This window comes from Elephas maximus, chromosome 25 (assembly GCF_024166365.1).
Source record: "Elephas maximus indicus isolate mEleMax1 chromosome 25, mEleMax1 primary haplotype, whole genome shotgun sequence".
Lineage (NCBI taxonomy): Eukaryota > Metazoa > Chordata > Mammalia > Proboscidea > Elephantidae > Elephas > Elephas maximus.
The window spans coordinates 12,973,021-13,044,837 of NC_064843.1; the positions used below are offsets into that span (position 1 = coordinate 12,973,021).

The 71,817-nt window shown below is 46.5% G+C and overlaps 1 protein-coding gene across 1 annotated transcript; it reads right to left on the reverse strand.

Moving 5' to 3' along the window:
* Positions 1–10,202: 10,202 nt before the first annotated feature.
* TFAP2C (transcription factor AP-2 gamma) lies at positions 10,203–19,826 on the reverse strand. The gene is made up of 7 exons (XM_049869082.1): positions 19,532–19,826; positions 17,505–17,990; positions 17,329–17,380; positions 15,939–16,155; positions 15,265–15,383; positions 13,137–13,281; positions 10,203–11,951 (listed from the first exon to the last, which is right to left on the reverse strand). Exons 1-7 carry the CDS (start codon positions 19,577–19,579, stop codon positions 11,666–11,668), a joined length of 1,353 nt encoding a protein of 450 aa, XP_049725039.1. The 5' UTR covers positions 19,580–19,826; the 3' UTR covers positions 10,203–11,665.
* Positions 19,827–71,817: the final 51,991 nt, after the last annotated feature.

Here is a 71,817-nt window from a genome sequence, read left to right on the forward strand (position 1 = left end):
TTACCTCCGGAGTGATCTCATTATTGAGCTGAAAGGGTGTCCGGGAGCCATACTCTCAGGGTTTCTCCAGTCTCTGTCAGGCCAGCAAGTCTGGTCTTTCTCTTTGAATTACTATTTCATTCTACATTTCTCTCCAGCTCTGTCCAGGAACCTCTACTGTGATCCCTGTCAGAGCAGTCAGTGGTGGTAGCTGGACACAATCTAGCTGTACTGGACTCAGTCTGGTGGCGGCCATGGTAGATGTGGTCCGTTAGTCCTTTGGGCTAATCTTTCCCTTGTGTCTTTAGTTTTCTTCGTTCTCCCTTGCTCCCGAAGGGCTGAGATGAGTGGAGTATCTTAGATGGCCGCTCACAGGCTTTTAAGACCCTAGACACTACTTACCAAAGTAGAATGTGGAACATTTTCTTTATAAACTATGTTAAGCCAGTTTAGCTAGATGTTCCCTGAGACCATGGTCCCCACAGCCCTCAGCCCATCAATTCGGTCCCTCAGGGAGTTTGGATGTGTCTATGGAGCTTCCATGACCTTGCCTTGTACAGGATATGCTGGCTTTCCCAGTATTGTGTACCGTCTTACCCTTCACCAAAGTTACTGCTTATCTATTGCCTATTAAAGTGTTTTTCCATCCCCACCCCTCCCCTCCCTCGTAACCATCAGATATTGTTTCTTTTTTGTACGTAAACCTTTCCATGAGTTTTTATAGTAGCGGTCTCATACAATATTTGTCCTTTTGTGATTGACTTATTTCACTCAGCATAATGCCCTCCAGATGCATCCGTGTTATGAAATGCTTCACAGATTCACTGTTGTTCTTTATTGTTGTGTGAGTCCATTGTGTGTATGTGCCACAATTTGTTTATCCATTCATTTGTTGATGGGCATCTTGTTTGTTTCCATCTTTTTCTTATTGTGAACAATGCTGCAATGAACATGGGGGTACGTATGTCTATTCGTGAGATGACTCTTATTTCTCTAGGATATATTCCTAGGAGTGGGATTTTTTTTTTTTTTTATATATTCCTAAGAGTGGGATTGCTGTATCATACAGCAGCAAATAAAATTTTGCTGAAGATCATTCCAAAACGGCTGCAGTAAGTAGTACACCAACAGGGAACTGCCAGAAATTCAAGCTGGATTCAGAAGAGGACATGGAAGAAGGGATATCATTGCTGATGTCAGATGGATTTTGGCTGAAAACAGAGAATATCAGAAAGATGTTTACCTATGTTTTATTGACTATGCAAAGGCATTTGACTCTGTGGACCATAACAAATTATGGATAACATCGGGAAGAATAAGAATTTGAGAACACTCAATTGTGCTCATAAGGAACCTGTACATAGATCAAGGGGCAGTGGATTGAAAAGAATAAAGGAATACTGGGTAGTTTAAAGTCAGGAAAGATGTGTGTCAGGGTTGTGTCTTTTCACTATACTAATTAATCTGTATGCTGAGCAAATAATCTGAGAAACTCGGCTGTACAAAGAAGAACATGGCAGCAGGATTGGTGTAAGACTAATTAACAACTGTAATACGCAGATGACACAACCTTGCTTGCTGAAAGTGAAAAGGGCTTGAAGCGCTTACTGATGAAGATCAAAGACCACAGCCTTCAGTATGGATTACACCTCAACATAAAGAAAACAAAAATCCTCACAACTGGGCCAATAAGCAGTATCATGACAAATGGAGAAAAGATTGAAGTTGTCAAGGATTTCATTTTACTTGGATCTATAATCAACACCCATGGAAGCAGCAGTCAAGAAATCAAATGATGTTATCGCATTGGGCAAATCTGCTACAAAAATCCTTGTTAAAGTGTTAAAAAGCAAAGATGTCGCCTTGAGGACTAAAGTGCTCCTGACCTAAACCACGGTATTTTAAATTGCCTCACATGCATGGGAAAGCTGGACAATGAAGACCAAAGATGAATTGGTGTCTTAGAATTACGACGTTGGTGCAAAAATATTGAATATACCATGGACTGCCCGAAGAATGGACAAATCTATCTCCGAAGAAGTACAGCTGCAGTGCTTCTTAGAAGTGAAGATGGCAAGACTTCATCTCACATACTTTGGACATGTTATCAGGAGGGACCAGTCCCTGAAGGAGGACATCATGCTTAGTAGAGGGTCAGTGAAAAAGAGAAAGATCCTCAATGAGATGGATTGACACAGTGGCAGCAACAACGGGCTCAAGGATAGCAGTGATCGTGAGGATGGCACAGGACCAAACAGTGTTTCGTTCTATTGTACATGGGGTCACTATGAGTTGGGACTGACTCAATGGCACCTAACAACAACAAGAACATCGCTATATATTATATATATCGCTACTTTGTGTCCAGCACAATGCCTGACCCACAGTAAATACTCAATAAATAAAGCCAATTGTTGTTGGGGGTGATTTTGTTATTTTTAAAGCTTCTAGAATGATTTCAAGAATATACCCTTAAATTAAAAAGCAAGGTGCAAAATACATATAATATGCTCCCATGGGGTAAAAAACAGGAAAAGTACATAAGTATTCACTTGTATTTACATAAAGTCTCTGACAGGAGACACAAGAAACATTGTTTGCCACTGAAGAGTGGGCTGGGAGGCTGAGGCTGGGCAGGAGGAAGTCTTCTCACTGATTCCTTTTGAATTGGAACCCTGAAAATGCACTTCCAGCTCAAAAAAATAAATTAAAAAAACAAACAAACAAAAAAACTCAGGACAGAGTAAGCCCTCTGCTAATGGAGGTTGTCGTATATTATTAGGATGAGGAACTGTGTTATCATCATTGTTGTTGCTGCTATTGGTTGCTGTCGTGTTGGTTCCGACTAATAGCAACCCTATGTACAACAGAACAAAACACTGCCCGGTCCTGCACCGTCCTTACAATCATTTTTATGCTTAAGCCCATTGTTACAACCACTGTGTCAATCTATCCCATTGAGGGTCTTCCTCTTTTCCGCTGACCCTGTACTCTGCCAAGCATGATGTCTTTCTCCAGGGACTGATCCCTCCTGACAACATGTCCAAAGTATGTAAGATGCAGTCTCGCCATCCTTGCTTCTAAGGAGCATTCTGGTTACACTCCTTCTAAGACAGATTTGTTCATTCTTTTGGCAGTCCATGGTATATTCAATGTTCTTCGCCAACACCACAATTCAAAGGCGTCAATTCTTCTTCGGTCTTCCTTATTCATTGTCCAGCTTTCACATGCATATGATGTGATTGAAAATACCATGGCTCGGGTGAGGCCCACCTTAGTCTTCGAGATGACATCTTTGCTTTTCAACACTTGAAAGAGGTCCTTTGCTGCAGATTTTCCCAATGCAATGTGTCTTTTGGTTTCTTGACTGCTGCTTCCATGGCTGTTGATTGTGGATCCAAGTAAAACAAAATCCTTGACAACTACAATCTTTTCTCCATTTATCATGATGTTGCTTATTGGTCTAGTTGTAAGGATGTTTGTTTTCTTTATGCTGAGGTGTAATCCATACTGAAGGCTGTGGTCTTTGATCTTCATCAGTAAGTGCTTCAAGTCCTCTTCACTTTCAGAAAGCAAGCTTGTGTCATCTACATAATGCAGGTTGTTAATGAGCCTTCCTCCAATCCTGATGCCCTGTTCTTCTTCATATAGCCCAGCTTCTCGGATTATTTGCTCGGCCTACAGATTGAATAGCTATGGTGAAAGGATACAACCCTGACACACATCTTTCCTGAGCCGCATCAGTGGCCTTAGGCAGCTCGTCACATCATACACTGAGTGCAGACAGGTCTCTTGGACAGAACCACCCAGGACTCAATGCTGGAGGAGAATGGTAACTGTCGTCTCTTTGCCCCGGCAGCGAGAGACACCAGGAGGAGGGACCCTCACCTTTTTCTTTTTTTTCTACAAAAAGCATTCAGCACCTACGTGGTTCTTTTATTTCTTGCCACTGGCCTGGGCAGGATTTAACATATGCATTCTTGCAACCGGTTTAATAAATGCCTTGAGGTGTCAGAGCCCAGGTACCGCATGGCCTCAATTCCCTGTGCCCTTCCCGGCACCAGCACCTCTTGGGAAGAGGAAGCAAACCCGTGGACTGGACCATTCCACCAGGAATGCTGAGAAAACCCTTGGGGTTTTGATATACGACCTTTATATGTCAACGGGAACTCGGCTGCATAACCAGCTCTTTCCCATCAGTCAAAGTTCCACTCAAATATCACCTCCTCCAGGAAGCTCCCCTGACTGTGCCTGTCTGAAGTGACCTTCCCTGGTCATGCCCAGCTTTATTTTCTTCCTCACTCACTTCTATCTGAAATATCCTTCCTTGTTTATCGTCTAGCTCCCCTACCAGCCTGGAAGTTCCGAGACACAAGGCCATCATCTCTTTTGTTCATGACTATGCCCCGGTGCCTAGGATGTAGCCTGGCTCCAAGGAGATATTCAGTAAACATTGGTGAACAAATGGAAACAGAACCAGTTTGCCTGCACCCCCTACCTGGCCCTCCACAATGAAGAAATACAGAAAAAGGATGGGTGCAGCATAGGGGAGAAATGGACAGAATTAGAACCACGCACGCACACACACATACACAGAAGCACTTTACTGCTCATCAATGAAGGGGTTTTTCAAAATGTCAGGAAACTTCTGCAGCCCAAACATCAGCTCTGCCTGTGTCACTGGGAGTGATATACAGAATCCTACTCGCCTCCTGCTCCTTACTTCCTACCCCATTCCATTCCAGCCACACAGACCTCTCTGCTTCTCCTGGAACATGCCAGGCCTGCCCCACCACAGGGCCTTTGCAAGTGCTGTTCTCATCCCCTCCAGATATCTGCATAGTTTGCATTTTTTCCATTTCCATTTGGAACATTAATTATTTTTCTTTTCTCCAACCACTTGTTAGGAGGGCCAGACTGTGAAACCAAGGTGCATAGAGACTAGATGAAAGAACCAGAGACAACAAGCTTGGGAAACAGGAAATTTTGAAGGAAGCATGATGATTGTCTGAAAACACTTGAAGAGGGTCTTTTGGAAGAGGGACTGATTTTTTCTGTGACAGACACTACAGGGGCAGAATGGATTCCAGGAGTTCTGGGAAGCCCAGTTTTGACCTTGAGAGTTCTACTCACCTTTAGAACCATTCAGAAGTGACTGGTTTGACAACCCTAAACCAAAAAAAAAAAAAAAAACCCATTGCCGTTGAGTTGATTCTGACTCAGTGACCCTGTAGGATAGAGTAGAACTGCTCCATAGGGTTTCCAAGGTAATAATCTTTACAGGGAAACCCTGGTGGTGTAGTGGTTAAATGGTTGGCAGTTCAAATCCACCAGGTGCTCCCTGGAAACTCTATGGGGCTGTTCTACTCTGTCCTATACGGTCACTATGAGTCGGAATCAACTCCACAGCAAGTAATCTTTACAGAAGCTGACTGCCACATCTTTCTCCCACAGAGTGGCTGGTGGATTCGAACTGCCTTTTTGTTAGCAGCCAAGCACTTTAACCACTGTGCCACCAAGGCTCCTTCTGATGACCATACTCAGCTTGAAAGCACCATCCCCTTCCTACAGCACTCCCAGCTCATCTCCCCCTTTCTTTTTTTCCACCACGCTTTCCACCACTCAACAAACCGCTACTTTCTTGTTCTCTGGCACCTAAACCTATACCTGGCCCATCATAGGTGCTCAACAATGATGCCTTCCAAGAAAGAATGACTCCAGCTCTCCTGATAGGGCACAGAACCTCAAGACTGTTCCCTCCTGGTACAGTGAAGCTAATAACAGCCTAGCCCCCTCTAAGGGCCCATGTAGAATAAAATGTCATGGGCCGTGGGACCTCAGGGAAGTTCCTTCCTCCTCTAGGCCTCAGTTTCTCCATCTGTAAAGGGATGTGGTTAGACCAGTTTGCCTCTGTGGTCCGATATTTTAGTTTGATTACATAGGTAGGAGGAGGTGCTGCCCACTTGATCCTCAATAACACCATCCCTGAGGAACTCCTCCTCATGCACGACGAGGACCTCACAGAGCAGCCAGCAGATGACATCCCTCCTGGTGGTGGCTCTGGATGCCCATGTGGACCTGGACAGTGGAGAGGCTCCAGGGAAGGGCTGTTTGCAGGGACCACCATCGAGACCCCACTCAGCCCAGCTTGATCCCAGAACTCACACCAACTCATTGAGCATCACCTTGCATCAGGCATTGAGGTAGTTTGTTCATGACAAGACCCTGGTCAGCAAGAGATGTGTCCCCATTCTCATGAGCTTAGCATCTACTGGAGAAGGCAGACATTGAACCACAGTCCCAAAAGCTTTGTGATCTTCGGGTGCGGTAGGAGCCCATCAGCAGGAGCTCATTACCTGGAAAGGATGCTGGGAACTCAGAGCAAATCATATCCCCTCATGGGAAGAAGTGTGACTAAATCAAATTCTAGAACTAGAAGATCCTTGAAGGCAGTGGTTTCTAAACTCAGCTCACCATCAAGACCACCAGAAATTTGTTTTTAATAAAATACAGATTCCTGGATCCTACACCCGGAGTCTCTGATTCAGTAGGCCAAAGGCAATGGAAGGGCAGTATTTATTTTCATCCTTCCAAGTGCCTCTGATGGTCTATCTCTCAGGCTTAGCAGCCACTGCTCAGAGGGGTCAGTGTTGAACACCCAAGGTAGCCACTTAAAACAAGCAGAATTGCAGTGTGGAATAGACCTCAGAGAGTGTAGGATTTGCTTTGGATGGAGACACTGGGGTGACTTCTAAGGAGCTGACTTCCTCTGGAAAGGCCTGGTCACTGGGTGATGTGGTTGCCAGCAAGTAATGGTGCCTGTACACCAACATATTTAAGAAGGGAGACAGGAAAATCATACTTTCGTGTCACTGTGTGAAGAGCCTCCATGCTGTTAGATGCCCTGACCTGGGTGGTTGGATCAAAGAGGAAGCTTTCTCATTCTTTGTGCAGCAATGACAGCCCACATTTACAAAGAAACTCACCGAAAGATCATCAGAAGATCAAAAGAAAAAGTCCCAAGGGCCTTCAAGTCTCAGCAAAAGTGAGACAGCAAGATGCCCTCTTCAATCCACCCAACGCTCACATTCTCCCTTGTGAGAGTCCTTCCTTAAGACCAGGTTCTCTCCTTGAAAAATGTTGGGCAAGTGCTGTGACACATGTCATGAAAACACACCAAGATCTGACCTTGGAAACATTCTAAACAAAGCTAGCTCTTGGACAGGCCCCTGGAATTATGCCTTTCAACTATACTCCATTTTCACTCTTTTCTTCTACCCACCTACCCCATCAAGATGTTATCTAAAGGAAGCAGGGAAATTAGTGTTTATCATGATGTCAAAAAATAAGTGAACCTTCCATGAAACTCTGGGCTCTAATGTAATAGGAATTTTTAAAAATACAAGGTCAAGTTTGTTCTTGCAGAAGATTATATTCCATGGTCTAGCAAAGACTTCCAAGGTGTGGCCCACCTTGCAGCAGTATGGGGCTTGGGCATGGTACCAGTGTAGGTGACAAGACCAGGAAGAGGTCAGGCTTTGGTGGTTCCAAGTGTCACCAACCCTCCCAGGGGGTGGCCTGTTGGTCTCAGAGAAGCAAATGAAGCCTGATTACTGGAAGAGAAATTCAAGGTACAGCAACTATATCATCAAGGAGCAACAGCTACAGTGCTCCTGGCAAGAGCACAACCATGTACTACAGCCTGGAAATGTCGAAAGCAAACCTTCCTTATCTCCAACTGAGGAGAAAATCCTCACCGCCCACTGTGCTCAGCTGACACAAGAAGACATTTGCTAAGGGTCACTGCCATGCCAGGAGCAACTGAAAGCTCCATGGCCTGTAAAACACACTTCAAGGGACCCCAGGCTGTTCTCCCCAGGCCTGTGTTGGCTACTGCAAACCATCTGCACCTACTTGGAAAGGAAGGCAAATTAAGCAGCCACCCCTGCACATACCAGCAAAAGGAAAGACGGGAGGAAGCCTCCCAGCCCTTGGAACTTACAGCAGTGTCTACAGGGATTCACAACAGCTGGGAACCAAAAAGTAGAGCCAGTGGGGCTCCAGAATCTCAGCCGCTGCCCGAGCCTGAAGAGTTTTTGTCTTCTCACCCGTCCATGACCCGCTACCTCTTTTTTTTTTTTAACTTTCAGACACAGGAACTTTAGGTCTCAGAGCTTACCCTGACACTAGACAGCGCCTCCTCATAAGACAAGAATGACGACCGTTGTTTTGGAATCATTTCAAATAAGAAACAGACTCATCTCACCCCTTTCCTTCCCCACAACTTAAATTGGGTGCACATGGAAGGTAAGACAGCCATGAAGTACTACGGTCACCTGGACAACGGCTTAAGGGTGCTGTCTGTGGGGCAGGAGGAGCCAGGCACCCACAGGCAACTCTCCAATGCACACACTGCCATCCTGCTGCCGAGTCTCTTACATAAGTGGACTCAAGACGGCACTGCCTTCAGACAATTGATGGGTTTTCTTTCAGTGCAACCAGAAAAAAAAGAAAAAAATGCAGCTGTTTCTCCCAGAGGGCAAAGACTTTGGAGCAAGTCCCGTGTGTTAATAAGAACCAAGCCCAGTTTGTCTAACAGCTCACGTGCAACCTGGGGCAAGCAGGAGGGTCCGGTTCAGGCGGCAGGATGAGATGCCCACTGATGTGGGGGCTTGCAACATAACCATCCATGTCCATGAGAAGCACCGGTCTACCAGCCTCAGAGTCCCTCCTCCATCCAGCAGCCAGGGGCTGGAAGTGCTCAAAGGACAGGGTACCCTTCTCACAAATAAACAAGAGCTGAACTGAAAACGAGAGGCTCGGTGTTTTCGTAGGGCCCTCTCAAGGATGCTTGGGGAGAGCTGTTTTGGGTGGCATCAAGTCAGAGGCATTAGGAAATACCAGTTACTGTGTACCGGGCCCAGCAAATCCGTGGACTTCCGGGGGAAGGAGGATCATGGCGAGCTGAGCAAGGATCCAGGCAACAGGCCCCGCTTATGACTCACTTCAATCCTTGGTTGACTTTGGGGTGCTTCCAGCACATTGTCTGCGCTGCAATTCGGCACAGCTCCTAAAAGCGACTGTAGTGCAAAAGCAAGTTAAGATGCTGATAATATAGTTCTTTCTCCTTCAGGCCTTTGCTCCCATAACTTCCTTTTAACACCTCATGTCTCAAGTCTTGATTGAGAAATAACTGCCAACCTAAGACCTCTTTTCACTGCTCTAAAACAAGGCAATTGTGATCTTGACATATCCACCAGATAAATCCAACTTAATGGGAATGTTCAGTGGCCAAGGACAAGCTGCCAAGAGCAAAGTATTAGGTCGGCAGTGTTTAAATTACTTAATAACACTCAATGCCAACACGAAGTCAGGAATTGCTGAGCACTGGGGAGAATTATGAATTAAGGATTATGAGACTGTAGTTGAAGCCACAGCCTTATCCAAAGTGGAAAATCCGTTTGCTCCCACTTCCCTTTGAAGCCCGGCCACTCAAGCCAATCTATAAACATATCATTTCCTGGAGGGTGTGCCAGGCCACTTCAGCCTGAAATCAAGTATCTGCAGCGTGCATCCAAGATCTTTACAAACATCCAGAGAGAACAGAACCCCTGCCAGACTCCTCTCCTCTGGAAGTCGACTACAAAGACCCATATCTGATTGACCCAAAGATGATTAGCGTGCCCTGGACAGATGCACGCTCTCATGCTTCCAAAGATGGAGTTTCGATTAATTGGAAACACCCATACCCTCCACCTTCACTGTTCACATCTCATTGAATGCCATGTCTTCCTAAGGAGTCTTCCCAAACAGTATCTAAAATCGCTCTTCCATTTCCATTCTCAAAATTTTCAGGTGTCAACTTGACCATAATCACAGAGTGATATTTCTCCATAGGGTCACCTTACATGTGAGAGTTTATCCCAAAAAGTTTGGTCCTTCTCAGTGTCCGTAAACTGCCCCCCACACATTCCCCAACACTCCCAGGGGTGGGGAAAATTGTACTAAATGTAACTGAGAGCCACTGATGATCATCTAGGGATCTGGGACAAGAGAGCGGTCTCGACAGGCAAAGAAAATGAAACTTCAAATTTCCTGCAGTGCCCAGCTTCGCTGCTCAATCCTATTAACTACGTCACAACCATAATCCATAAATCAGGTCTGTCACGATTCCACTCATTTTAGAGACTTAAAAAAAATTAAGTTATAGCCAGATTTTCACAGATTCTATCGAGAATACTTTTATTATACAGATTACCATATACACAGCAGAATTATTTGGGAACATTTACAGCCAAAGAGTGCAGTTCCAAAACCTGTTTCATCCACACTTGCGCCGTACCACACACTCATTTCAGGGTTCAGCCCCAACAGGAAGCAGACACAAAGTTACTGCTTTGTGAACAGCTTCAATTAAATAGAATCTTCCGTGTCTAGAGCAGAGCTCGATACCCTCTTAATTCTTAATACCCTGTGTACACACGAAGAAAACCTGAAGATGTGCTACAGAATACCCCGACACCTTTAAAAGGGAATATTAAAATCGAATCCCATTTCTCAAAAAAGTCATAAGAAGTTCACCAGTATTTACAAGACCCCATTAAATTATGCATAAATAAAATCTGTACAGCCATCGCAGTTTCTCAACATACCGAGTCACCACGGGGACTTGGGGACAAAACAGGCAACAACAAAATGCCAAGTTTACTCTAAAAACCAAGATCTGAAATAAATAGGCAAATAAAGCTTCAGTACCTGAAAGGAACATGTCATTTCAAAGAAGTCTCCCATTTAAAGAGTTAACTTTACAGAGCTCAAAAAAATAAAAACAAAAAAAAAGAGAAACAGAAAAAACACCACCTTCAGCAGGCTGTTTCTATAAGTTTTCTAAAACACGAAGGCCCCCTTTGAACAAGAAGTGGAAAGTGTCAAATACCACCGACTAACTAGTTGCTAAGAAGAGAAGGACATCTTGCCTGATAAAGTAGAGGGTCAGGGAAAAAGAGGAAGGCCCTCAACGAGATGGACTGACACAGTGGCCGCAACAACGGGCTCACGCAGAGCAACACCTGGGAGGTTGGCACAGGACCGGGCAGCGTCTCATGCTGTTGTCCACGGGGCGTTACGAGGCTCGAATTGACTCAACAACACCTAATAACAAGAAGACAGGGCTTTTGCCTCCTAGTGCAGGATTTGACATCTGAAGAAGTAAACTTCTAAGATAAATATTGAGTGAGCTCCAAAAGCAGCCATTGCCTTAAAAGGCATAAAAAAAAAAAAAGTTATTGTTGATCTAACCCACATCGATTTGGCATTTCAACAGTTAAGTCTGTGGTTCTTGTTAACCGAGGGAATTAATTTAAAGGATTTATCTAAAACTGTAGCACCACTTTCAGAGACTGGAAGAATAGGGTTCAAAACACATAAAAAATAAAAGCTTAACAGAAGCAAGGAACGGTACTTGGTCACCTTCTGTAACTTGTCCCAAACTGGAAGACTTCTGCGCTAGAGAAACAACGAAAAAAATCCGGTGGGCATGTAAAAAAAAAAAAAAAAAATCACTGCCAATCCAGAAATCAACAGTAAGGTCGGTAACAAACTGTCCCCCAAGGCAAGAGGGATTCCCGGTCCGACGACCGATGTCACTGTCCTTTTCTTTTCTTGGTCTCTTTGTTCAAGGCCCATTTCATTTCCTGTGCTTCTCCATTTTCTCCAGGGTTTTGTTGGAGTCGGCTGGGCTCTGGTCTCCGGGGTTCATGTAAGATTTGTCTATTACAATCAGAGCTTCTTTGATGTAATTCTGTGCAGCAGACATGGCGGCGCATATGGCCTGGCTGCCAAAACCGTGGGTAATCAAGCTGAAATGAGACAGGCAGTTCTGTATGTTCGTCTCTAAGACCGGGGTGGGCCGGCTGTTCCCGTTGGGCGTTCGGTCTTGAGTGAGAAGGTCTGTGAATTCTTTACACACTTGTCTGTGAAGGGTCAAAAGACAGGTGAGCTGCAACTAGCGAGGGTACAGAGCAAGGTACCCCAAAATAACCCCTAAGAGACAGTCAGGGTTTTTGGACTGAGCCAATAAAGTGGAACTTAAACCTAACAGTAATAAGCTACAAGGAGCCCTGGTAGTGCAATGGTTAAGCACTCGACTGCTGACAGAAAGGTTGGCAACTGAACCCACCCAGCAGCTCTGCAGCTAAAAGACCTGGCAATGTGCTCTTGTAAAGACCACAGTCTAGAAAACCCTATGGGGCAGTTCCACTCTGTTACATGGGGTTACTAGGAGTTGAAAACGACTCCAGGGCATCCAACAAAAAATAAGCTAACTGTTGGACTTAACTGCTATTACATGCTAGGTACTGAACTAAGCTCTTTTCCAGCACTGTCTTATTTAATCCTCACTACAATTAGAACAGATAAAAAGATTAACCCCAGTCAACTGGTCAATGTCACCAGGAATGGAAGCGATGGGGGTTAGGATTTGAACTCAGGAAAATGCACTCCAGAAGTTAAGGGAAACCAAGGGATAGTCGCTTACTTTGGTACAAGTTGGCTCCAATAAATAAACTCAGCCAAGAACTGGCTGGAAGAGTCTGGAGAATCCCACATTCCCCTGAGACCCACTCTCTTTAGAAAGATGGGTTCACTGGGCTTCCTTTTGCCCATTTCATGACTTGACCAGTTCTGCCTTGTTTCCCATCCTTTTAAAATCCATCTGGTGTCGGTCTCCAAGAGAAACTCCGCAGCTCTCAGTAGCTGTGGAGACGTTGAAGTTGTCTACATGCCACCTATAAACCCATTCGAGGTCATTACATTTAAAAACCAAAGTTTCATTACCCAGAAACAAAAGGCATGCAATCTTTCTTTACTGAGCGTTACAAAACAAATCATTTCCAACACATTTTTGTGTTGAAAGGGTAAAAACTCTTTTGAGCTGAAGAGCTAAGCAGCTCAGACAACGTTCATCACAGAGCAACGCACACACAACTCTGCATATTAGACGTATTTGAATTTTTAAAAGAAGTCCTTTGCAATGTTTTGCTTGCCATCCTAATTTCACAACTATTTCTTTTTTTGAGTACCAGGGACTGGGCTGATCCTTGAACTCCAAGGTCTGGGGCATTAAGAAGAAGCCATCAAATTGAAGTTGGGAGACTTACTGGGCCGCCAGCAGCATGTTCTTCCGAGTTGCCATCTCGTTTCGCCCTCCTAGATGCGGTCGGGTTAAGTATTCGGCCACTGGTTTACTAGGAAACTCGGCTTCGCAGACATACGCAAAGTCTCGGGCCAAATGAACGGCTTCACCTAAAATAATCAGCAGTGGCAAAGGGGTTTAGAATAGCTGTGGTCACCACCCACCAAATTCTTTTTCCTCTTTTCCTCCTAATTGTCTACCACTCACACTTTGCATTCAAAAATGAAATCACATACTGGGCTAACCATTCAGCTAGTCGGTAGAACTTCCTGGGTGTTGAATGGGACAGTTATACAGGAGAAAGACCCCGAAAACTTTTAACTCTAGTTGAACAATTCTAACCATTCGCCTGTCCATACAGATGACCCCGAGGCAAACCCAGGTTTTCTTGCAATAAAATATTATCGGTGTGGGAAATTCCCGGGAGATGAGCATGTTGGACAAAAAGCAAACTGGTCACTATTAGAAAAAAAAAATCTTTGATAATAGGAAAGTGTTTTACACAGTGCTTTCTTTTTCGAACTGGCAGAAAGGCTTCTAGGTGCTCTATACCGAAGGGAACCAGGTCTCCAGTGTTTATGAAAGCCAGGAAAAAGGTAGTTTCATACTGGAAATGTTAAGAGCCCCAACCACCAACTTGGGCTGCCCATCCAAAAGTCCATGAGTTCGAGCAAACTCATCCTCTACCAGAAGTATCCTTCCCTGGCTCCAGCACTGCAAGACTGGTAGAGCTTTCCAAAAAGCCCGACAGTGAGGGCCCCAGACTTTCTGAATGAGAATCTGAGGGCCATTGTTGCCGCACACTTTCTTATTCAAGCACTCCTGAGCCACATTTATGCAGCCGGGCACAGAACCCACCATTCTCCATGCAGGACAGCTGTTCTCTAACAGGCAGCTCCTTTCTCCTCGCCCTGACCTCCAGAGACACTCGTAAAAAGGTAGGCAGGGACCTTGCCAAGTTTTTTAGCACAGCAGTCACGCCATCAGCCCAGGAAAGAAAGTGTTCAAAAGAAAAGATTGCGTGGCTACCCGAGACCACTTCTCATTGGCTCTCCCGCCCACAGCAAGAGCCCAGCGATGAGCTGATTGGGCCAGGTGCTTAGAGATTGCTCAAGGTTTTAGAAGTTTCTGTTGGACTCCATCTTCCTGTGTACACTAACGAGGCACTTTGCTTACCTTTTTTAAAAAAATTTGTTTTCCTTTTCCCTCACCCCCTCTTTTCAAAGTTGTATTGCCAGCATCAAGATTACATTGGAGGTTGTGGGGGGCAGTGTGCCTCCATTCCAGAAATATCCTGCAATCCTTAAACTCATGGCTGTTGAGTCGATTCCAACTCATAGCAGGGCCAGAGTTCCATTAGCTTTTCTTTCTTTAATGGAGGGAAAGGAAACCCTGGTGGAGCAGTGGTTAAGAGCTACAGCTGCGAACCAAAAGCGGTCAGCAGTTTAAATCTACCAGGCACTAGTTGGGAACTGTACAGGGCAGTTTTACTCTGTCCTGTAGGGTCGCTATGAGTCGGAATTGACTTGATGGCAATGGGTTTGGTTTTTTTCTCTTAACTGACCACTCTCCCAATATTCAAAGGACCCCTGGTGGTACAATGGTTAAGCACTCGGCTGCTGACTGAAAGGCTGGTGGTTTGAACCCACTCAGCAGTTCTGCGGAAGAAAGACCTAGAGATCTGCTTCCATAAAGGTTACAGCCTGAAAACTGTAGGGGGGCAGTTCTACTCTGTCACATGGGGTTGCTAGGAGTCGGAATCGACTTGTGGACACACCCAACAACATCCCAATATCCTACCAAGCACTGCCATTCAACAGGAAACGTCTTAACACCTCTATCGGCACTGAAGTTAGGGAAACCAGCGTCCTTTTCACACTGACTTTCTGGGGAACCCAGGATACTCAAGTAGTCAGATGTTAAACTGCTAGCTTATTCGATAAAGTTCTTGTGATTTCTTGTAATGAATTTATTAAGAATTCAATTGCGTTCGGCTGTTTCAAGGGTTCTTTTAGCTTTTTTTAATAAAGGTATTAAAAACACAGCACAAATTAAAAACAAGACCAAACAAACAAAAATAAAACCCCACTGACCTTCTACTAGGGAAGTCAGGAGGGTCACGTGAGCAGCTTTCCGTCGGCCGGCTGGAAGATTTAACCCAATCTTGTCCAACTTCTCCCGCAATGATCGGCCCCCATTCTTGGATTTGGCTCTGGGGAACAGAAAGTAGACTCTGGTTGCTTTCTCTAGAAACCACACTTGGAAACTAAATTCCCAAAGTGCCACTGTCGAAACGGAAGTTAATGAGACAACTACATTACGTGGATCGAATGATACAAGGGTTCTTTTTCAAGGTATCCCTGTAAAATTAAAAACCCCTTCCTAGCCTCCACATTTTTTTTAATTCACAGAACTTTGCAAGCTGTGCGGCAGTAGGTACATTTTCACTCACAGAAACTGTGGCAACCCTTCCCCTCCCCCAAAAAAAACTCCCTCGGGGGACAAAATACACCCAGATCCCCCTTCCCTTAACACAGAAGCCGCCACTGCACACTTGGATCCAAACTAACCAAATGATAATTTCTCAGTGCTGTGTTAGCACTTCCTTCTACATTTGGCACTTTCTAAAGGAGAAGAAAAGTACTAAAACTCTGAGCCTATTAGCATTCAGCGTTAGGTGCAAAAGTTACATAAATGTTAAAAATACCTCCCCAGGCCACTTATACATTGGCCTTCAGGCACCCAACCATTCTATCCCACAACGTACCTCCTGAGAACACCTCCCAGTAATGAGGCGTTCAAGCATTCAGGCGGGGACAGGCGCCGCTGGACTTCAGCAACGGTCACTTTGTATTTCGACGTGGAGCTGAGAAGAGACAGTCTCCCTGGGACGGAGCAGAAGACTTCGCTGGGGTTCATCACCGCCCCCACCAGCTCCTTCTGGCAGGGGAGACCCAGGGGGTTCTTGGTCATTGAAATAGGACCTAGCAATGAAGACCGGAACAAGTAGTCAGGAGAACCGCAGCCAAGGCAGGAAGAGACCTTTTCAAAACCACTAACCAAAGCCGAAAGATCTTGAACAATAAATAATGTTGGACACTGGACTGTAAATTGCAAGCAGATTTTAAACTGTAGGCTTCAAAGATAATCTAATCTGAAATTCACAGTTTAACACCTTGAGAAGTTAATTAATCAAGATCCCTAGCACTGTAGGTTTTCAGCTCCTAGCTGCTGTGAAGAGCTGTTTAATTAGAACCTGTGTCTCAGAAGACTGCTTCAGTACTAAATAAAATGGTGGGTTTTTCTCCCTCCTCACACAATGAACAACCAAAATCCTGAGGTACTTTCAGATCCCTTGCCAAAACCTTTCAGTGCAACTGATCACAGTGAATTTACAAAAACAAGCAAACCCGTATTGTTGAAAATTTACTGGGAAGTTAGTTTATTTTGCTGAGGTTTTCCTCCCCCCCTAAAAGCCGTCTTTCCCCCATCAATTCGAGCAGTTCAAATTCGAAATAACAGACCGTAACTACCTTTACTCCATCTCCTCTAACGGCCAGACTGGTAATTCCATCAGTACCTAACTTAATTTCACCAGCCACTCACTCACCAAGTAATCCAATTTTCCAAATCCCTTGCCTGATCCGGCATAAGCCCAACCTTTCCCTGATCACTCCACCCCACCGATTTCGCTCTCAGGGATGTCTATTTGCTAGGCCAAACGGCTTCAAAACTTTTCTTGCAGATCAGAATTGAGGACTCTTCCCCCAAGTCCCATCAGCCCATTCAGAACCACTCAACTGAAGATTTTAAAATAAAACCTCCGAGACTTATCTCTAAGATTGCAAAAGCACTTAGAGGAGGTGAGAGAAAACTATGAAGTGACAAATACAGAGAGAAAAATATTCTCCTTTAATTCCAAAACCCCTTGTAAGAGAACCAACCAGCATCCTTTTCCCTCTAGATTGGGAAATCTCTCTTTTCTCAACTTCTAAAACCTACTTTTCTTGACGTCCCTCTCACCATTCCCTTCCCTCACAAATGTTCCAAGCCCACCACCAAGTTCCCTTATCTTTCCAACAAGCTAATGACTTCAGAGCAGTCAAGTACAAGTTGTGGCCCAAGGTGGGGGAGGGGGTGGAAGCGGAACTACTCACCTTTGCGAATGACCGTTTGATCGTGCAAAAGCAGATGCTGGTCGTCGACACTCTGGGGGAGAAACGACAAAGTTTCTGCTAGGTGTGGGGAGTCTGGCCAGGTGTTGGGTGGAGGTGGGGAGGGGCAGGGGGCAAACACTCCCAGCAGGAGGGGCCAGGAGCCAAGGCGCGCTCACCTGCACCTCCTCCATCTGGTGCGCCATGTCGTGGAGCCCCAGGTTCTCTGCCAGGCCCGCGGCGTCCAGGGCGTGCGCGTGCGGCAGCAGCAGGTCGGAGCGGCGGTAGGCCTCTCTGCGGGTGCCCACGGCGCCGCCCTCCAGCCCTGAGAGGTGGGGCAGCAGGCCCGCTGGGCGCCCGTGGTGCGAGGGCAGGCCGGCGCCCTCCTGGCCCTGGCGACCCGGCCAGGCCTGCTGCTGGCTGCCGGTGGGCGCCGGCTGGTGCAGCGGGTTGATCGCGGCGGCGTACGCTTCTCCGAGGTGCGAGTAGGGGTCGGCCGACTGCGAGTAAGCCAGCTGCTGGTAGGGAGGTGGGAAGTACGGGGGAGGCTGGTATTCGGCGACTCCGGTATGGGAGAGGGGTGGTGCGGGGCTGTAGAGGTGCTGCCCGGCCGAGGAGAGGGGCGGGAGGCGCGGGTTCCCATTGCTGCTCGCATCGTGGCGATCCTGGGGGAGAAACAGACGACCCGGTTAGTACGAACCCCGGCTACTGCGAACGAGCAGCCGCCGCGCGAAGCCGTGCGATCCCGACCCCGGGGCACATGGCCCCGGGGAGTTCGTTGAAACCACGCGTTCGCGGCGGAAGGGAAGGCTGCTGAGGCCTGCAGGAAGGAGTCCTCAAAGCTCGGCGCCGACGGTCTGGGCGCTCGGACCCCCGGGGCGCTCGGAGGAGCCAGGTCCGCGCCCCAGGCCTTCGGCTCGACGAGCCGGAGAGCCGAGGAAGAAGGCGGTCCGCGGCGCACCTGAGGCAGCGCGTGCTCGCTCACCAGCCCACACATGTCGGTGCAGCGCGAAAGGAAGCTGCGGCCGGGAATAATGCGTGCCGCGCGGGACATGCGCGCTTCCCCGCCCCAGGGACCCTCCCTTCCACACCCCCAGGACAAAGACCTCCGGGAGGGCGACGCGCCCAGATACAGCCTACCACCCAGCACCGCCCGTGGGACTTGGGTGGGACCGCGCCGCAGCCAGGGCTGCACTCCCTGCGACCCTTGCTCGGGCCAAGTGAGGGTCTGGAGCGAGACCGCCCTGCCCGGCTCCGGCCAGTGTCCTCGCACATCGGGGTGCAGCGGGAGAATCGAGGACCCTCAAAATTGGGAAACCTTGCCTGTGCACGTCCCCTAGCCCAACGGCTGTCCGGCTTAGTTCCTAAAGGATGTCTGTCCATCTGTCCCCGGGGTCACAAGGGTGGTGGGGACCCAGGAGAAACATGGCACCGTCGCCCCCTAGCGGAAGCGTCCGGGCCTACAAGCGGGGCAGCCCTTCTAGGCCCTGGGGGTGCCTTGCGCTCCTGCGGCCGGAGCTGGGCTCCCTCTCACTGCGCCCTGGCGCTCGCCGCACGCTGTCTGCGTCTTCTTCCTCTTCCCGCTCGCCGCCTCCCTCCCTCCCTCCCTTCTTCCCTCCCACTCTCCGAAACTCTAGCTCAACCTGTCGGACAGGCTGGAGCACTCGTGAGCGCACGGCCCCATCTGGCCTCAGTCCCCCCCAGCACTTCCCAGCCCCCACTTCTCTTGAAAGTCAAACTTCTGTTGTTTTCTTCTTTCCCCGAGGAGGTAGAGGGGCAGGTGACAAGCCCGCCTTGGAAGAAGACTCCGCAGGTGTCGCCAGGTCACCTCGTTTGACCCCTTTGGACGGAGATTTCATGCGTAAAAGCCACGTCTAAGGGTTGCACACGGGGCGCTCTTCCGAGAAAACGGGAAGGGCTGTTTTACTTCTCAGGAAAGCTACCGGTAAACTTTGGGAGTGGGACCTGCCATTCTCTTTCTAGCCCCTTTCCGATGGCTGGATATTTAGGAAAAGACCCGAAGCAAGAAGGGGTGCCGGAGACGTGGGCGGAGGGGTGACCGGAAGGGTAGACCCCCCCCCCGTCCCACCGAGAAGTGGCGGCCGGCGCCTCCTCGCTGCTCCTACGCCCTTGGCCCAGACCTCGGTGCAGTGGCTCTGCCACCCGACTGTGTCGGGCCGAGCTGCGCCCCTGCACCCCTGCTCACCTCGCAGTCCTCTTCATACTTGACATTATCTGTTATTTTCCACAACATGGCGTCCGGCGTCCCCCAAAACAGTCGCCAGTTAAATCCAGGTTCCCCCCACCCCCCGACCGGTAAATCCAATATCGGGGTCACGTTGGCCAGGCGTCTGCCACCGCCCCCGCAGCGCTCGGGCCTCGCTGTCCCGGTCACTGAACGCTCATCGGCGGCTCCGCGAGCGTAGATGCTGCCGCCGCGAGTGTAGACCCTGCTGCCGTGGACCGTGAAGGCCGGGCCTGTGCGGTCTGTCCCGGCGATAGCCGGGGGACCCGGGCGCCTTAATGAGAAGGAAATTATCATAACTCCTCCCTGGGGGCCGGCGCAAGGTCCGGGCGCAGGGCGGGGCAGCCCCCAACCAGTCGCAGGCTAGCTCCGCCTCGCATCCCCGGCTGGCGCCGCGCCGAGCCCCACACTGCGTGGGGTCCGGGGGGGTTGGAGAGGCTGCACCTAGGTGAAAGCCTACTAGGCCGGGGCCCCCCCGACGCGCCTTCCATCTCTCACCCCCCATCCTATACGCACCTGAGATTGGCAAACTGGGGACCCGACTCCTAATACCTTCGAGCCCCTCTTCGCCTAAAGCGCCTTCTCCCACTCTCCAAAAGAAGGATTTGACCTGGGGTTATAGACCCGGCGTTCGGGGGAGGGTGTCTCAACAACTGGGGTCCCCTTAGCTCCCCCAACGCATCCCACCCCATCTGTCCCATGGAGACATAGGTTTGGGATAGGGATAGGGCAGCCAGAGCCCCAACCCGCCCAGTGGCGCCCCCTTCCGACCGCGCCCCCCGCGAACGCAGCCCTCCGCCAGGGTGGGGGCGGGAGACCTAGGGTGTCTGCCACAAGCGCCTCAAGCCAGCTGGCCGCGGGACCCGCCCCAAAGTCAAAGTCGGCTGCGTTTGCTGTTTCCCGCAGCTGCGTCTCCGGCGGCTGCTTGCGCCGGGCGTGAGGGGCAGGGGTGCCCGCGCGCCCTCGCCAGCTCTGCCCTGCCCAGCCCGGCCCAGCTCGGGTCCGTAGCTGCTCCGGTGGGCAGGCACTGGAAGCTCCGCTCGCCGAGGAAAAGAGGTGCGGGGCAGCGCAAACCCCGAGCGCCACTAGCGGAGGGGGGCCTGGGGAGAGGTCCCCAAGCTGGCAAGGTAGGCACGCCCGTTCCAGAGGTGGAGGCAGAAAACGAAACTTCCTCTCCCATAAATGCTGTCTCCCACAATATGTACTTTCCACTCACACTTGAAAACAACGCTCAGTGTTGATTTTTAAAAGTTTCAGAAACGAAATCCATTGACCCGAATATTATAATTGATTTTTTTCATTGCAAGAGCAAAGTCGCTAATTCTCGAGGGCGAATTTTGTTGGGGCGTCCCAACTGGTCCCCGGAGCTGGATTTAAACAAATGAGGGGAGCAGAAGAGGAACTGTTTCGATTTGATTCCGAATCCGATGTTGCAATAATCAATACCTCTGCACGGAGCTTCCGGCCTGGAGTGGACGCACCTCTCGCTCCCCACTCACAGATGATGGCAGCCACCTCCCCCCCACCTCCTCCGCGGGTTTCTGCTTGAACTTTATAGCATTTCTTTAGTCTCAGAGGGGCCTCAAATAAAAGAAGAACTAAAATTAAAACAGGCGTCCTCCAAGAGCAGCGTCCTCCCTGCTCGTAGCAGCCAAGATCCAAGATGACAATTCCGGCCACATACACGGGAGAGCAAGCCCTGGAAGGGAAACCATCTGGGGGCTTTTCGGGCCAAGAACGTCTGCAGAGATTTGCACTAAGTACGAAGGGCAGTCTATTTAAAAGACGCGCACAGGACCCCTGACGCCTAGCTCCAAGTCACCCGGGCCTGGAGGCAAAATAAACAACCGCAGAAGCGGCGCTACTGGTTTGGGGGGCTGGCTCCGAAGGGGAGGGGAAGGCGCTGTGCAATGAGAGAATTAGACCCCGCTGCCGCAGGCACGCTCGCACCCCAGACTTGTAAGACTGGGGCCCCTGCTCTCCTCAAGAGGCTGTGAGGCCGCCTTTGGGTGCCCCAGATCCCCGGACCCCGGCGCGGAGCTTCTCTCCACGTTGGGCCCTCTCGCCCCAGGTTGGAAGCCAGTCTGGGGTGCGGCTGGACAAGTAGACTCCTCCGTGCCAACACTCTACCCCAGGCAGGAGCGTGCCACCCCCACCCCAGGCCCTGGCTGTTCTTCCTTCCTTCCCGCAGCTGCGTTCGCCGGAGCCACCCGCAGGGATGGAGATTCTCCTCGCCCGGGGGCGTCCAAGGCGGAAGGGTGCTGATGGGCCCGGAGGGTCTGCATGCCTCGGATCGGGGAGGCCCAGGAGCCTAGAGGCTTCAGAATCGCTGGTCAAAGTCCATTCATTCCTAAGGCGGCGTCTTGGGCCACAGAGCTGCCTCCTCTCCACTGGCCACGCGCCGGGTGGAGGGCGACCTCTGCTCTCTCGATGGGGTGCTTGCCCCGCGCGAGAACGCTGCACCAGAGAGGTAGCGCTGCATGCGTACGAGGAACCCAGGCAAGCGCGTCCTGTTGGGGGTTCTGGAAGCCTCTGCCAAGCTTTCAGCTCAGTTTCTCGCTCAGCCGGGTGCAGGGGGCCTACGGACTAGGGTACCTTAGACAGACCCCAAATCCCCCGCCCCTCGCCCGCCGGAAAACCGCGTGGGACTGCTTGGCGGCGCCCTTAGGCAACCAGCGCCAGGGGAAGGGTGCCCCCTCTGGACCCTGGAGGCCTCGCAGCTGCCTGACTAACTGCAAGCAGGACTTAGGGGTCCCGGGGGAGCCTCCCTCCACTCCTCGGAAGCTCGCCTCTGCCGCCCCCTAGGGAGCCTGACAGCGCGCGCGCCGGCCCGGGACCCACGCCCGCAGCCCGCACCTGAGCCCCAGGATGGCCCCAGACGCCAGACAGGAGGCGACAAGGCGTCTGCAAAGGCAGCAGCGCCCGGACTGTGCGCCACCTCCAAGGAAGCGCGAGGTCGGGTACCTCTGGAAACACTACTGGTTGCCCCAGGCGGAGTCCGCCGCCGCTCCCACCCCCACCCCAGGCCAGGAAGGCGGCCGGGCGGGTAGAGCGGGATTGTGCCTGGCCCGCGGCTCTTCGTCAGCCCCAGGGAGGGGCGCCCGAGCAGCAGGTGGAGGCCCCCGAGCGCCCTCGCCGAGGCCGCGCCAGCGCTGGCTGTCGCTGCTGCCCTCTGAGCGGCGCGAGCTCGGGTAGGGCCGGCTGTAAGTGGTGGGCTCCCGAGGGCCGTGCAGGGCTGAGAAGGCCAAGGCCTGTAACAGTGCGGTGGCGAGAGGGGTACGTTCACACGCCCCACCCTCCACCCCACGCCCTCCCTTCACGCACTAGCACCCACTGGGCAGACATTTGCGTCAAAAATCACCTAGAACGGTCTAAGCCCGCCAAGGCGCACATCCTGGGGCGCCATGCACCAGTCCACAGCCAATCTACAATAATAATAACAGTTTTAAACGGTACGCAAGGCCGCCACTGCTCAAGTAGACGCCTCCGGCCCAAGCCTAGAACTCAACACCAACTCATTACTGCTGGCTTCTCTTCGCGCCGCGCTGCGCCCGGCACTGTGCGTGAACCGGCTTTTAGTTCTTCGTCGCAAACATCTGCCTTTTCCAAATGGGCAAAAGAGAGGCGCGGAACGGAGGGCGGCCTGTGGATTCCCAAGCTGCCGAACGAGGCCTGGGCTCGATCTCCGGCCGTGGTCTACTCCTGGTGCCCATTTGCAGAGAGTTCGCCTAGCGCAGATGCCCGGGTTTTGTCTCTAACTTTGCACCCGCCGGCCGCATTGCATAGAGATGAAGGCGCAGCGAGTTTTTAGCCGTCCCACTAGCGCACAGCCACAGAGTTTCCTAGCACGCAGGGCCACCTTCCTAGCGGCCCTCGGGGACCCATTAGAGACATGCCTGACTTTCCTTCCTCTGCCCTGGAGGACCCTCGCTCGCCAGAGGCCACACTTCGCTGCGGGAAGATAGATGCCTGCAGAACGCCTGTCACCTTTCCACCAACATCCCCGAGCCCATCCATAGGCAGCCTAAGCGCTCCGAGCGCAGGTGGGAGACCAGCGTCCCCCGAGGCTTCTCTGCTCGGTGTCCTACACAACCATGCACCCCCGGGCTGGCCAAGCCCGGCAGCTTTGACTCATTTATCTGGTCGCCGTCAGGCGAGGCGGAGGCCCACTGTGGCAGGTCCTTGGCTACTCCGACTCTCCTGCCCCAGAACTGAGGAAGAGGCCAGAACTGCGTCCCGGAGCCACCCTGCACCCCGCACCGGCGCCATCCCACCCAGGGGGCACCAGCCTTCCCGCCCGCCTTACCGCCCTCCCAGTCGCTGGGATCGCATCGGCCCTCCACCCCAATGCCTGTCTTCTCACCCTTAGGTGCTGGAGATTCATGTTGCCAGCTCGCCAAACGTTTAAGGTAGGAGCAACGCAGGGATTGCTCTTACTTGAAGGAACTCCCCCCAAGGGCCGCGCCGCGTGCGGTGAAATGCTTGGAGCGCTTATTTCATGTAAACGGGAGGGGGGAGGGGCGACTACTCACAGCCTTAACCAGCTATCGTGTTTGGAAGACTTACCTGCAAGGTCCTGGCCACCCTCTTCTCCTCCCCTCTGAAAACCAGTGGAAAGGGGTCTTCCCCTTTAGGTGTGTGCAAAACGCAAGGAGTACTTAGGGCTCCTTTCTTCACGGAATTATTTTAATTGTAGGCTACGTCTTGCTGAGAAAGGATATTTTTAAGTACTTAGTCTCCCGACTAGGCGGCACTGGGTTGGGGTAGTCTCCAAAACCAGATTTATTACCGTTTCCGTGAATTCTCGCAGCCATTTCTACCTTCGATCTGACTTCTCGCACCTGCAAGTGTGGAGGCCCAGGGAAAGGTGGATCAGGAGCAGCAAATACCAGGGGGGTGGGGAGGAGGAGTGGGGTGGTTGGGAGTCTTGTTGAGCGCCAGAGATTTGTTTGCACCTTGGCTATTTAATTTAAGCCAAGAGGCAAAGTACCTGAGTTAATTATATATATATATACACACACACACACACTCCGCTGAGAGCCCCGTAAGATACAGTGTCCTTAGGAAGACTAAACACAGACTGTCCTACCAGTTTAAATATCATGGAACCCAACTGTGACCAGCCGGCCAGGCAGGAGAAATCAGACTTGTACTAAAACTGCCGCTTATGACATGGGTACTTGATGGCTTTTCACAAAACCAGCCAGGCAGCCCCAAAGCCTCTTTCCGAGGAAAGTGAGTTGGAAGCTGACCCAAGACTTCTGGCATAGACGTTAGCAAAAGAAAAAAATAAGAAGTGGGAAGAAAACGGTAGGTTTCCACTCCCACCTACTGGTAAACTCTCCCCGAGTTCCTCAGATCCCCAGCCAACTTCAAAGGCACGGTTTTTAAAATGGACCCAGAGATTTTTACACAGAAGTGGAGATTTTTACAGTACTCAAAACACAACTTCAAAAAAAAAATGATTTAAGCACAGCCACACTTTAGCATTAAGGGGTGGAGTAAACAGTCACTCCTGGGCACATGTCTGGGCAAAGAATAGGACAAATATAAAAATGCGGGGAAAATCTGTCCTAGCTGAAGATGTCACTAGGATTTTGATCATTCATATTTTTCTATTCTCAGAGCAACAGTACATGCCATGCAGAATCATCCTGCTGTGTAAATAGCTAAGAGGACCCAGGCCAGATTTTAACAGTAGCTTTTTTTTTTTTTTTTTTTTTTTATGTCCAGGCAATAGGGAGCTGGCTACCCGCTCCGCTGCTAAATGAAAGGTGGGCGCTTAGAAACCAGTGGTTCGAACCCACCAGCAGCTCTGCGGGAGGAAAATGTGGCAGTCCGCTTCCTTAAAGATCGCAGCCTTGGAAACCCTATGGGGCAGTTTCACTTTGTCCTGTAGGGTCGCTCCGAGCCTGAATCCGCCCCATGGCAATGGTTGTTTTGTTTTGTTTTTTATGCCCAGGCAATAGGATGGGGTGGGGAGGCGATGTGTGGAGAGAAACCTGACTTTTCACTTCCTTAGGGGTTGGGGGTTTTGTTCTGAGGTTTTTTTTTTTTTTTTTTTGAGGGGAGTGGGGTGCAATTAACATTTTTTCCAAATGAACACACTAATTACTGTTAGCACTTTGATTTTAATGCAAAATTTAATCCAAAAAGATTTTTTTATTTCTATTGTTATATGTCTCTTGGCCTGTGTTGCTGCTGCTGCGATTGCATCTTCTATAATTTAAAAAAAAGAAAAAAAAAGGAATAACCTCCGTTAATGTCAAAATGTGTTATTTTTACTTAAAAAGTGGAGTGCCGTGTACTGCCGCAACACAAGAGTATGGAAAGTCGGTGCCTGGGCAAGATCACCCCTTCCCCAATGTGCCTTTTGGAGGCAGTCTCGGTGAACCAGGCACCCCTGTGGAGAACTCTCAGCTCGAGGCTAGCTGCTTAGTCCCATTCTCCTCGGCCCACTTTTTAGAGTCCTACCAGTCAGTCAGTCTGCAAGATCTTCATTTGCTTGGCATCCTCCTTGCGTGGCTCACCAGCCTTGGCTTCCCAGACCCCGTGCCAAGCTCCTGAGTTCGGCATGTAAGAACTCATGTCAGTGGGGCTCTGGCCCAAAAATGACAACAGAGAGGCCAGAGTGTCACCATGGCAACCCCGGGATCCAGAGGGCAATCCTAACCAGCAAAAATCAACACCAAATTTAAAACCAAAACCAAAAAGAAAAATATATTATTCTTTCCAAACTGTCTTTAACAGCAGACACAGTGACCAGAGATAAGAGAGTAGAACTCATAGTGACCCTATAGGATAGAGTAGAACTGTCCCATAGGGTTTCCTAGACTGTAATCCTCACAGGAGAAGATTCCTAGGTATTTTCTCCCATGGAGTAGCTGGTGGTGGGGTCAAACAGATGACCTTTCGGATAGCAGCTAAGTGCTTAATCATTGCACCACCAGGGTTCCATATATATGTCCCTGGGTGACACCAATGATTAACATGCTTGACTGCTAACCAGAAAGCTGGAGGTTTGAGTCCACCCCGAGGCATCTTGGAAGAAAGGCCTGGTGATCTACTTCTGAAAATCAGCCTCTGAAAACCCTGTGGAGCAGTGTTCTACTCTGACACACATGGGGTCGCATGAGTCAGGGATGCCGTGAGTTGGAATCAAGTCCACAACAGCTGGTTTTATATACATATGAAATGAGTATCAATTTCCAACTCTCTTTAGTACCAGGCACAGCAAGAGAAAAATTTTAGAAAATAGTCTTTTATAAAATTTTTCTGTTGCTGATACCATTTTTTCTAAAATTTTTCTGTTGCTGATACTCAGTCTTCTCTAAAATTTTTCTGTGGCTGTACCTGGTGTTAAAGAGAGCTGGAAATCGATATCCATTTCATAGGGTTTTCAGAGGCTGATTTTCAGAAGTAGATCACCAGGCCTTTCTTCCAAGATGCCTCGGGGTGGACTCGAACCTCCAGCCTTTTGGTTAGCAGTCAAGCATGTTAATGATTGGTGTCACCCAGGGACATATAATGGAGCCCTGGTGGTGCAATGATTAAGCACTTAGCTGCTATCTGAAAGGTCATCTGTTTGACCCAACCACCAGCTAGCTACTCCATGGGAGAAAATACCTAGGAATCTTCTCCTGTAAAGATTACAGGCTAGGAAACCCTATGGGACAGTTCTCTATCCTATAGGGTTGCTGTGAGTTTTATTCTGTCATCTATGGTTGCTATAAGTCAGAATCAACTCAGCGGTACCCAACAATTTATATATATATAATATCCCATCCCCCCACACAAAATTTTTAGTCTCTAATACCAAGAATTGGAAATTTCTTGTACCAATACTTCCTTTTCAAAAGAAACTTAGATATGGTCAAAGAAGATGCAGAACACTTCTCTAACTTATCCAATGATGGGTTGTTATCCATTACAATCCCGGACGTAGAATAAAACAGTGGTTCCCAAAATGAGGTCCCAGGACCAGCATCATCAGCATCACCTGACAACTTGTTAGGTAGCCTTCAAACTCTTAGGCCTCATCCCAGACCCACTGGATCAGAAACTCTGGGAATGGAGCCACGATCTGTGTTTTTAACTAGCCCGCCAGGTGATTCTGGGGCACGATGGAGTTTGAAAACCACTGCATAAATTATTACTATAAACACAAGTGTGAAATTATCGATTCCCTTGTTCCTATGTAAGACTCTGAAGCTGTGTATGTTGTTGTTTTTGTTGTTCTTCAGTGCTATTGAGTTGATTTTTGACTCTCAGTGACCTCACGTGACAGAGTAGAACTGCCCCATAGGGTTTCCTCGGCTGTAAACTTTCCAGGAGCAGATAGCCAGGTCTTTTCTTCCGAGGAGCCACTGGTGGGTTTGAACTGCCAACTGTTTAGGTAGTAACTGTATATAGTGCCTGAAATCTGCATGATTCAAAAAATAACTGCATAAATGAAGGGATTCTGTTTTTATTGTCTAGGTCTAGTAAACCTTTTTGTATTGGAAAGACTTGCTTTTCATCTTATCACAAACTGGTCTTTTAAATGACCAACCTGCTCTACTCAGAACTGCTCACTCATTTAGACCTTTGCCTTGTTTTCTTTTAAAGAAAGAATTTTTCATTCATGTAAACAACATGCTATAAAAATCCTATAATTTATATGGATTTGGGAAAAAGGAGAAGAGGAGGCAAGGAAGTTTATCTTGTTAACTCAAGCATTCTTTCTTTTTTAAGAACTCTTAAGAATTTGATTGGTTTTTCCTGTCTGTCTCCCTCCTTCCTCCACCCATCTCCCTTCCTCCCCCAAAGGATTAGATTATAAATCTCATTTTAACCCTTTCATGGGTGAACTTTTTTTTTTTTTTAATTCTTTGGTGATGCCATGTTTTTTCTCTAATGGAATGGCTGCTGAATCATTGTTGGTAGTTTTGGTACCATGTCCTATGAAGTACATGGCAAACGTGGTCCATATCAGTACCAGGGCCCAGGAGGTGCATCACGCTTCCTGGTTACACTTGAGCCATAAACTATTTTACTGAGCTTTCCAAAAATACACATGGAATACGAAACAAACATTGCACTTGCTGCACATGAAATTGTTATTGGTTTGATTTAGAGTGGGCCGTATCTGTTCCATGTTCCATGAAGGGCATCACAGTACACAGAACTTATCAGTACCACAGCTCAGAAAGTGCAGAAAATGTGAGTACTAGGTTTATCTACCAGTAACCATTCAAGGGTGAAATTTTACTCAGGAACAAGAGGTCATTACCAGAAATTAGGGCTTCCCCAGCCCCATCCATCCAAACAAGCGGGACACCTATTTCTTGTCTCGGCTGCCCTGGACCACCTGTGCGCCCCATGTGACTTTTGATGAACGCCAGGAGAAAGAACAGCCTCAAAGACGACAAGGGGGTAACTTAACTGCCAGGACTGGGATTCCAGTGAGAGTGCAAAATTTACAAGGGCACCAAAAACTCAGTAATCAAGACAATGTTTTAATGCAATGTGTCTTAAAAATTAAATTAATGCAAAAGAAATCCAGGATAAACAAAATATCAAAACTTTAAGGAAAGACAGTCCATAGTGTGTTTCACGCCCCTTTGTTAATTCCAATCACCCAAAGTCCCGAGCCCCCCTCTCCTTCCATGACACCTGGGGTTTTTTGAGGGCTGACAGTGATGTGTGAACAGACCGGGCAATAAGGGGCTTGATACAGAGTTAAGTGTGTTGATTGCAGAGCAGCTTCTACTAACTTTTTCCACTTGGGAGGATGTTTCCACACGTGTACTCAATGCATGTTTTTTCTTTGCCTTGAGCTCCAATATGGCTGGCAAGGCACTGGGAGCTACAGCCTATTCTAGAGAGAGGCACCAGGCAGGGGGCAGAACAGAACACCAGACACTAAGCCCAAACCCAAACCCGTTGCCGTGGAGTTGATTCCAACTCATAATGACCCTATAAGACAGAGTAGAACTGCCCCATAAGGTTTCCAAGCCCTGGTGGTGCGGTGATTAAGGTCAGTTGCTAACCAAAAAGTTGGCAGTTCAAATCCACCAGCCGCTCCTTGGAAACCCTATGGGGCAGTTCTACTCTATAGGGTCGTTATGAGTTGGAATTGACTTGACTGCAATGGGTTTGGCTGGAATCTTTACAGAAGCGGACTGCCACATCTTTCTTCCGTGGAGCCGTTGGTGGATTCGAGCCTGACCTTTCAGTTAGCAACTAAGCGCCAGACACTAGAAGAGCCAAATGCCCTAAATGTCCTGTTAGAGTTGCCCTTGAAGCTGGAAGGCTTTCCTAGGATGCACCACGTTCCCTTCTCCTACTCGTGTGGTTAAGGGCAAGGGATCAGGGGCCAGACAGTCCTGTCTAAATCCCGACTCCGCAGCTACATTACGGAAGTGCCAAGAGTTTTCACCTGCAAAATGGAGATAACAATAGGGCCTATCTCATACCAAAAAAAAAAAAAAGACCCATTGTTGAGTCGATTCCAACTCATGGCGACCCTATGTGTTACAGAGTCAAACTTCTCCACGGGGCTTTCTTGGCTGTAATCTTTATGGGAGCAGATCACCAGGCCTTTCTTCCACAGCACCTGCGGATGTTTGAACCACCGACTTTTAGCATTTGTACTACCCAGGGACCTGCCTATCTCTTAGGATTGAGAATTAAATGAGATAATGTTATGAAGTGTTTAAAACAGTGCCTGGTAAATATAAATGTTACAAAAGTATTAATTAATATTATTACTGTTATTTTCTTTACAAAGTAGCTTAGGCTGCTGTCTCTGTCCGAGGCTGAATCCTATTTCTCAGGCCCACCGAGTGTCTCACGAGCCATGAGCAAGCCCCCACACTCCTAGGGTTAGGCGCTCCCATGCCAAGCTCAGCTACATTCCTGCCTCTCTCATCAGCCCTTGTTGACTCTTAGGCCTCTTGGCCAAGTCAGGAGCTCACAGGTTAATTAGCTCACAGGTTAATCAGCAAATGAGAAGAGACCGAAGTCGTCCTTACATTCATTCATTTAATCCAGTGAAAGCTGTAAGAGCTGGAGCTCCACGGGACCCCCTTGTCTTTCCAGGTCTGGGAAGTTTTCTGCCTCTGACAGGGTGTTACCACTTTTCTATCGCTCAGTTTAGTAGAAAATATTTGAGTTTTCCTTCTCTGGCAGGTTTCCGGCTTACACAGGTTCCAGCTTTCGCAAGTCTCACTGTAGGTTTTGGAAGACAGCGGCTTGGTAACTTGCCCTTCAGGGCCAGGCAGGGAGCAAAAATGGGCAAGTGAGACGCTAGGCACTGACCTGCCTATCTGAGGCTAAACCCACACCCTAACAAGTTGCATTGTCTTTTAAAATAGCCTGTGGCCCAAAGGAAACACGTTCACAGGCTGTGTAGGGCCTGGGGCTGCCGGGGTGAGGCTATAGGAGATGTTATGAGGCCTGCAGAAACACAGGTGAACCTATGCCTATTAACCTGTTACTGTTGAGAGGATTCCAATTCATGGCAACCCCATGTGACAGCGTAGAACTGCCCCATAGGGTTTTCTTGACTGTAATTTCTTTTTTTCAATCTTTATGGAAGCAGATTGCTGATCTCTCTCCTGAGGAGGAGCTGGGTGGGTTCGAACTGCCAACCTTTTGGTTAGCAGCCGAGTGCTTAACATCCTACCATGCACGGGACAGCCCCCACCATAGAGAATTATCTGGTCCAAAATGTCAACTATGCAGAGGTGGAGATAGACCCTGGGTTAACAAGTCAAAATCTACAAGGGTGGCCCGGAGGATGGCCACAAGGGCATAGAGTCCTCAAGTGACTCAGCTCTAGCCCTGGCCTAGGGCTTCTTCCGCAGCACACAGCTCAAGGCGAGGGTTGGGCAGCGCCCAGGCTCCCAGCCCTGAGGTGAGGTTGAACAGACACTGAGGGTCAGGTGCAGTCTCTCGTCAGGTACAAGTGGCTTGAATCAGTCCATCTCTCCTCTTAGGTGTCCTTCCTAAGGGTAAGGATCACAATGGTTTCCAAACATTACCAAAACTCCAGACCTGTTTCCATGGAGTTGATTCTGACTCATAGCGAACCCTATAGGACAAAGTCAAACAGCCCCATAGGGTTTCCAAGGAGCAGCTGGTGGATTCAAATTGCTTACCTTTTGGTTAGCAGCTGAGCTCTTAACCACTGCGCCACCAGGGCTCCTTCCAAATATTAGCCCTTACCATATATACTTTTTCTTTTATTAACTTTTAAAATCATGTTTACTGAAGTCAATTTATATCCAATAAAATACGCAATTAAGTGTACAGCTTAAAGAATTTTGACAAATGTACATACCTGCTTGGGAGTCCCTGGGTGGTGTAAATGGTTAACGTGCTTGGCTGCTAACTAAAAGGTTAGAGGTTCACCATATCTACCACGGCCTCCACCAGACGGAGTCCAGTACAATGAGATGGTGCCCGGCTACCACCACTGATTGCTCTGACAGGGATCACAATGGAGGATCCTGGACAGAGCTGGAGAAAAATGTGGAACAAAATTCTAACTCAAAAAGAAAAACCAGCCTTGCTGGCCTGACAGAGACTGGAGAAACCCTGAGAGTATGAACCCCCGGACATGCTTTCAGCTCAGTAATGAGGTCACTCCTGAGGTTCAGCCAAAGATTGAACAGGCCCATGGACTTAAACAAGACTAACGGGGCGCACCAGCCCAGGGGCAGGGACTGGAAGGCAGGAGGGAACAGGAAAGCTGGTTTGAGGAGAAACTAGTTTGTTCTGTAAACCTTCATCTAAAGTACAATAAAGAAATAAAAGGTTAGAGGTTCGAGTTCAACCAGGGGCAACTTGGAAGAAAGGCCTGGCGACCACCTTCTGACAAATCCCAATCCTCAGGGGCTTACCCTCACCAGTGGGAGACCACGCTCGGCACACACACTAATGCAGTCATCACAGGCGATGCATGTATGGAGACGCAGAGCTGCCACCAGGAGGTACAGGCAGCCTGGCCAAGTCCGGGGGGTGCAGGAGACCAAAATCCCTGGGGTGGAGGCTTACCCTCACCAGTGGGAGACAACCACTGGTAAACACACTAATGCCATCTCTTTTTTTTAATTGTATTTTAGATGAAGTTTTACAGAACAAACTAGTTTCTCATCAAACAGTACACACATTGTTCCATGACATTCATTAACAACCCCATGACATGTCAACACTCTCCCTTCTCAACCCTGGGCTCCCTATTACCAGCTTTCCTGATCCCTCCTGCCTTCAAGTCCCTGCCCACGGGCTGGTGCCCCGCTTTAGTCTTGTTTTGTTCCATGGGCCTGTTCAATCTTTGGCTGAAGGGTGAACCTCAGGAGTGACCTCATTACTGAGCTGAAAGGGTGTCCGGGGGTTCATACTCTCAGGGTTTCTCCAGTCTCTGTCAGGCCAGTAAGTCTGATCTTTCTTTTTGAGTTAGAATTTTGTTCTACATTTTTTTTCCAGCTCTGTCTGAGACCCTCTGTTGTGATCCCTGTCAGGGTAGTCAGTGGTGGTAGCTGGGCACCATCTCATTGTACTGGGCTCAGTCTGGTGGAGGCCGTGGTAGATGTGGTCCATTAGTCCTTTGGACTAATCTTTCCCTTGTATCTTTAGTTCTCTTCATTCTTTCTTGCTCCCGAAGAGGTGAGACCAGTGGAGTATCCTAGATAGCCGTTTACAGGCTTTTAAGACCCCAGATGCTACTCACCAAAGTAGAACGTAGAACATATTCTTTATAAACTATGTTATGTCAGTTGAGCTAGATGTTCCCTGAGACCATGGTCCCCACAGCCCTCAGCCCAGCAATTCAGTCCCTCAGGGAGTTTGGCTGTGTCTATGGAGCTACCATGGCCTTGCCTTGTACAAGTTGTGCTGGCTTCCCTGGTGTTGTGTACTGTCTTACCCTTCTCCAAAGTTACCACTTATCTATTGTCTACTAAGTGTTTTTCCATCCCACCTCCCCTCCTCCTAAGGATCAAAGATTGTTTCTTTTTGTATATAAACCTTTTCATGAGTATTACAGTAGTGTTCTCATACAATATTTGTCCTTTTGTGATTGACTTACTTCACTCAGCGTAATGTTCTGCAGATTCATCCATGTTATGAGATGCTCCGCAGATTCACCATTGCTCTTTATTGTTGTGTAATACTCCATTGTGTGTATGTACCAAAGTTGCATAATACCATCTTCTTTTTTTTGATACATTTTTTAATAGCAGGGTTTGATTGTCTCTAAATGCAATATGCTACGGTTCTTGCGGAGTTGTTTGCTTGTCTATCGTTTCTTTCTATGTTGTTGTTGGGTACCCTTGAGTCGATTTCAACTCATAGTGAGCCCATGTGACGGAGTAGAACTGTCCCACAGGGTTTCCTAGGCTGTCATCATTACGAAAGGAGCCCTGGTGGCTCAGTGGTTAAGTGCTCAGCTGGTAACCGAAAGATCAGCAGTTTGAACCCACCACCTGCTCCAAGAGAAAGATGTGGCAATCTGCTTCTGTAAAGATGACAGCCTTGGAAACCTTTTGGGGCAATCCTACTCTGCCCTATAGGGTCGTTATGAGTCGGAATTGACTCGATGGCAATGGGATGGAATCTTTATGGGAGCAGATCGCCAGGTCTTTCTCCCGCAGAGCGACTGGGTAGGTAGGTTCAAACCGCCAACCTTTCCGTTAGCAGCTGAACACTTAACAGCTGGACCACCAGGGCTCCTTAATACATTTTTTAAATTGTGGTAAATACATAGGTAGCAAAACATCTGCCATTGCAACAACCTTGACACATGTAGCTCAGTGACATCAAATATGTTTATCTTGTTCAATGACCATAAAACCCTCATTACAGAGGTCAGGAATGCTACAGAAACAGAGGGAGCCAAGGTCTGGGGTGCGAAGGCTTGCTGGAGGAGAGAGGCAGAATCCTAAGGGTCTGAAGGACAGAGAATAGATGGTAGAGGCAGCAGGGGGCTGGGGAGGGGAAGGGGTGCAAAGCCATGGGGGACCAGGAGCCACTCCTGGGGTGGAGCTCCCAGGTGGGGTCCAGAGCCTAGTCCTTCAGTCCACAAACCTATCCTGCAGTAGTAGGTCCCCCTCTCCCTGCTCACCTTTCTCCTTTTATCTCTTGTAAGATAAAAGGTGATGCAGGCCACACCCCAGGGAAACCCCCCTTACATCAGATCAGGGCTGTGACCTGATGTATCAGAGAGCATTTGGACCCAGTGGGTGTTTGGTAAACAAGGTGCTTTTCTGGAGCTACCTGGGTGGTGGAAGCTACAGAGTCAGCCTGAGCCCCAGTTGGGCTCCAGGTCTGGCTGGGGACACAGGGAAACAGAAGTGACAAAGGCTCTGCTCTCACAGGGCCTGGATGAACAGCCCCAAATGAATACCTAGGGCCCCACAGGTATTGCTACAAAGGAAAGGAAAGGGGTAGGACAGAAGGGGATGTGGTGTTCTAGGGTGTCCACCCTAGAGGTGCTGGCAGTCCTCTCTGTCTGTAGAGGTGACTTCCCCAAGGCACTCGAGGGTCCCTGGCACAAAGATGTTCATTGACTTGTCCTTCAGGACCAGGCAGGTAGCTCAGGTGAGAATCCAGCACTGGGTGCTGAACTGCCTGTTTAACACTAAACCATTACCCTGCCTAGTTGAGTTACTTTTTAGTATATAGCCTGTGGCCCAAGCAAAACCCAGGAGAGTGTTAAGCACCCCAGCCGAAAGGTTGGCAGCTCGAACCCGCCCAGAGTTGCCTTGGAAGAAAGGCCTGGCAAAGACCTTCCAAATTGTCACACAGCCTTGAAAACTGTGGAGCACAATTCTACTCTGTAATGCATGGAGTCACTATGAGCAGGAATCGACTTGACAGCAACAGGTTTGGTTCTTTCTCTTTTTTAATCTTCTATTAAAAATGAGCCCTGGTGGCACAAACAGTTAAGTGCTCGGCTGCTAACTGAAAGGTTGGCAGTTCAAATCCACCCACTGGCTCTGCGAGAGAAAGACCTGGTGATCTGCTTCTGCAAAGATTATAGCCAAGAAATCTCTTTAGGGAAGTTCTACTGTGTAACACGGGGTCACCTTGAGTTGGAATTAACGACAACAACCAATCTATAGGTTGGCAGCTTGAACCCACCTAGCAGCTCTGTGGGAGAAAGGCCCGGTGACCTAATTTCATAAGATTACAGCCAAGAAAACCCTATGGAGCCGTTTACTTTGTAACACACAGGGTCGCCATGAGTTGGAATCAACTCAGTGGCAAAGGGTTTGCTTCTCTGGTTTTTTGATACTATGGAATCTCCTGGATCAACCCTCTAAGGAATCTGTAGGACTTAACAGAAACATGCAGGTATGTGGTGTAGGGTAAAGCCGGAAGTGAAGGTGTCGAAGGGTATGTAGCTAATGCTACATTGAGCTTCTAAAATGTTCTGACCAATGTAATTAGATTCCCCCCCACCACACACACACACACACATACACACACACACACACGGTGCAAAGGAGGGCCCCTGTCCTCCCTGGCAGGACAGTGAATGTTGGCCCTCAGACATCTATGCCCATCTGATGATGGAAATAGGATGGTGATTGACAGCTTGTATTTATTTATTTTTATTGTGCTTTAAGTGAAAGTTTACAAATCAAGCCAGTGTCTCATACAAAAAGTTATACACACCTCGCTATGGACTCCTAGTTGCTTTCCCACTGAGACAGCACACTCCTCCTCTCTACCCTGTATTCCCCATGACTATTCAGCCAGCTCCTGTCCCCTTCTGCCTTCTCATCTCGCCTCTAGACAGGAGCTGCCCACCTAGTCTCATGTGTCTACTTGAGCCAAGAAGCTCGCTCCTCACCAGTATCATTTTCTGTCTTACAGTCCAGTCCAATCCCTGTCTGAAGAGTTGGCTTCAGGAATGGTTCCAAATCTTGGGCTAACAGAAGGTCTGGGGACCATAACCTCCAGAGTCCCTCTAGTCTCAGTCAAACCATTAAGTCTAGTCTTTTTCCAAGAATTTGAGGTCTGCATCCCATTGTTCTCCTGCTCCCTCAGGGTTTCTCTGTTGTGTTCCCTGTCAGGGCAGTCAGTAGTAGGCAGGCACCATCTAGTTCTTCTGGTCTCAGGCTGATGTAGTCTGATTTATGTGCCCCTTTCTGTCTCTTGGGCTCATAATTTCCTTGACAGCTTGTATTTCTTGAATGCTTGTATTTCTTCTCCCATGAAGTACCCGTTCATGCTATTTGCCCAGGAGGCGTTTCCTTGCGTTTATCTTTTCACCTCTATTGTTTCAAGCTTTCTCATTTGCTTGTGAGGTTTGGGCCTTTAGCATATATGGAAGTGTGAGGTGTGTGTTTGTGTTTGAGGTTGAGAGGGAAGCCTATGGCCCCAAAAGAGTTGATGTGAAAATCCCTCTAATTTGAAATGACACTTTATCATTTCCTAACTCCCCTTCTAGGACGGGCCTGTGGCTAGACCTTGTCCTCTTTCTCGGTCAAACAGTCATTCCTATGCCCAAACCGAGCTGGACAATTCAAGCTCTCAGCCTTGTTTCCATACCTGCCTCATCTCGCTGCTGTTACTTCCAGAAGAGTTTTAGAAGTTCTTTGTTTTTCTCCAACCCCCAACCCTCCACCACTCTCAATTTGCCCCCAAAAATCCTTTTTTATTTATTTTGTTGTTGTTGTTGAGAATATACACAGCAAAACATACACACCCAATTCGACCGTATCCACATATACAGTTCAGTGACATTGATGACATTCTCTGAGTTGGGCACCATTCTCTCCTGCCTTTTCCAAGTTGTTCCTCCCCCATTAACATAAACCCGCTGCCGCCTAAAGTTCCTATCTAATCTTTCGAGTTGTTGTCCATTTGATCCCACACAGATAGGTCTTAAAAGAGAATAATGCTCAAGGTTGATATTTTTCACTAGTTAAGCTAAACTGTTGTTTGGTTTTCAGAAGATTTCGGGGGATATTTTTGGTTTAAGGTTTAATGATTATCTTATGGCAATAGTTTCAGGGGTTCATCCAGCCTTCATGGTTTCAGAAACTCTTCCCCCCCACCTCAATCTTATTTCAGTTTTGAGTGGGATTACTCCAAGTGTAAAGATGCGTGCTGGGAAACTGTAGGTCTGTATACTAAAGACACTGAGGATGAGAACACTTTTCGGTCTAGAAGGGACAGACAAAGCCACGCCCACCTGCTGAGCCCTTGGGTTAAGAAAATGGAAATCCAGAGAGTGACCCAGAGGATGGCCACAAGGGCATAGAGTCAGGTGATTCACCTGTGGCTCTGGCCCAGGGCTCCTTCGGCTTTTTCTGAAAGACAGAGTGTGGTAGCTTAGGCTCCCAGCCCGAAGGGCAGGCTGAGGCACCAGTCAAGGGTCAGGTGAATTATATTCTCAGTTAATGGGTTATTCGTAACAGCCTCTTTCCTCTTAGGTACTCTCCCTTTGGTGGGAATCACATAGTTTAAAGAATACATAGCTGACTCACATACACATAGTACGTATTAGGTGTGCTCATTGAAACACTAGAGTAGACTTTCATTCAACAAATATTTATTATATGCCTACTATGCTCTGGGTAGGAGCCCTGGTAGCAAGACAGTTAAGTGCTCGATTACTAGCCAAAAGGCTGGCAATTCAAACCCACCCAGGGGTGCCTCGGAAGACAGGCCTGGCGATCTGCTTCCAAAAGGTCACAGCCTTGAAAACCCTACGGAGCAGTTCTACTCTACACACATGAGTTGGAATCAACACCAACATGCGCTAGGTGGTGCAAACAGCTAATGTGCTCAGGTCGAAGGTTCGAGTCTACCCAGAGGTGCTTCAGAAGAAAGGCCTGGCGATCTACTTTTGAAAAATCAGTCATTGAAAACCCTGTGGAGCACAGTTCTACTCTGACACACGTGGGGTCGCCATGAGTCGGAGCTGACTCGACAGCAACTGGCTTTGGTTTACTGAGCGTGGGATATAAAACAAACAAACCCACTGCCGTCGAGTCGATTCTGACTCGTAGTAACCCTACAGAACAGGGTAGAACTGCCCCACAGTTTCCGAGGAGCACCGGGCGGATTTGAACTGCCGGCCTGTAGGTTAGCAGCCGTAGCACTTAACCACTACACCACCAGGGTTTCCCGAGCATGGGATACAGCAGTGGGCAAAACAGGCAAGGGTCCCTGTGCCCATGGAGCTCATGTCCTAGCTGGGACCTGGCTTAGCATCTGGGCACCAGGACTACCTGGAGAAGCACAGCGAGAAGCGGGAGGTGTGGCCCTGGGGAGCCAGGGAAGGAAGTGTCAGGAGCTGGTGCCATTTAACTAAGGTGGTCAGGGAAGGACTCACTTTGACCTCAATCAGGACTTGCAATTATTTTGTTTCTAGGACATACAGAAGTATACAGGTACACTCTTCAGTGCAGGTACATAAGTACACTGTATTTACTTGTTTATTTTCTGTCTCGCCAACTAGAACGGGAGCCTCAGAACAGCAGCCACCTTGTCTGGCCCCAAGGGCCTCAGGCTACTGGGTGGTGGGATCTCTGTTTCTGGAAGGACCTGAAGACGAAACCCGTACCAGCCAGGAAGATCTAGATTTCAAGAGGAAGCAAGCCGGCTCGAGTGGGCACATCCAGAGTGGACTGACCATTACATTCTACGAAGTCTAGGTGGTGAGCCTCAAACTTCCACCCAACCAAGATCACCCAAAGCCAAACCCGTTGCCATCGAGTCGATTCCAACACATAGCCACCCAACAGGACAGAGTAGAAGTGCCCCATAACATTTCCAAGTCTGTAAATCTTTATGGAAGCAAATCACCACATCTTTCTCCCGCGGAATAGGTGGTGGGTTCAAACCGCTACACTTTTGGTTAGGAGCCCAGTGCTTAACCACTGTCTCACAAGGGCTCCTTCACCTAAAATCACCTGGGGTTTTTAGTAGCTGGCAATTCCATTTCTAGATGGGGCCTGAGATTCTGCATTTTGAACAAGCCCTCAGGTGATGCCTAGCTGTGTTCCAGGGACTACCTTTGAGGAACAGGGCCCTGGGAAGACATTTATTTAAATATCTTACCGTGTTTGCCAAGTTTTCAGTTTAACTTTTCAGGTCTTTCTCTGGCCCGATACAAAAAGGAAAAGAGACAGGGCAGTAGATGTTGGTGTTGGGGTTAGCTGGTTAGAGTAACACGCAAACAAACAAGTCTTTACCCGTTAGAGGCAAACGTGGAAGTATCTATGGGTGAAATGATGTGAAGTTTGGAGTTTGTTTTCACATACTCAGGGTGAAGGGGGGATGGAAGAGAAAGATGGTTGACTGTTGAAACGGTGATGGGTGCCAGGTAAAGGGTGGGTCATAGGGCCATTCTCTACTTTTGTAGATGTTTGAAAATTTCTCTGATAATAAAAAGAAATAAAATGGAAACAGGATGTAAGCCCAATTTTCAAAAGTGAGGTGACTGTTTAGCTAGCATTTCAACACTGTCTGGCACACAATAGCTGCTAAGTATTGTTCTAATTAACGTCATTGTTTTGGCCATTGCTGTGCTTTGCATTTTCTTGGGAAGAAGGGTCACACCTTGTGTTGAATTCAGAAAGATGTGTTCATTTTTGTAGGCTGCTCTTCCTCCCTCCCTCCGTCTGTCTGTCTCTCCCTCTTTTTCTTTCATGGGAGGGGTGATTTTATTCCTTTTCACTCCTGCTGCCCCGCCTAACACTTAACCATCAACTTTACTGCCTAAGACCCTGTGCTATTAACATTTTTCTCTTAACAACAATATTTATTGGAAAAGAAGCAATTACAGATCTAAGGAACCGCTGTTTATGGTGGCTACCTACAAGAACTGATGGTACTGAAGGAGGAAGTCCAAGCTGCACTGAAGACATTGGCGAAAAACAAGGCTTCAGGTACTGAAGGAATATGAATTGAGATGTTTCAGCAAATGGATGCAGTGCTGGAAGTGCTCACTTGTCTAGGCCAAGAAATTTGGAAGACAGCTACCTGGACAACCAACTTGAAGAGATCCATATTTGTGCCCACTCCAGAGAAAGGTGATCCAGTAGAATGCAGAAATCATTGAAAAATATCATTAATATCACACGCAAGTAATATTTTGCTGAAGATCATTCAAAAGCAGTTGTAGCAGTACATTGACAGGGAACTGCCAGAAACTCAAGCTAGATTCAGAAGAGGACATGGAATAAAGGCTATCATTGCTCATGTCAGGTTATTACCTGGTGGAAACTCCAGGTTCTTGCTCAGCATGATTTGTATTGGCCAATAAACAAGAGACCAAGGTGGGAGAACAGAAAAGTCACCTTTATTTCATCATACAAGGAAAAGGAGTCAGTTGGAGCTGCTGCTGCTAAGACTGCTCTCCAAGGGCAGGCAGGACAGTTACTTTTAAAGGGGTTTACAAGTAGGGAGTTCATTACAAGTTACATCAGCAACATTCTTAACCATGCTATGTAGGCACAACGGGGTCTAAGTAAAAAAAAAAAGTTCAAATGCAAAGCTGGAGGGGAGGAAGCCAAGCAAAGATAGATCTTGGCTGAAAGCAGAGAATACCAGAAAGACGTCTGCCTGTGTTTTATTGACTATGCAAAGGCATTCGACTGTGTGGATCATAACAAATTACCGATAACATTGCAAAGAATGGGAATCCCAGTACACTTAACTGTGCTTTTGAGGAAGCTGTACGTAGATCAAGAGGCAGTGGTTCGAACAGAACAAGGGGACACTGATTGGTTTAAAGTCAGGAAAGGTGTGCATCAGGGTTGTATCATTTCACCATACCTATTCAATCTGTATGCCGAGCAAATAATCCAAGAAGCTGTGCAATATGAAGAAGAATGTGGCATCAGTATTGGAGAAAGACTTATTAAAAACCTGCAATATGCTGATGACGCAACCTTGCTTGCTGAAAGAGAACCTGATGAAGATCAAAGACTACAGCCTTCGGTATGGACTATACTTTAATATAAAGAAAACAAAAATCCTTACAACTGGACCAATAAAAAAAAAAAAAAAAAATGGAAATAATAATTGAAGTTGTCAGTGATTTCATTTTACTTGGATCCACAATCAATACCCATGGAAGCAGCAGTCAAGAAACCAAACAACATATTGCATTGGGCAGATCTGCTGCAAAAGATTAAAGTGCTGAAAAGCAAAGATGTTACTTTGAGGACTAAGGTGCACCTGACCCAAGCTATGGTATTTTTTTAATTGCCTCATATGCAGGCAAAAGCTAGAGAATGAATAAGAAGACCAAAGGAGAATCAATACCTGTGAATTATGGTGTTGGCAAAGAATATTGAATATACCATGGACTGCCAGAAGAACAACAAATCTATCTTGGAAGAAGTACAGCCGGAATATTCCTTAGAAGCCAGGATGATGAGACTTCATCTCACGTACTTTGGACATGTTATCAGGAGGGACCAGTTCCTGGAGAAGCACATGACATCATGCCTGGTAAAGCAGAGGGTCAGCGAAAAAGAGGAAGACACTCAGTGAGATGGATTGACACATTGGCTACAACAATGGGCTCAAACATAGCAATGACTGTGAGGGTGGTGCAGGACTGGGCAGTATTTCCTTCTGTTGTCAGCACATAGGGTCACTATGAGTCAGAACCAACTAGACGGCATCTAACAACAACCTGCAAAGGGAGGGTAGGTGAGTTGGTAGGGACTCGTGTTTTTCCCACTTCATAACTTTATGTTGGTTTTTGGTCATAGTATTGTATTTTTTTAATCACCTGGTAATACATAATTATATCTTTGTTATAAAATATTCTTGAAATATGCATAAGCTTACAGCTATGGAACATAAAAATGTCCATCTATCTCCTAGCTTCTCCCTGGAAGTAACCATAATTAATTAGTTTGGTTAAGTATCATTGGAGTCCTTTTTCTGTACTGTATACTTAAGTACATATCTCTGCACATGACTTATAAAGATGATCTTTGCTGTTTTATTAGAATTTACCACCAATGTCATTCTTGCCCATTCTCTTGCACTATGATCTATAGTTATCTCTCATTTTTTAACATCTGCACAATAATGTACCTTATAGACTTTAATCAACTGATACAAACAATAATTTTTTCCTGGGGTAGAGGAGCCCTGGAGGGATGACCAGAAACTGAGAGAATATTCCGGAAGAATCTAGAACTTTTATCAGGTGGCAGTGGAGCACCCCTCCAGAGTGTGGTGATTAAGGGAAAGCCTTGTGATCCTAGTCTGTTGGGAGCAGGCCCCAGCCAGGAGACTGGCAACAAAACACTGGTGCACGAACTATATTCCAGAGAGCCCAGTTTGTGAGCACAGTTTCTCTCCACATCCTGGGTCTACCTGACGGTGGAAGGTGGATCCTTACTAAAGTCTGTTTAGATAAAAGCACCCAAAGTGGTGAATGCTCTCTGACTGATGGGCACAGGTCCTTGCAGCCATCTGCACAGATGACTGCAAACAGGCCTGTCTGTTACTGAAATGCACTAGGTTGCTGGAACTTTGAACACCCCTAGGAGACTCCATATGAGCCACCTGGAGACTATGATTGTCAGTAGATGTCTTAGGCTGGGTTCTGTAGAGAAGCAAAACCAGTAAAGTGGGCTGGAACGTCTCAAGTCCGTGGGTCAGGATAGAGGCTTCTCCTGAATCATGTAGCCTCAGAGGCTGACAAACCCAAGGGCAGCAGGCAGAGAGCAGGGCTTTTGCTAACAGGCTGCAAAGATCCACAAATCCCAAGAACGGCAGGCAAGACAAGGGGTAAGCTGCTAGCTCAAGTCCCAACAACTGGAGGTCAGACGAACAGGAACCAGCTGCAGGATCCAGAGCGAGCAAAAGCCCAGGAAACTTGTCAGAAAGTCCACCCATATGGATGCAGGCCACACCCCCCAGGAAACTCCCTTTCAACTGATTGGCTACTCACAGTAGATCCCATCATGGAGGTAATCATATTATATCAAATCTCATCATGAAGTGATCATATCATATGACTGCCAAATCACTGAGAATTATGGCCCAGCCAAGTTGACACACAAGCTTACCCACCACAGTAGATAAATGCCTTCTCGCATATAATTATTTGCATTTCTTAAGCCTTTCATAGGCACCACGCAATAGAAGCTTTTCTATGTCAATTCACAAATATCAGTTGAGTACCTACCTACTATGTGTCCCATTATTACAGGCACAAAGGAGTCCTAGTAACACAATGGTTAAATGCTTGGCTAACTGCAAGGTTGGTGGTTTGAACCCATCCACTTGGTGATCTGCTTCAGTAAAGATTATAGCCTAGGAAGCTCTATAGGGCAGTTCTATTCTGTAACATGTAGGGTTGCTATGGGCCAGATTGACTTAATGGCACCTAAAAATAACGTTATAGGCACTGGGACTAGAACCAAAAAAACCATACTCATTGCTGTCAAGTTGATTCCGACTCATAGCGACCCTATAGGAGAGAGTAGAACTGCCCCATAGGGTTTCCAAGGCTGTAATTTGTGTGTGTGTGTGTGTGTGTGTGTACTTTAGGCGAAAGTTTACAAAGTAAATTAGTGTGTTACAAATACACAAATTGTTTTGTGAGGTTGGTTGCCAACCCCACGATGTGTCAATACTCTCCCCTTCTCCACCCCAGGTTCCCCATTTCCATTCCTTCAGTTTTCCTGTTCCTTTCTGACTTCTTGTCTTTGCTTTTGAGCTGGTGTGCCATTCAGTCTGTATACATGTTAAACTACGGAAGCACATTCCTCACACGTTATTGTTTGTTTTATAGACCTGTCTAATCTTTGGCTGAGGGGTGAACTTCAGGAGTGACTTTGGTACTGAGTTAAAAGGGTATCTGAGGGCCATACTCCCGGGGTTTCTCCAGTCTCTGTCAGACCGGCAAGATTGGTCTTTTTTGTGTGAGTCTGAATTTTGTTCTACATTTTTCACCTGCTCTGTCCAGGCCCCTCTATTGTGATCCGTGTCAGAACAGTTGGTGGTGGTAACTGGGCACCATCTTGTTGCTCTGGGCTCAGTCTGGTAGAGGCTGTGGTATTTGTGGTCCTTTAGTCTTTTGGACTTTTTTTTTTAGTCTTTTGGACTAATCTTTCCCTGTGTCTTTGGTTTTCTTCATTCTCCTTTGCACCAGGTGAGGTGGGACCAGTGGATGTATCTTGGATGGCTGCTCCAGGCTTTTAAGACCCTAGACCCTACTCACCACAGCTGAATGTAGAACATTTTCTTTATAAACTACGTTATGCCTGTTGAGCTAGATGTCCTCTAAGACTATGGTCCTCAGCCCTCAGCCCAATAACTTGGTCCCTCAGGGAGTTTGGATGTGTCCCTGTAGCTTCTATGACTTTGCCCTGGTCAAGTTGTGCTGACTTCCCCAGTGTTGTGTACTGCCTTGCCCTTCACCAAAGTTACCATTTATCTATTACCTAGCTAGTGTTTTTCCCTCTCCACCCCCTCCCTCCCACGTAACCGTCAAAGATTGTTTTTTTCTGTGTGTAAACCTTTTCATGAGTTTTTATAATAGTGGTCTCGTATAGTATTTGTCCTTTTGTGATTGACTTATCTTACTCAGCATAGTGCCCTCCAGGTTCATTCATGTTGTGAGATGGTTCACAGATTAACCATTGTTCTTTATGGTTGCATAGTATTCCACTGTGTGTACCTACCATAGTTTTTCTGTTGATGGGCACTTAGGTTGTGTCCATCTTTTTGCTGTCGTGAATAATGCTGCAATGAACGTGGGTGTGCATATGTCTACTCATATGACAGCTCTTATTTCTCTAGGATATTTTCCTAGGAGTGGGATTGCTGGCTCTTACGTATTTCTATATCTAGCTTTTTAAGGAAGCCCCCACCAGCAGAGCATAAGAGTTCCAATCTCCATGTAGCCCCTCCAACATTTGTTATTTTCTTTTTAAATTCCTGCCAGTAATTTGATTTGCATTTCTCTAATGGTTAATGATCGCGAACATTTTCTCCTGTGTCTGTTAGCCGCTTGAATGTCTTCTTTGGTGAAGTGTTTGTTCATATCCTTTGCCCATTTTTTTAATTGGGTTATTTGCCTTCTCGTTGTAGAGGTGTCGGATTTTATAGATTTAGAGATTAGACCTTTGTCGGATATGTCAGAGGCAAAAACTTTTTCCCAGTATATAGGTTCTCTTTTTACTCTTCTGGTGAAGTCTTTTGACAAGCGTGTTTAGTTTTTAGAAGATCCCAGTTATCTAGTTTATCTTCTGATGTTTGTGTATTGTTAGTTATGGTTTGTATCCTATTTATGCTGTATATTAGAGCTCCTAGCATTGACCTTATTTTTTTTTTCCATGATGTTTACAGTTTTTGGTTTTATATTTAGGTCTTTGATCCATTTTGAAGTAGTTTTTGTGTATGGTGTGAGGTGTGGGTCCTGTTTCATTTTTTTGCAGATGGACATCCAGTTTTGCCAGCACCATTTGTTAAAAAGACTGTCTTTTCCCCATATAATGGGCTTTGGGGATTTGTCAAAGGTCAGGTGACTGTAGGTGCATGGATTTACATCTGGGTTCTTGATTCTGTTCCATTGGTCAATGTATCTGTCGTTGTACCAGTACCAGGCTGTTTTGACTACCGTAGCTGGTACCATACATTCTGAAGTCAGGTAGTGTGAGGCCTCCTACTTTGTTCTTCTTCTTCAATAATGCTTTACTTATCCAGGGCTTCTTTCCTTTTCACATAAAATTAATGGTTTTTCTATCTCCTTAAAGAATGCTGTTGGCATTTGGATAGGGATTACATTGTATTTGTAGATTGCTCTAAATAGAATTGACATTTTTACAATGTTGAGTCTTCCTATCCATTAGCATGGTATGTCTTTCATTTATGTAGGTCTCTTTTGGTTTCTTGTGGCAGTGTTTTGTAGTTTTCTTTGTATAGGTCTTTTATGTCCCTGGTTAGATTTATCCCTAAGTATTTTATTTTTTTAAGGGCTATTATAAATGTTATTGTTTTCCTGATTTCCTTTTCATAGTTCTCTTTATTGATGTATAGGAATTCAACTGATCTTTGTATGTTTATTTTGTATCCTGGTACTCTGCTGAATCTTTCTATTAGTTCCAGTAGTTTTCTTGTGAAGTCTTTAGGGCTTTCTATGTATAGTATCATATCATCCATGAATAGAGATAGTTTTACATCTTCCTTACCAATTTGGATACCCTTTATTTCTTTTCTCTTGCCTTATTGCTCTAGCTAGGACGTCCAGCACAATGTTAAATAGGAGTGGTGATAAAGGGCATCCTTGTCTTGTTCCCATTCTCAGAGGGAATGTTTTCAGCCTTTCTCCATTGTGAATGATGTTGGCTGTTGGTTTTCTATAGATGTCGTTTATGATGTTGAGGAATTTCCCTTCTATTCCTATTTTACTGAGAGTTTTTATCAGGGATGGGTGTTGGGCTTTATCAAATGCCTTTTCTGTGTTGATTGAGATGATCAAGTGATTCTTTTATTTATGTGGTGGATTACATTGATTGATTTGCTAATGTCAAACCATGCTTACATACACAGGTATGAATCCCACTTGGTTGGAGTGTATTTTTTTTTTATATATATATATGATGCTGAATTCAACTGGCTAGAATGTTGTTGAGAATTTTTGCATCTATATTCATGAGAGATATTGGTCTGTAATTTTCTTTTTTTGTGGTATCTTTGCCTGGTTTTGGTATCAGGGTTATGCTGGTTTCATAGAATGAATTCAGAAGTATCTCCTCCTTTTCTATATTCTAAAATAGTTTGAGTAGTGCTTGTGTGAGCTCTTCTGTGAATGTTTAGTAGAATTCTCCAGTGAAGACATCTGGGCCATGACTTTTTTTTTGTTGGGAGTTTGTATTTTTTTTTTTTATTATTATTACCTTTTCAATCTCCTCTCTCATTATGTGTCTGTTCAGATTTTCTACCTCAACCAAGACTGTAATCTTTACAGAAACAGACTGCCACATCTTTCTCCTGTGGAGCAGCTGTTGGGTTCAAACCACCAACCTTTTGGTTAGCAGCCAAGTGCTTGACCACTGTGTGACCAGGGTTCCTTCCACTGGGGCTAGACCAGTGAGCAAATCAGACCTCGTGCCAACCCCATGAAGTTTCCAGTCCATTAGGAAAGATAGCCTCAATCAAATACATGTTGTTGTTGTTGTTAGGTGTTGTGAAGTCAGTTCCAACTCATAGCGACCCTATGTACAACAGAATGAAGCACTGAGCAGACCTGTGCTATCCTCACAATCATTGTTATGCCCATTGTTGCAGCCACTGTGTCAATATATCTCATTGAAGGTCTTCCTCTTTTCTGCTGACCCTCTACTTTACCAAGTATGATGTCCTTCTCCAGGGACTTATCCCATGGATAACATGTCCAAAGTATGTGAGACATACTCTCACCATCCTTGCTTCTAAGGAGCATTCTGGCTATACTTCTTCCAAGACAGATTTGTTTGTTCTTTTGGCAGTCCACGGTATAGTTAACATTCTTTGCCAACACCATGATTCCAAGGTATCAATTCTTTTTCCATCTTCCTTAGTCACCATTTAGCTTTTGCATGCATATGAGGCTATTGAAAACATCATGGCTTGAGTCAGGTGCACCTCTTCAAGGTGACTTCTTTGCTGATTTGCCCAATGCAATGCGTCTTTTGATTTCTTGCCTGCTGAGTGTTGATCGTGGATCCAAGTAAAATGAAATCATTGACAACTTCAATCTTTTCTCTGTTTATCATGATGTTGCTTATTGATTCAGTCATTAGGATTTTTTTTTTCTTTATGCTGAGGTGTAATTCATACTGAAGGCTGTGGTCTTTGATCTTCATCAGTAAGTGTTGCAAGTCGTCTTTCACTTTCAGCAAGAAGGTTGTGTCATCTGCATATCGCAGGTTGTTAATGAGTCTTACTCCAATCCTGATGCCACATTCTTCTTTATATGGTCCATCTTTTTGGATTATTTGCACAGGATACGGATTGAGTAGGTATGGTGAAAGGATACAACCCTGATTCACACCTTCCCTGGCTTTAAACCACGCAGTATCCCCTTGTTTTGCTTGAACTACTGACTCTTGTTCTATGTACAGGTTCCTCCTGAGCACAATTGAGTGTTCTAGAATTCCCATTCTCTGCAATGTTATCCATAATTTGTTACGATCCACACAGTCGAATGCCTTTGCATAGTTGATAAAACACAGGCAAACATTTTCTGGTATTCAAATACATAGGGCTAGAGAATGTGAGGAAATGTCCTTGGGTGGTGCAAACAGTTTGCATTCAACTACCAACTAAATGGTTGGTGCGTCAAACCCACCCAGTGGCACTGTGGAAGAAAGGCCTGGTGATCAGCTTCCTTAAAGATTACAGCAAAAGGCCTGACAGAGACTGGAGAGACCCTGAGAGCATGGCTCCCGAACACCCTTTCAGTTCAGCAGTGAGGTCACTCCTGAGGTTCACCCTTCAGCCAGAGGCTGAACAGGCCCATGGAACGAAACAAGACTAAAAGGGCACACCAGCCCTGGGGCAGGGACTGGAAGGCAGGAGGGAACAGGAAAGCTGGGAATAGGGAACCCAGGGTTGAGAAGGGAGAGTGTTGACATGTCATGGGGTTGTTAACAAATGTTATACAACAATGTGTGTACTAACTGATAAGAAACTAGCTTGTTCTGTGCAATCTAAAGTACAATAAATATATACATACATATAATTACTATATTATATTTTTGTTTAAGAAAGATAGCCAGGCTATAAGTGCTTTATTTCCTTGTTTATTTTACCGAAGCCTGTGAAAGTCTTTGTTTTTTGGTAATAGTAACAAACATTATTAAATTAACCAGTTGAACTGGAAAAAAAAGAAAAAGATTACAGGAGAAAAAAAAAAAAAAAAACCCTACAGAGCTCAGTTCTACTCTGTCACACATGGCGTTGCCATGAGTTGGAACTGACTCCACAGTAACAGGCAGGGGTCTTGGTTTTTTTGTAGAGTGTGAGAGTGTGAGGGAGGAGGAAAGGTATTCCAGGAAGAAAATACAGCATGAGTCCTGCTACGCTGTTCTTCCATGAGGAATCTCGTCTGCTCACTAGCAGTGTGACTTTGTACAAGACAGTAGTAACTGCTCTGAAACCTCGTTTTTTATCATCTGTAGAATAATAGCAATCACAGCTCAGCTTACTGCCAGCCTCAAAGGGGTGCTATTTCCAACAGATGGATAGGGACCACCCAGAAGCTTGCGGGAAAGATGGGAACCACCCTTTGCTGGTCCCCTGGCTGGACCCGGCTGCCTTCGAAACACTGGCACCCGGGCTGGGCTCCGGCTCCCTAATCCTGCCAAGAACCTTAATCGGGACCAGACTGCTGCCTCAGGGAAGTGGGATTGGGAATGCTGGGATATTACGCTCTTTTTGTGTTGTTTCAAGGAGCTCTGGTGGCACAACGGTCAAGCACTCAGCTACCAACCAAAAGGTTGGAGGTGTGAACCTACCCAGAGGCTGCTTGGGAAAAAGACCTGGTGATCTGCTGCCATAAAGATGACAACCTAGAAAGCCCTATTGGGCAGTTCTCCTCTGTCACATGGGGTCGTTATGACTCGACGGCACATAACAACAGCAACAACAGCAACAAAATGTGTTGTTTCAACACTGTCTACCATAGATGTGTGTCCTTTGTTCACACTAATACCAACTTAAATTTTTTTAATTTTTTAATTAAGTGACCTGGTATTGACACAAGGATCATCATCATCAGAAGACATAATGGGACAGAATAAGGGATTCAACATTCCACCCACATATATAGGGTTTTGGTAAACTGTAAAAGGCACTACTTCACATCAGCGGAGGAAGAAATGATCATTCAACAGGTGACATTAAGGATAGGCTTTTGGTTGGGGGGGTGAGGGCGAACACTCCTTATGCAAAAAAAAAAAGAACAGATATAGCAAAGAGTTAAAGGCATCAAGTCAAAGTTCAATATAAATACTGTTGTGTGCCGTAGGGTCTATTCCGACTCATAGCGACCCCATGTGACAGAGTACAACCGTTCCATAGGGTTTCCTGGGCTGTAATCTTAACAAAAGCAGATCTCCAGATCTTTCTCCCAAGGAATGGCTGTGTGGATTCGAACTGCCAAACTGTCCAGTTAGCAGTCGAGCCCTTAACCATTGTGCTGCTACCAAGGCTCCTTCCTATATAAATTTACTTGGAGAAAAAAGGTTAGGAATGGACATGACGTTAACACCAGTGACCTAAAGAAAAATGTTGACTAATTTGACTATGTAGATATTTCAAATATGAAATATTCCAGACATAAAAAAATGGAAGAAAGAACAGTAACCACCATGAACTCCCCTCAGCACAGGAGGGAAAACATACAGTGAGGTGAGCGCCCCCCACCTCCAGGTAAATAGAACTTGAAGTATTTCCTCCCAGGCATAAGTACCGATAAATCATAGGCACATATAAAGCTCAATATAAATGCTATCACGCTATTTGTGACTTAGCTACCCTGCATTTTTCCCCTCAAGGATATATCTCGGGGATCTACGTATGTTTTACAGGTAGCTTTAATGCATGTGGGTATAACCAGCTTCCACCGAGTCGACCCCAACTCATGGTGACACCACATGTCAGAGTAGAACTGTGCTCCATAGGGTTTTTGATGGCTGATTTTTGGAAGCAGACCACGAGACTTGTCTTCCAAGGTACCTGTGGGTGGACTCGAACCTTCCACTTTTCATTTACCCCTGAGCATGTTCACCTGTTGCACCAGATACTGGTATGTTGCTGTTGTTAGGTGCCGTTGAGTCGATTTTTGAGTCATAGCGACTCATGGTGACACCATGTGTGTCAGAGTAGAACTGCCTCATACGGTTTTCTAGGCCGTAATCTTTACGGCAGCAGATCACCAGGTCTTTCTCCCGTGGAGCCTCTGGGTGTGTTCGAACTGCCAACCTTTCAGTTAGCAGCTGAGCACTTGACCACTGTGCCAGCAGGGCTCCTTGAAGATACTGGTAGGACAAATGCAAAGGTGCAAGAGCAGCTGGTGATGACTGAGTATTGGGTGCCTGCCCCTCTGCTAAATTCCCTACAGTGTTATGGGTGATCCCCATCTCATCCTCACCACGTTGGGAGTCCTATTCACTCCCCATTTGGCAGGGGCAGTAACTGAGATGGAGGAGAAGCCGCTGGTGTGTCTCAACCGTGGGACTCCAGAGAACTCCCAGTAAGAGAAAAACAAAACAAAATAAAATAGAAAACCAAAAAAAACCAAACCCATTGCTGTCGAGTTGATTCCGACTCATAGCGACCCTATAGCACAGAGTAGAACTGCCCCATAGAGTTTCCAAGGAGCGCCTGGCAGATTCGAACTGCCAACCCTTTGATTAGCAGCCGTAGCCCTTAACCACTACGCCACCAGGGTTTCCAAGGAATTACCATACGACCCAGCAATTCCACTCCTAGGTGGTGGTGGTGTTAGGTGCCCGTCGAGTTGGTTCTGACTCATAGCAATCCTACGTACAACAGAACAGAACACTGCCTGGTCCTGCTCGATCCTCACAATTGTTATGTTGAGCCCATTGTTGCAGCCACTGTGCCAATTTATCTCATATTGGGTCTTCCTCTTTTTCACTGACCCTCTACTTTACCAAGCATCATGTCCTTCTCCAGGGACTGGGCCCTCCTGATAACATGTCTGAGGCATGTGAGATGAAGTCTCTCCATCCTCGCTTCTGCTGAGCATTCTGGCTGTACTTTTTCCAAGGCGGATTTGTTCATTCTTCTGGCAGTCCATAGTATAGTCAATATTTTTTGCCAACGTCATAATTCAAAGGCATCCATTCTCCTCTGGTCTTCCTTATTCATTGTCCAGCTTTTGCATGCTAATGAGATTGAAAATATCATGGCTTGGGTCAGGTGCACCTTAATCCTCAAAGTGACATCTTTGCTTTTTTAGCAATTTAAAGGGGTCTTCTGCAGTCCTAGATACACACCCAAAAGAATTGAAAACTGTTTTTGAACAAGTTTTGCTTGAACAAAGTTTCCCCAAAACAGTTTTCAGTTCTTTTTTGTTCCTGCAAAATTTTATGTGAGTGTTCCCAGCAACCTGATTCATGGTAGCCAAAGGTGGAACAACCCACCCAAATATCCACCAGCTAATAACTGAGGTACATACATGCAGCGGAATATTATTCAGCCATAAAAATGAATGACGTTGATACACACTACAACATGGATGAACCAGGGAAAACTTACGCTAAGTGGAAGCAGCCAGACACAAAAGACTGCACACAGTATGATTCCATTCATAAGAAGTCTCCAGAATAGACAAATCCACAGAGTCAGAAAGCAGATTGGTAGTTGCCAGGGACTGGGAAGGGAGGAGAGTGGGTGGCTGGGGGCTGTGACTGCTAGTGGGTGCAGGGCTGATGAAAGTGCTTGGGAGCTAGGTGGGGTGATGGTTGTACAACATTGCCAGTGTACTAACTGCCACTGAATTCTGCTCTTTAAGATGGTGAATTTAGGTTATGAGAATTTTACCTGAAAAATTTTCAAGGCTATATCAATGCGATAAATTTATACCAAAACAAATTCATTGCCATGGAGTCAGATCCGACTCATAGCAACCCTACAGGATGGAGTACAACTGCCCCATAGGGTTTTCAAGGCTGTAACCTTGACAGAAGCAGACTGCCACATCTTTCTCCTGCCGAGATGCTTTCAGTTAGCAGCTAAGCGCTTAGCCACTGTGCCACCAGGGCTCCTGACTTCTTCCCTAAATGCATGAAATCATGTTGGTGCATTGTGTTGGGGCTGACACTGAATAATAAATATCTGAAACTTAAAAAAAAAAGTATGTGTGTCTGTGATAAGCAAAATTGAAATAACAGATCAAGAGGGTCATTTCATACTCTCTACCTAATCTCAGTCCCCAGAGACAGCAGTCTGGGTCTGGGTTTGGGTTTGCAGCTGGGAACCAGAGCCCAGCTGGAGTACCAATCGTGCCCGGGGTGTGTAGGGGGGTAACGATTTCCCGTAACTTCCAAGGGGTCCTTTCCCATTCGTTGGAGACCGGGACCTCCTGTGACAGCCTCATCAGTGGACTTGAACGCTGTCTGCCTCCTCCCTCACCTACTCTTCCAGGTGGGGCTTGGTGAAGGTCACAGCCAGCAGGAGGCCGAACAGGGGCCTGGACTAGGCAGCCTGGCTCACGTGGAGCTGTTCAAGTGTACAGTCCCTGGAGGCCAAGTGTTCTGGCCTCAAATCCTATCCTCACCCCTCATTAGCCAGTTACCTAGCCTCTCTGTGCCTCAGTTTCCACATGTCTAAGATGGAAATGACATTCTCAGTCTCTTGGGATTGGGGAAGGAAGAACTCTGCAGAGCCCTGGGTAAGCACGTCATATGTGGGAGCCTTGACCTTCCAAAAGGACTCGGTTTGTGGTGTGTCCAGGGCGGAGCTTACTGGTTCCTTCTCAGACCAGGGGTCGGGTTATCCATGTCGCCTTCTCAAATGGGCCTTCCCTGGTCACCTGGTCCATCAGTGCTCCCCCTCTCTTTCATCTGTCTCTCAGCCCCATATTGTCTCCTTTGCATCCACTCGGTGTACAAATATTTATCGAGCAGGTACCATGTGCTAAACCCTACTCCAGGCATGAGGGATACAGCAACCAACAGGACGGACTAAGAAATCCTGGCCTCCTGAGGCTTCCATGACATTGAATGGACCTAATCAATAAATGAGTAAAATTGAGAGCTTCAGAAGACAATGAGAACCCAGAAGAAGAAGAAGGCAGACCCGAGGTTGGGGGTCGGGTGGAGGGTATTGGCAGCTGGAGCACTCCAACAAGGTCTGCAGGAAAGAGCTCACCCAGGGGTACGGAAGTCATCCCAACTGGCAGCATTCATTTACCCATTATCTTATTTATTGCCTGTTGGTCCATGCCAACGCCCCCACTGCCCTCCACTGCAGGTGAGAGCTCCAGGAGGACAGGTCCTTGCTGCCAGGCTCACCACAGTCTCCTGGGGCTCACCTCTATCCCTGGGACATCCAACCACCCAGTATTTTATTTAAAACATTTTTTTTTAATTGTGGTTAAAATATATATACCTCAAAATATCTACCAATTCAACATTTTTTACATGCACGATTCAGTGACACTGATTACATTAATCAAGTTGTGCAACCATCACCAGTACCCATTGCCAAACTTTCCATTACCATAAACAGGTACTCACTGCTTCCGGATCAATGACTTCCCTTTCCCCCTCCTGCCCCGTAACCACGGGTAAACTTTGTTCTCTTTGCATTTGCCTGTTCCAGATAGTTCATATAAGTGGGATCATACCATATCTATACGTTTGCCAATCACCCAACATTTACTGATAAAATTGAAGGGGAAACACCCATCCTCTCACAAAGCCCAGACCTAGAAAAAAAATGAAATAATTATGTCAAAGTGGAAAACCCAGAGTGGATGGATTTTCTTCAGAAGACCTTCCTTCAGATAAATACCTTACGGCATTCTGCCCATTTCCCAAAACTTTCCAATTTTACTTTGGCCTTAAAAAAAAGTGGAAAAATACAAGTGAACCATGGAAGTAAGAAGGATGGGAGAGTTTAGTATCAGCTTTCAAGAGAAGTGACAATTTAGCTAAAGATGAATCCGCCTGAGGCTCAAAGGAAGTGTTATTATTACCGGTAACTAATATTTTTATTATCTAAGCGACTTGGAAGGCGCCCTGGTGGCGCAATGGTTAAGCACTCAGCTGCTAACTGAAAGGTCAGCAGTTGGAACCCACCAGCCATTCTGTGGCAGAAAGGTGTGGCAGTCTGCTTCTGTAAAGATTTACAGCTTTGGAAACTCTATAGGGCAGTTCTACTCTGTGCTATAGGGTTACTGTGTCTGGATGGCCAATAGATTTGGTTTTGTGGTTTAGGGGTGAAATTTAATTTACTTCCTTCTGCTGCCCAGCTCAGGCAAAACCAACGTCCTTCACTGGGGCAGCTCCTGAGCTATTCACACCAGCATTTACTTACAAGGGAAAGGTTACAGGTCTTATCTTTTTGTTCAATTTCTGTTTGTTTTGATGCTGAGAGTATTTTTTTTAAATAACCCAGTAATTCCTGAATACAATCTCTTTATGCTATTCAAGAGGCCACAACTTAAGCCATTTGCATTCCTAAGGCCCTTTTTGAGGCCCTCATACACATATCTATGCGCAAAGGTAGGTGACTGTTAACACATGCTTTGTTCTCCAGCGGGTAGGTCTGGGCCATCCTTTCCAGAGACCTTTTGTAGCTCCACCTCATCATTTAAAACACCTGCAGGGCTTGGATGTACCTTGATGGGTAAGCCACCAGCCGCTCTCCACTTGGTGGACACGTAGGTTATTCTAGTTTTTCCTGCTGTGACACAGAGAGATAAAAGGGGCACCCTCCACCTCACCTGCTGCAGCTAAGGTTCCAGGAACTGATATTGCTGAGTCATGGGGTCAGCACAGCTCTAGATCTTGTTAAATTTACATGGGCTCGCCATGAGTCGGAATTGCCTTGATGGCAACGGGTTTGGTTTTTTTTGATTCATAGTGGTTCAAGTTTTAATACCAGGATCATGTATTACTTTAAATAAACCCAAACCCAGTGCCAACATGTATCTATTAATTTCCTCCTAGGCTAGGCGAGCCCTGGAGGGAAGACCAGGGCATGAAGCATGTGCTGTGTTGTTGTTAGGTGCTGTCGAGTCGGTTTCAACTCATTGCAACCCTATGTTCAACAGAATGAAAAACTGCCCGGTCCTGTGCCATCCTGGCAATCGTTGCTATGCTTGAGCCCATTGTTGTAGCCACTGATATCTATTAAGACCCCTGGTGGTACAGTGGTTAAAGCACTCAAGTGCTAACCGAAAGGTTGGTGGTTCGAACCCACTACCTGCTCCTCGGGAGAAAGATGTGGCAGCCTGCTTCTGTAAAGATTACAGCCTTGGAAACCCTATGGGGCAGTTCTACTCTGTCTTATAGGGTTGTTATGAGTCGGAATCGACTCAAGGCAATGGGTTTACTATTAAGTGGAGACACGATTTCAGAGAGCCAAAAACCCCATCTGATTGGATGGTGACAACGTTGTGAGGGCCAAGCCCAAAGGAAGGTGATTCTAGAAAAAACCCTGCCTGCTAGGAACAGATAGGCCAGGCTCCAGCCCAGTGTAGGAACCACACCTGGGAGAGCCCAGTGAGTAGGCACATTTTTCTCCACTTCCTGTGTCTACCGGCTGTGGGGGGTGGATCCTTATCGCAGCCCCTTGGGTGGAAGTATACTGTGTGTCAGTGATGAGCGAATGCTGTCACTCTCTGACTCTTGAGTAGCTACAAGGAGGCCCAGAGTCTGTGAGGCAGCTGATGGCCGTGTGCTCTGCTCCCTGTTGCACTTGTGGCTATCAGGAGGGATGAACCCTTCGAGAACTTCGGTGCTGGCACCTTGGAGGATGTGTCTCAGGAAGGAAACAGCTGCCCAAATCTTGTCACTTCCTTTCTGAACACTTACAAGGCAAAAAGCTAAGCATTTTCGTTTGTTATTGTTAGCCCCTGACTCATGGCAACCCCACGCACAAAGCTGCCCAGTCCTACACCATCCCCATAATGAGTCGTGGATTGGACTTTTGTGATCCATAACGTTTTCATTGGCTGATTTTCTAAGTAGATCATCAGGCCTTTCTTCCTAGTCTTTCTTAGCCTGGAAGCTCTGCTGAAACCTGTCCACCATGCTGGTATTTGAAATACACCAGTGGTATAGCTTATAGCATCACAGCAACACACAAGCCACCACAGTGCAGCAAATTGTCAGGCAGCTGGTGGTTATCCTAACTGTTGTTGTTGTTGTTGTAGTATGCTGTGGAGTCAATTTAGTGAGAATTTAACCAACATAAAGGAACCCTGATGGCGTAATGGTTAAGCACTTGGCTGCTAACCAAAAGGTTGGCAGTTTGAACCCACCAGCAGCTCCACGGGAGAAAGTACCTGGCAACCTGCTTCTGTAAAGATTTCTTGTTGTTGTTGTCAGGTGCCGTTGAGTCGGTTCCAACTCATAGCGACCCACAATCATTGCTATGTTTGAGCCCATTGTTGCACCCACTGTGTCAGTCCATCTTAATTGAGGGTCTTCCTCTTTTTCGCGGACCCTCTACTTTACCGAGCATGCTGTCCTTCTCCAGGGACTGGTCCCTCCTGATAACATGTCCAAAGTACGTAAAATAAGGTATCGCCATCCTCACTCCTAAGGAACAACCTGGCTGTACTTCCAAGACAGATTACGACGGTAAAGATTACATCCTAGGAAATCCTATGGGACAGTTCTACTTTGTCACACAGGGTTGCCGTGGGTCACAATCAACTCAATGGCACACAACAACAACAAAAGCAACACAGGAGTCCCTGGGTGGAGCAAACATTACGTTCTTTGCTGCTAACCAAAAAATTGGAAATTTAAGTCCCCCCAGAGATGGCTTGGAAGAAAGGTCTGGTGATCTGGTTCTGAAAAGTCAGCCATTGAAAACCTGAAGGGTCCCAGTTCTACTCTGACACACATGGGGTCAACACGAGGTGGGGTCAACACAAGGTGGGGTCAACACGAGGTGGAGTCCGCTTGGTTTTTTTTAAAACCAACATAATCCCAGTGTTAAGCAATACTGGGATCAGGCAAAAAGTCACCTAGCTGCTTGCTCCAGGAAATCCTTGCTTCGGGAAGATAAGATTACGCATCGGCTCTCCTTTCAAACCCTCCCTGGCCCACCATTCCAAAGCCGTTATGTCAGAGGCTCTGCCCACTCCCAACCAGATCCTTCCTCCTAAAACCTGCTTTAAAACCACCCAGCCAGGGCCCTGAAACCCTATAAATACCATTCCCTAATTTCCCCAATTTGAGATGTTACTGAGACTGTTGACTTGGTTTCTCCTTTGCCTCAGGAGGTCTAATAAACCTTGCTTTGCTTGATCTACGAGTTTTTCCAGTGGAATGAAGGTCTAGGAAGACATTTAAAAGTGCCTTTTCTTGTTATTATTCTACAAAATGGAAATAACCAAATATGGTAGGCATAATAATGGCCCCCTTAAGATGTCCACATCCAACCCCCAGAACCTAAGACTATGTTACCTGACAAGGCAAAAGGGACTTGGCAGATGCGATGAAGTTAAGGATCTGGGGATGGGGAGATTATCCTGGACTATCCAGGTGGGCCCAGTGGAATCACACAGTCCTCACAAAAGGGAGGCAGGAGGGTCAGAGCTGGAGAAGGAGAAGTGACGGTGGAAGTCAGGCTGGAGTGATGCCCTTTGAGGATGAGGAGGGAACCATGAGGGAAGGAGTGTGGGAGGTCTCTAGAAGATGTAAAAGGCAAGGAAACAGATTTTTCCTTAGAGCCTCCAGGAGGAACACAGCCTTCCATTTAAGACTTCCAGCCTCTGTTGTTGTTGGGTGCCACTGAGTTGACTTCAACTCACAGTGACCCCATGTGACAGAGTAGAACTGCCCCAGAGGGTTTCCTAGGTCTTTCTCCTGCAGAGCCACTGGGAAGGTTTGAACCACCAACCTTTCCGTTAGCAGCTGAGCACTTAAATGTTGAAACACCAGGGCTGTTTCCAACCTCTAGAATTATAAAATAATAAATTTGTGTTATTGTACATCGTTAAGTTTGTGGTAATTTGTTTACAGCAGCAATAGGAAGCCAATAGACCAAATACTCCAAAGACAGAAACTTTCTAATGGTCAAGAGGGAGCAGTGCTTAAACCCGCGGTCTCTGGAGCTAGACTGCCTCGGTTCAAATCCTCCTGCTACTTCCTGGCTGGGTGACATTGTTGAAGCTGCTAATGTCACTCTCTGTGCTTCAAAGTCTCTCCATTTAGACACTGAGGACAATACAGTAACTGCTTTGTGAAGTTGTTGTCGTGTGTCTAAAGAGCTTAATACTATGCCTAGCACACAGGAGGTGCTCAGTACATGCAGGCATTGAGTCTGGAAACAGAGGAGCTAGGGAAGCCTCCCACTCATCGTCTCCGGGTAGCGTAGGGTAAAGAGCATGAGCTGCTGGGGTTTACCGGTCTCATCTCGGTGACGCAGTTGCTGTGTGCTCTTGGGTACATAGCTCAACTCTTCTGAAACTTCATTTCTTAATTCATACAACCAGGTGTATATCCTGCAAAAAAGTTTTTCGTGTATACACAGCATCTGAGTCTTAGTAGCTATAAAATAAAAAAAAAAATAACCAAGCCAAAACAAAAAAACCAAACTTGTTGCCATCAAATTGATTCCAACTCATGGCAACTGCTTGTGTAACAGAGTACAACTGCCCGATAGAGTTTCCTAGGCTATAATCTTTATGGAACGAACCTTGGTGGCTCAACGGTTAAGCTCAGCTGCTAACCAAAAGATCGGTGGTTCAAACTCACCAGCTGCTCCGGGGGAGAAAGACGTGGCAGTCACTACGAGTAGGAATTGACCTGACGGCAACATTTTTGTTTGTTTGTTTTTTCTTTAATTTTTATGGAAAGGAACCCTGGTGTTGTAATGGTTAAGCGCTCAGCTGCTAACAGAAAGGTTGGCAGTTTGAACCCACCCAGCACCCAAAAACAACAATCTTTACAGAAGAAGATTGCCAGGCCTTTCTTCAATGGTGCCATTCGGTGAGTTCAAACTGCCAACATTTGGGTTAATGGTTGAAAGCAAACCACTTGTGCCATCCAGAGACCTTGAAGTAGGTATAAAACCCACTGCCATCGAGTTGCTTCCGACTCGTAGTGACCCTGTAGGACAGAGTAGAATGGCCCCATGTGGTTTCCAAGGCTGTAAATCTTTTTTTTTTTTTTTATGCTTTAAGTGAAAGTTTACAAATCAAGTCAGTCTCTCATACAAAAATTCATATACACCTTTTGCTATATACTCCTAATTGCTCTCCTCCTAATGAGACAGCACACTCCCTTTCTCCACTCTCTCTTTTCGTGTCCATTCGGCCAGCTTTTGATCCCCTCTGCCCTCTCATTTCCTCTCCAGACAGGAGGTGCCAACATAGTCTCGTATGTCTACTTGATCCAAGAAGCTCATTCTTCACCAATATCATTTTCTACCCCACTGTCCAGTCCAATCCCTGTATGTAGAGTTGCTTTGGGAATGGTTCCTGTCTTGGGCTAACGGAAGGTCAGGGGACCGTGACCACTGGGGTCCCTCTAGTCTCTGTCAGGCCATTAAGTCTCGTCTTTTTCCGTAAATTTGGGGTCTGCATCCCACTGCTTTCCTGCTCCCTCAGGGATTTGTTGTGTTCTCTGTCAGGTCAGTCATCAGTTGTAGCTGGGCACCATCTAGTTCTGGTCTCAGACTGACGTAGTCTCTTGTTTATGTGGCCCTTTCTGTCTCTTGGGCTCATAATTACCTTGTGTCTTTGGTGTTCTTCATTCCCCTTTGCTCCAGGTGGGTTGAGACCAATTGATGCATCTTAGATGGCTGCTTGGTAGCATTTAAGATCCCAGACGCCACTCTCCAAAGTGGGATGCAGAATGTTTTCTTAATAGATTTTATTATGCCAATTGACTTAGATGTCCCCTGAAACCATGCTTCCCAAACCCCACCACGCTGGCCTTCAAAGCATTCAGTTTGTTCAGGAAACTTCTTTGCTTTTGGTTTAGTCCAGTTGTGCTGACCTCTCCTGTATTATATGTTCTTTCCCTTCACCTAATTTTTTTTTTTTTTACTATCTAATTAGTGAATACCCCTCTCCCACCCTCCCTCTCTACCCCCTCTTGTAACCATCAAAGAATATTTTCTTCTCTGTTTAAACTATTTCTCCAGTTCTCATAATAGTGGTCTTATGCAATATTTGTCCTTTTGCAAGTGACTAATTTCACTCAGCATAATGCCTTCCAGATTCCTCCATGTTATGAAACGTTTCACAGATTCATCACTGTTCTTTATCGATGCGTAGTATTCCTTTGTGTGAATATACCATAATTTATTTATCCATTCATCCACTGATGGGCACCTTATATTTCTCTAGGATATATTCCAAGGAGTGGGATTGCTGTGTCGTATCGTAGTTCTATTTCTAGCTTTTTAAGGAAGTGCCAAATCGATTTCCAAAGTGGTTGTACCATTTTACATTCCCACCAGCAGTGTAAAAGTGTTTCAGTCTCTTCACAACCTCTCCAACGTTTATTACTTTGTGTTTTTTGGATTAATGCCAGGCTTGTTGGCGTGAGATGGAATCTCATTGTAGTTTTGATTTGCATTTCTCTAATGGCTAATGATCGTGAGTATGTCCTCATGTATGTGTTAGCTACCTGAGTGTCTTCTTTAGTGAAGTGCCTGTTCGTATCTTTTGCCCATTTTTTAATTGGGTTATTTGTCTTTTTGTAGTTGAGTTTTTGCAGTATTATGTAGATTTTAGAGATCAGGCACTGATCAGAAATGTCATAGCTAAAAACTTTTTCCCAGTCTGTAGGTAATCTTTTTACTCTTTTGGTGAAGTCTTTGGATGAGCATAGGTGTTTGATTTTTAGGAGCTCCCAGTTGTCTAGTTTCTCTTCTGCATTTTAGTAATGTTTTGTAAACAGTTTATGCCATGTATTAGGGCTCCTAACGTTGCCCTATTTTTTCTTCCATGATCTTTACTGTTTTAGATTTTATATTTAGGTCTTTGATCCATTTTGAGTTTGTTTTTGTGCACGGTGTGAGGTATGGGTCTTGTTTCTTTTTTTTTGCAGATGGATATCCAGTTATGCTAGCAACATTTGTTAAAAAGACTGTCTGTCTTTTCCCCATTTAACTGACTTTGGGCCTTTGTCAAATATCAGCTGCTCATGTGTGGATGGATTTATGTCTGGATTCTCAATTCTGTTCCATTGGTCCACGTATCTGTTGTTGTACCAGTACCAGGCTGTTTTGACTACTGTGGTGGTATAATGTTGTTTTTGTTAGGTGCCGTCAAGTCAGTTCTGACTCATAGCGACCCTATGCACAACAGAATGAAACACTGCCCGGTCCTGCACCATCCTTACAATCGTTGTTATGCTTGAGCTCATTGTTGCAGCCACTGTGTCAATCCACCTGCTTGAGGGTCTTCCTCTTTTCCGCTGACACTGTACTCTGCCAAGCATGATGTCCTTCTTCAGGGACTGATCCCTCCTGACAACATGTCCAAAGTATGTAAGACGCAGTCTCACCATCCTTGCCTCTAAGGAGCATTCTGGCCGCACTTCTTCCAAGACAGATTTGTTCGTTCTTTTGGCAGTCCATGGTATATTCAATATTCTCCAACACCACAATCCAAAGGCATCAACTCTTCTTTGGTCTTCCTTATTCACTGTCCAGCTTTCACATGCATATGATGTGACATCTTTGCTCTTCAACACTTTGAAGAGGTCCTTCGCAGCAGATTTGCCCAATGCAATGTGTCTTTTGATTTCTTTGCTGCTGCTTCCATGGCTGTTGATTGTGGATCCAAGTAAAATGAAATCCTTGACAACTTCCATCTTTGCTCCGTTTATCATGATGTTGCTCATTGGTCCAGTTGTGAGGATTTTTGTTTTCTTTATGTTGAGGTGTAATCCATACTGAAGGCTGTCGTCTTTGATCTTCATTAGTAAGTGCTTCAAGTCCTCTTTCACTTTGAGCAAGCAAGGTTGTGTCATCTGTATAACCCAGGCTGTTAATGAGTCTTTCTCTAATCCTTATGCCCCTTTCTTCTTCATATAGTCCAGCTTCCCGGATTATTTGCTCAGCATACAGATTAAATAGGTATGGTGAAAGAATACAACCCTGAGGCACACCTTTCCTGACTTTAAAGCAATCAGTATCCCCTTGTTCTGTCCAAACAACTGCCTCTTGATCTGTGTAAAGGTTCCTCATAAGCACAACTAAGCGTTCTGGAATTCCCATTCTTCGCAGTGTTATCCATAGCTTGTTATGATCCACACAGTCGAATGCCTTTGCATAGTCAATAAAACACAGGTAAACATCCTTCTGGTATTCTCTGCTTTCAGCCAGGATCCATCTGACATCAGCAATGATATCCCTGGTTCCACGTCCTCTTCCGAAACCGGCCTGAATTTCTGGCAGTTCCCTGCCGATATACTGCTACAGCCGTTTTTGAATGATCTTCAGCAAAATTTTGCTTGTGTGTGATATTAATGATATTGTTCTATAATTTCCACATTTGGTTGGATCACCTTTCTTGGGAATAGGCATAAATATGGATCTCTTGCAGTCAGTTGGCCAGGAAGCTATCTTCCATATTTCTTGGCATAGATGAGTGAGCACCTCCAGCGCTGCATCTGTTTGTTGAAACATCTCAACTGATATTCCATCAATTCCTGGAGCCCTGTTTTTCGCCAATGCCTCTGACATCCATCTTGGTCTTTTCTTTCTCTCCTGTCTTTTCAGTGACCTCTTGCTTTCTTCATGGATGATGTCCTTGATGTCATTCCACAACTCATCCGGTCTTTGGTCACCAGTGTTCAATGTGCCAAATCTATTCTTCAGATGGGCTCTAAATTCAGGTGGGATATGCTCAAGGTCGTATTTTGGCTCTCGTGGACTTGCTCTGATTTTCTTCAGTTTCAGCTTGAACTTGCATATGAGCAACTGATGGTCTGTTCCACAGTCGGCTCCTGGCCTTGTTCTGACTGTTGATATTGAGCTTTTCCATCGTCTCTTTCCACAGATGTATTCAATTTGATTTCTGTGTGTTCCATCTGGCGAGGTCCATGTGTATAGTCGCCGTTTATGTTGGTGAAAGCAGGTATTTGCAACGAAGAAGTCCTTGGTCTTGCAAAATTCTATCATTCGATCTCCAGCATTGTTTCTATCACCAAGGCCATATTTTCCAACTACTGATCCTTCTGTTTCCAACTTTCGCGTTCCAATCGCCAGTAATTATCAATGCATCTTGATTGCATGTTTGATCAATTTCAGACTGCAGCAGCTGATAAAAATCTTCTGTTTCTTCATCTTTGGCCCTAGTGGTTGGTACATAAATTTGAATAATAGTCATATTAACTGGTCTTCCTCGTAGGCGTGTGGGTATTATCCTATCACTGACAGGGTTGTACTTCAGGATAGATCTTGAAACGCTCTTTTTGACGATGAATGCAACACCATTCCTCTTCGAGTTGTCATTCCCAGCATAGTAGACTATGTGATCGTCAGTTTCAAAATGGCCAATACCAGTCCATTTCAGGTCACTAATGCCTAGGATATTGATGTTTATGCGTCCCATTTCATTTTTGACGATTCCCAATTTTCCTAGATTCATTCTTCGTACATTACAGGTTCCGATTATTAATGGATGTTTGCAGCTGTTTCTTCTCATTTTGAGTGGTGCCACACCAGCAAATGAAGGTCCCGAAAGCTTTACTCCATCCACGTCATTAAGGATGACTCTACTTTGAGGAGGCAGCTCTTCCCCAGTCATCTTTTGAGTGCCTTCCAACCTGGGGGGCCCATCTTCCAGCAGTATATCAGACAGTGTTCTGCTGCTATTCATAAGGTTTTCACTGGCTAATGCTTTTCAGAAGTAGACTGCCGGGTCCTTCTTCCTAGTCTGTCTTAGTCTGGAAGCTCAGCTGAAACCTGTCCTCCGTGCGTGACCCTGCTGGTATCTGAATACCAGTGGCATAGGTTCCAACATCACAGCAACACACAAGCCCCCAGAGTATGACAAACTGATAGACATGTGGGGGTTGTGGTATAATAGGTTCTAAAATCAGGTAGAATGAGGCCTCCCACTTTGTTCTTCTTTTTCAGTAATGCTTTACTTATCTGGGGCCTCCTTCCCTTCTATATGAAGTTGGTGATTTGTTTCTCTATCTCATTAAAAAATGTCATTGGAATTTGGATCGGAATTGCATTTTATCTATAGATCACTTTAGGTAGAATAGACGTTTTTATAATGTTAATTCTTCCTATCCATGAGCAAAGTATGTTTTTCCACTTCCGTAGGTCTCTTTTGGTTTCTTGCAGTTTTCTTTGTATAGGTCTTTTAAATCTCTGGCAAGATTTATTCCCAAGTATTTTATCTTCTTGGGGGCTACTGTAAATGGTATTGATTTGGTGACTTCCTCTTTGGTGTTCTTTTTGTTGGTGTAGAGGAATCCAAGTGATTTTTGTATGTTTATCTTGTATCCCGATACTCTGCTGAACTCTTAGTTTCACTAGTTTTCTTGAGGATTCTTCAGGGTTTTCTGTGGATAAGATCATATCATCGGCAAATAGAGATAATTTTACTTCTGCCTTACCAACCTGGGTGCCCTGTATTTCTTTGTCTAGCCTAATCGCTCTGCCTAGGACCTTCAGCACAATGTTGAATAAGAGTGGTGATAAAGGGCATCCTTGTCTGGTTCCCCATCTCAAGGTGAATGCTTTCAGATTCTCTCCATTTAGGGTGATGTTGGCTGTTGGCTTTGCATAAATGCCCTTTATCATGTTGAGGAATTTTCCTTCTATTCCTATTTTGCTAAGAGTTTTAATCATGAATGGGTGTTGAACTTTGTCAAATGCTTTTTCTGTATGAATTGATAAAATCATGTGATTCTTGTCTTTTGTTTTATTTATATGATGGATTACATTAATTGTTTTTCTAATATTGAACCATCCCTGCATACCTGGTATGAATCCCACTTGGTCATGGTGAATTATTTTTTTGATACGTTGTTGAATTCTATCGGCTAGAATTATGTTGAAGATTTTTGCGTCTAAGTTCATGAAGGATATAGGTCTGTAATTTTCCTTTTTTGTGGTGTCTTTACCTGGTTTTGGTGTCATGGATATGCTGGCTTCATAGAATGAGTTTGGGAGTATTCCTTCCTTTTCTATGCTCTGAAATGCCTTTAGTAGTAGTGGTGTTAACTCTTCAGCAAAAGTTTAGTAGAATTCTGCAGCGAAGCATTCTGGGCCAGGGCTTTTTTTTTTTTATTGGGAGTTTTTTGATTACCTTTCCAATTTCTTGTTTTGTTATGGGTCTATTTAGTTGTTCCACCTCTGTTTGTGTTAGTTTAGGTAGGTAGTGTGTTTCTAGGAATTCAGCCATTTCTTCTAGGTTTTCAAATTTGTTTGAGTACAGTTTTCATAGTAATCTGATATGATTCTTTTAATTTCGGTTGGGTAGGTTGTAATATCGCTCATCTCATTTCTTATTTGGGTTATTTGTTTCCTCTCCTGTTTTTCTTTTTTCAGTTTGGCCAGTGATTTATGAGGCTGTAAATCTTTACAGAAGCAAATTGACACATCTTTCTCCCTCGGAGTGGCTGGTGAGTTCAAACTACCTACCTTTTGGTTAGCAGCCAAGTGCTTTACCCACTGCACCACCCAGGGATCTTGAAGTAGCTACAGAGGTGGTATATGTAAGTTTGCAGAAGTGTGAAGCAAGGAGAAGGATATATCCTGGGCCATCCACATTTGTTGTTGTAAAAATATATGTAACACAACATTTGTCAATTCAACATTTTTCAGGTATACCATTGACATTTTTTGAGAGGGGAAGAGGGAAGGGGTGGAGAAGAACTGGGAGCAGGTACTCCGATTCTTCTCTCCCTCTCTGCACTGTTCCACGGGTGGCATAACATACTTAGGAAGAGGAGGAGGAGGAGACAGACAGGAAGGCCATTCCAGACAGTAGACACAACATGAAAGTTCATGGGGGTGGGCGGGGGGTGGGGGATTGCTCAGAGCAAGGTGTTGGGAACCAAAGCACCAAGGAAATAATAGAAAAGGGAAAGTCTATCAAGTTGGTCATCTGGACCTGGACATTCTCAAGTGAGGTGGACTGTTCCCTAAACTCCCACACCCATGCATGCTCTCACACACACACGCGTGCACGCACAAACACATGCACACACACCCCCCACCGACCCATCCCTCCACACACACGTGCACACTCACGCTCACACATACGTACGCATACACGCATACACCCACACACAGTTGCATGCATGCACGTGCATGTCACCCTGTCTCTATGAAGAATTTCTAACCTGAAGACTTGGGTGAGCAGACTTCCGGAGGCTGGCGAGGTCTTGGCACCATGTGACCTCGTATCCCTGAGCGCATGTGCTTTTTCCTCCTGAGGGGGATCAGCACTTTCATCAGCTTTTCCTCGGGGGTCTGGACCCAGAACGTGCTGAGCTTCTGGTCCGGGAAGGGCTGAAGCCCCATGGGCCCACCTTCCTCTCAGTTCTCAGGGGTTCTTCTAGCTTTCAGACATGGCACCTCCCTTAGTCTAGGTCATCAATGCTTACTTCCTACAACGAGGATCATCTGCCTTCCCAGCCACCCAGGAGACAGATTCTGCAATGTGTTGAAAAAATGTCTGAGCCTGGAACAGCAGAGCAGACACCTAGCACCCAGCACGAAGAGGCAACCAGGCACCCAGAACGAGCAGGCAAGCAGGCACACAGCACCTAGCACACCCAGGCACCCAGCACACAATACCCTGCACAAGCAGGCACCCAGCACACCCAAGCACCCAACACACCCAGCACTCAGCACACCCAGCACCCAGTACCCAGCACACCCAGGCACCCAGCACGCTGCAGAGCAGGGACGAAGGAGGGGTGGTCATTTATTCAAACCCTCCCCCACCACCACCATGGAGGTTGTCCTGTCCCCAACAGAAGGGTCAGGCCCACCCAGAATCTTCCTTTGCTGGTCTCCTGACTGGGTCCGGCTGCCTCTGAAATGCTGGCACCCAGGCTGGGCTCCAGCTTCCTGATCCCGCAGAGAATCCTAACTGGGACCCAGACTCAGGGGAGTAGGATTGGGGGTGGTGGCAGTTACTCTGTGTGCTGTCCCCATGGTGTCTAACACTGTTGAAATAGCAACACTTTTAACATTATTCTGAAAAGAATATTTTCTCAAACAACTAAAGAATATGGCCCTAGTTCAAAGGTAAAAACAAAAAAATCTCATAGAAGAGGGATGAAAAACCTAAATACAGTTGGGGGTTTGGTATATGATACCAAAAAAAAAAAAAACCAAACTCATTGCAGTCGAGTCAATTCCAACTCATAGCCACCCTATAGGACAGAGTAGAACTGCCTCATAGGGTTTTCAAGGAGTGGCTGGTAGACTCTAATTGCCAACCGTTTGGTTAGCAGCCGTAGCTCTTAACTACTATGTCACCAGGTATCTGAGAAAAGGTATTATTTTCATATCAGTGAAAGAAGAAGCAGTTATCCAATAAATCACATTAAGTCCCATTTGGAAAAATGAAGAAAATAAAGAAAGCTGAGATTTACAATGGGAAGTATTGACTGGAACCTTCAGGACATCACCATTGGCTGGATCCCCAGGGGCCCGCAATGGATGGAGAATGCTGGTCCCCTGCAGGGATGACAATGGGCACCCTGTCAGCGCAGGAAAGAGCCGGAATTCCTGCTGTGCCTCAGAAAAGTTCCTTCCACTCCCCTGCTGGGATTAACCTGCAGATCCAGATGGGTGTTCTTCCAAAACTCTAGAACTAGAACGCTGGTCCTCAGATGCTAATGGACATCAGAATCACCTGGAAGGATTGTTAAACCCTGGGTTGCTGGATTGTAAACTACTGATTGAATTCAATGACATAGGTCTAATGGCTTCCTCTCAAGTAATTTGGGTACTCAGGTTTTTCCAGGCTGAAATCTTTTATTGTTTTCTTTTTTTTATCCTGCTCTACGTGAAAATTTACAATTCAAGTCAGTTTTTTATATAAAAACTCTCCCTACAAGAGGGTTAGAAACTGGCAAAATTGTCACGAAAGGAGAGACTGGAAGGAGGGAGCAGGCTGACTCATTAGGGGGAGAGTAAGTGGGAGTATGCAGTAAGGTGTATATAAGCTTATGTGTGACAGACTGACTTGATTTGTAAACTTTCACTTAAAGCACAATAAAAATTATTAAAAAAAAAAAAAAAACTCTCCCTACAACGTGACAGCACATTCCTCCTCTCCACCCTGTATTTCCCGTGTCCATTCAACCAGCTCCTGTCCCCCTCTGCCTTCCCATCTCGCCTCCAGACAGGAGCTGCCCACACAGTCTCCTGTGTCTACTTGAGCTAAGAAGCACACTCCACACCTGTGTCATTTTCTGTCTTATAGTCCAGTCTAATCTTTGCCTGAGGAGTTGGCTTTGGGAATGGTTTTAGTTTGGGGCTAACAGACAGTCCCAGGGTCATTACCTCTGGGGTCCTTTCAGTTCTAGGCTGGAATCTTTATGGGAACAGATTGCTGGGTCTTTTCTCTCAAAGACGGGCTGGTGGGTTCAAACCCTAGACCTTTTGATTAGCAGCCGAGTGCATGACCGTTGTGCCATCAGGGTTCCTGTGCTATATCTATAGTGCGCCTCTTTGTAGTCCTGACATTTATACATTCTCTTTTTTCCACAGGTAATCTAAGCAGAGTTTTATCTCTTTATTTTCTAAGAGCCAACTTTTGGGTTTTTTGACCCTCTGAGTTGACTGTTATTAATTCCTGCTATTGATTTTATCGTTCTCTTTCTTCCACTTTGTTTGGGTTTACTCTGGTGTTCTTTTTCAAATTTCTTGATTTGGACATTTAGTTCATTAATTTTCTGTCTTTCTTCCTTATTAGATAGGCATTTAAGGCCATCTATTTTCTTGCAAAAGGAGCCCTGCTGGCGAAGTGGTTAAGCTCTTGTCTGCTAACCAAAAGGTGGGCAGTTGGAATCCACCAGCCACTCCTTGGAAGCCCTGTGGGGTAGTTCTACTCTGTCCTGCGGGGGCGCTATGAGTCAGGATAGACTCGACAGCAATGGGTTCTGCTTTAGCTGCATTTCACATGTTTGACTACGGAGACTTTTCATTGTCACTCGCTTTTAAATATTTTCCCATTTATGCTCTGATTTCATCTTTTGTGGATTATTTCAGTCTGTCCTAAATTTCCAAACATAGGATTTTTCTGTTTTTCTTTATATAGTGTTACATGTAAAGATAATAAAGTCTGAATCACAAGTGCAAAGCGAACAATTTGTTCCTGGCAAAGCCCAGTTATAAAAATTATTTAAAAAAAATTTTTTTTTTTTTTTAATTTACAGCAAAGAAATTATTTTTGGTATGTGCAGTGGGTGCATTTTCACATGGTTAATAAAAAGAGTCTGAATGTCTCGGTCCTACAAAGATCTCCAGTTGGACCTGAGAGTTTAAAAAAATTGTAGGAAGGGTGTGAGGCCCTGTGGGAGCTAAAAGATGATCCTGCTTCCAAGGAGGGGACCGCGGGCACTGCAAATGGCCTGCACTTGACAACTAACCTCAAGGTTGATGGTTTGAACCCACTCAGCAGTCCTGCATAAGAAAGGCCTGGCGATCTGCTTCCGTTAAAATTATGGCCAAGAAAATGCTAGGGAGCATACCCACTCTGTAACAGGTGGGATTGCCACGAGTCAGAATGGACTCCACAGCAACCGGTTTGGTTTGCTTTTGGGTCCAAGGACCCAGGAGGCTCTGAGGACCAAAAAGAAAGCATCGAATTCATCATCTCTCCATCCGCTCATCCAGTGAGACGCGATTCCGCTCCATCTGTCCCCTGCGGAAGGATTCCTTCGGTTTTCCCCCTCCAGGCTGAGTGAGAAAGTCTTCCAAGGCAACAGATTCAAACCGGCACCCTCCAGTCCACAGTGCACCAGGGATGACCGAGGCCCAGGCTGTGTGAACCGCCATCGGTGTGTCCGGGTTGCACACTCAGGACAAAGTTGGCCTGTGAAGCGGCTGAGTGTGGTTTGGTCCTACATCTCGGGACGGCCCCGGCCCCAGCCCCAGCCCCCTTCTTCTGTGGGGACAGACTGTTCTCCATTAAGTGCTGGGTGTTGCCATCCTACCCCTGCGAGCTGGGGTATTTCCAGCAAGGGATGTCCCTACTCTTCCTCCCACCGGTGTACTGACGAGGGGGTAGAAGGGTCAGCCGATGCCTTCCTGGTTCCTTCATCACTTCTGAGTCATTGTGAGGGCTTCGTTGCCCCGACCTAGAGCACAGCAGGGGGCGGGGTGGGGTCACCCTGGGGGAAGTAGTGGGGAACTGGAAGATAGGACCTTTCTTTGAGCACCATGTGCCGAGGCACAGAGTTAGCCAGAAGCTTAAACAAACCCTGTGGGAGGCAGAGGCCGCCATTTTGTATGTTCCGTTTCACGTTTCAAAAAACGATGAGTAAGCGTCGGTAATGGGTTCGCTCCAGGGCACAGGGAAGCTCTGAAGGAATAGAGAAGGCGGCCCTCCTAAGAACATAAGT

Bases quoted from the DNA above. Each gene is read 5' to 3' on its own strand.
- TFAP2C (XM_049869082.1), bottom strand. From the start codon at position 19,579: ATGTTGTGGAAAATAACAGATAATGTCAAGTATGAAGAGGACTGCGAG. The intron at 17,381-17,504 runs GTGAGCGCGCCT...TTTCTCCCCCAG, and splicing joins ACCAGATGGAGGAGGTGCAG to AGTGTCGACGACCAGCATCT. The intron at 11,952-13,136 runs GTAAGTCTCCCA...GACCCTTCACAG, and splicing joins AACATGCTGCTGGCGGCCCA to ACAAGTGTGTAAAGAATTCA.